This window comes from Oncorhynchus nerka, linkage group LG23, assembly GCF_034236695.1.
Source record: "Oncorhynchus nerka isolate Pitt River linkage group LG23, Oner_Uvic_2.0, whole genome shotgun sequence".
NCBI lineage: Eukaryota > Metazoa > Chordata > Actinopteri > Salmoniformes > Salmonidae > Oncorhynchus > Oncorhynchus nerka.
The window spans coordinates 44,535,969-44,608,057 of NC_088418.1; the positions used below are offsets into that span (position 1 = coordinate 44,535,969).

Below are 72,089 nucleotides of genomic sequence, written 5' to 3' on the forward strand. Positions count from 1 at the left end.
GGCAAAAATAGAGCTTTTTGGTCTAAACTCCACTCGCCGTGTTTGGAGCACGAAGAAGGATGAGCACAACCCCAAGAACACCATCCCAACCGTGAAGCATGGAGGTGGAAACCTCATTCTTTGGGGATGCTTTTCTGCAAAGGGGACAGGACGACTGCACCGTATTGAGGGGAGGATGGATGGGGCCATGTATCGCGGGATCTTGGCCAACAACCTCCGTCCCTCAGTAAAAGCATTGAAGATGGGTCGTGGCTGGGTCTTCCAGCATGACAGCGACCCGAAACACACAGCCAGGGCAACTAAGGAGTGGCTCCGTAAGAAGCATCTCAAGGTCCTGGAGTGGCCTAGCCAGTCTCCACACCTGAACCCAATAGAGGGAGCTGAATGTCAATATTGCCCAGCGACAGCCCCGAAACCTGAAGGATCTGGAGAAGTTCTGTATGGAGGAGTTGGCCAAAATCCTTGCTGCAGTGTGTGCAAACCTGGTCAAGAACTACAGGAAACGTATGCTCTCTGTAATTGCAAACAAAGGTTCCTTTACCAAATATTTAGTTCTGCTTTTCTGATGTATCAAATACTTATGTCATGCAATACAAGGCAAATTAATGACTTAAAAATCATACAATGTGATTTTTCTGGATTTTTGTTTAAGATTCCGTCTCTCACAGTTGAAGTGTACCTATGATCAAACTTACAGACCTCTACATGCTTTGTAAGTAGGAAAACCTGCAAAATCGGCAATGTATCAAATACTTGTTCTCCCCACTGTATATATACACAAATCATTTTAAAAGTGACCCGGGTTGCAAAAAAGTCCATTGTGGTCCTTATAAAGTACTAGTCAAAAGTTTGGACACCTACTCATTCAAGGGTTTTTCTTTATTTTGACAATTTTCTACCTTGTAGAATAATAGTGAAGACATCAAAACTATGAAATAACCAGACCCTGGTTTGATTCCAGGCTGTATCACAACCGGCCATTATTGGGAGTCCCATAGGGCGGCGCACAATTGGCCCAGCGTCGTCCAGGTTAGGGTTTGGCCGGGGTAGGCCGTCATTGTAAATAAACATTTGTTCTTAACTGACTTTCCTAGTTAAATAAAGGTTAATTAAATTCATTGTGGAAGCCAGGTCATCTGATGCAGCACTCCATCACTCTCCTTCTTCATCAAATAGCCCTTATTCAGCCTAGAGGTGTGTTGGGTCATTGTCCTGTTGAAAAACAAATGATAGTCCCACTAAGTGCAAACCAGATGGGATGGCGTATCGCTGCAGAATGCTGTGGTAGCTATGCTGGTTAAGTGTACCTTGAATTCTAAATAAATCACTGACAGTGTCACTAGCAAAGCACCCCCACACCTCTTCCTCCATGCTTCACAGTGGGAACCAAACATGCAGAGATCATCCGTTCACCTACTCTGCATCTCACAACACGGAGGTTGGAACCAAAAATCACTAATCACAAATCAGAACAAAGGACAGATTTCCACCGGTCTAATGTGCATTGCCCGTGTTTCTTGGCCCAAGCAAGTCTCTTCTTCTTATTGGTGTACTTTTAGTAGTGGTTACTTCGCAGCTATTCGACCATGAAGGTCTGATTCATGCAGACTCCTCTGAACAGTGGATGTTGAGATGTGCCTGTTACTTTAACTCTGTGAAGCATTTATTTGGGCTGCAATTTCTGAGGCTGGTAACTCTGATGAACTTATCCTCTGCAGCAGAGGTAACTCTGAGTCTTCCTTTCCTGTGGCGGTCCTCATGAGAGCCAGTTTTATCATAGCGCTTGATGGTTTTTGCGACTGCATTTGAAGAAATGTTCTAAGTTCTTGAAATGTTCCGGATTGACTGACCTTCATGTCTTAAGGATCCACCCTTTTTAAAATGTTCACCTAAAATGACACACCCAAATCTAACTGCCTGTGGCTCAGGCATTGAAGTAAGGCTATGCATGTTCTTAGTACCATTTCAAAATAAACACTTTGATATTTGTGGAAATGTGAAAGGAACGCAGGAGAAAAAAAAACATTAGATCTGGTAAAACATAATACAAAGAAAAAACCAACCGTTCTTTTGTATTTTTTTTGTACCATCATCTTTGTAATGCAAGGGAAAGGCCATAATATATTATTCCAGCCCAGGTGCAATTTTGATTCTTGCCTCAAGATGGCAGCAGTGTATGTGCAAAGTTTTAGACTGATCCAATAAACCATTGCATTTCTGTTCAAAATGTTGTATCAAGACTGCCCAAATGTGCCTAATTCTCTTCATGTTCAATATTGTGCACTCTCCTCAAACAATAGCATGGTATTATTTCACTGTAATAGCTACTGTAAATTGGACAGTGCAGTTAGATTAACAAGTATATAAGCTTTCTGCCAATATCAGATATGTCTATGTCCTGGGAAATTTTCTTGTTACTTACAACCTCATGCTAATCGCATTAGCCTATGTTAGCTCAACCGTCCCATGGATGGGACACCGATCCCAAAGAAGTAATGATGGACTGTCGTTTCTCGTTGCTTATTTGGGCTGTTCTTGCCATTATATGGACTATCTTCTGTATACCAACCCGACCTTGTTACAACACAACTGATTGGCTCAAGTGCATTAAGGAAAGAAATTGAAAAATTCAACTGTTAACAAGGCACACTTGTTAATTGAAATTCATCCCAGTTGACTACCTCATGAAGCTGGTTGAGAGAATGCCAAGTGTGCAAAGCTGTCATCAAGGCAAAGGGTGGCTACTTTGAAGAATCTCAAATATAAAATATATTTAGATTTGTTTAACAATTTTTTGCTTACTACATGAATCCATATGTGTTATTTCATAGTTCTGATGTTTTCACTATTTTTCTACAATGTAGAAAATAGTAAAAATAAAGAAAAACCCTTGAATAAGTAGGTGTGTCCAAACTTTTGACTGGTACAGACTGGTATTTTTACCCTGGATTTAGACAAATAAATGACCATTTAAATAGGTGAAAATACTAAGGGATATTGATAGTGTTAAACCTCTGTGTCACTGTATCAATGACTGTCTTAACACCAACAAAGTGTCTTAATAGGGCGTTGGGCCACCACAAGCCATAATTGCTTCAATGCACCTCGGCATCGCCTCTACAGGGGTCTGGAACTCTATTTCTCTACCAAGAGAAATTCCATATTTTGGTGTTTTGTTGATGGTGGTGAAAAACGCTGTCTCGGGAGCTGCTCCAGTGTTCAATTGGGTTTAGATTTTGTGACTAGACAGCCATGGTATATGGTTTATATCATTTTCATGCTCATCAAACCATTCAGTGACCACTTGTGGATGGGGAAATTATCATCCAATGGGTGCATAGCCATGGTAGCCAAAATAATGGCCTGCTTAGAATGACCCTAAGTATGATGAGATGTTAATTTCTTAATTAACTCAGGAACCACACCTGTGTAGAAGCACCTGCTTTCAATACACTTTCTAAGCCTTATTTACTCAAGTGTTTTCATTATTTTGGCAGTTACCTGTACATGCCAGCACTTCCAACTGGGAAAGAAATGTTTGAAATCAACATGTAATGTCATGACATTGAATCAACGTGGAAAACTGATTGGATTTGCAAAAAGTCACCCAATTTAAACCTTAATCCAATAACATGGTGACATTTGTTGTTGATTTCACTTTGAATTCACATTAGTTGACATCTCAACATAATGTAAATCAAAACTAGACATTGAAATTATGTCTAATCCCAGTGGGTTCCTTCCAACATAGAAACTATGGATTTCAGTGTTATTGTAACTACCTGACATATTTCCACCACAGTATTTCCTCTCAATTATTGAATTAGCAAGTCCTTGATCTCACAAAGTATTTGGAATTATACTTTTGTCAATTATTGATCAAATTCATATTGGTTTTATATGTTAGAATATAACATACGTAACACATGATGGATATGCAGGAGGAAATTGTATTTGATCATTTTTTGGTTCAACAGATGCAAAATCCAACATACATGACCAAAGGTATGTGGACACCTGCTTATTGAACATCTCATTCCAGAATCATGGGCATTAATATGGAGTTGGTCCCCCTTTGCTGGTATAGCAGCCTTCTGGGAATGCTTTCCACTACATGTTGGAACATTGCTGCGGGGACTTGCTTCCATTCAGCCACAAGATCACTAGTGAGGTTGGGCACTGATGTTGGGCGATTACGCCTGGCTCGCAGTCGGCGCTCCAATTCATCCCAAAGGTGTTCGATGGAGTGGAGTTGGGGCTCTGTGCAGGCCAGTCAAGTTCTTCCACACCGATCTCGACAAACCATTTCATGTCGGTATGGACTTCACTTTGTGCACGAGAGCATTGTCACTCTGAAACAGGAAAGGGCCGTCCCCAAAATGTTGGAAGTACAGAATCGTCTAGATTGTGTGCTGTAGCGTTAAGATTTCTCTTCACTGGAATTAAGGGGCCTAGCCTGAACCATGAAAAACAGACCCAGACCATTATCACATTACACCATTCCTCTACACTACTCTATAGGCTGGTTCCCTAGCCTCACACTAACCCTAGCAGATACATTTCCATTTCCTGCCTTTGTGCCCTTGAGCAAGGCACTTAACCCCCCCCCACAATTGCTTTCCATTCAGGGGTGCTGCACTGCAGATAACCCTTTGCCTCTCAACATGTGTTAGTGTATCTGGGGGTGTTGGGAAAAGCAGAAAACAAAATGACCATTCTATCCAATGGACAACAAAGTTGGATTGTAATCTATTCTGGTTTCCCAGACTCACATTAACAATACTCCTGGATTATTAAACCTAGTCCAGGATTTACGGAGCAGTTTAAACCTAGTCCAGAGGGCCGTATGTCTCAAGCGTCTCAGAATAGAAGGGCTGATTTAGGATCAGTTTTGCCTTTTACATCATAATGAGTAAAATTACATGGACCGAGGGAACCTGATCCCATATCAGCACTCCTACCCTGAGATGCTTGATACATACGGATCCTGGACTCAGAAACACACATCAGGCTCTGCTGCTTGACTTCTTTCCAAGATCAACTGGGTCATATTCATTAAGGAACAGGTAGCCCCTCCCTGTTTTATGATTATTAATCTTGACAAATTGAAAATGTTAATAAAGTATTTTTAAATGGTATGGGCTTGCTGATTCCCTCTGATTGAAGAGGTGTGGTAATGAAGAGCTTCTAGCAGTGGAACCTTGCAGATAGAAATGGCATGAATAGAGCAACATTTTGCCATACTGAACGCACCACGGAAGGAGAGAGAAACATTTGAAGTTAAAAGCATAATTACCTATTAGTAATTTAATAGGATCTCTGTGGTTAAAATCTTGACAATAGATCAGACATATAATGATTTATTCCAGTTTATCTTTGATTACATCAACAAGGTCAGACACACCGGCAGAGAAATAGTTTGATGAATTTAATCGGGGAACTGAACCTCTAGCGAACAGTAGAGGAGCAGCAGCACAGATTTTAAAGGCAGGACAGACACACAGCCATCCATGAGATGAACTCTCTAGGTGTAGTTTGAAGGAAGTTGCATTGACACAAGGTAGCAATCGCTCGTGAAACTACTTTGTACTTCCTTCAAACAGAGACATACAAATGGTATCCATGAGTTCATCGGACTCTGAGTAAGTAGAAAGAAGGATTGCAAAAATCACACACTATCCCTTTAAAATGTCAAGCTTAATTGCCAAAATCACTTTAAAAAGGTCATTTCTGATTGAGCCGCGAACGCGGAACATTTCCATTAAAGGCTGCATAGCCGACAAAGGGCGATGGGATTTAATCCTGGTCTCAGTCCGTGTCTGTGAGACCACATACAACACTCATAATAATAAAACTAAACACCAGCATAGACAGAGGGTACAAAGTCATTTGATAAATTCATTCACTATCCTAGAGGACTGGTCCTGAAGGATCTCATAGGAAGTTCACCTGGTATGGAGTAGGAAACTGTTGTTCCTTGTTTTGAAATTTTACAATAACATTGGCCTGGTACCAAATGTTACTTAGTGCAGTAGGACTAGGGCAGGCACTTTCAAAGTCTGAGACAGTGGGCCTCCATTCAGAGAACATCAAGACAACCGCGCCCCAAAAGCTGGGACACCTCTTTTTAAAAACGTATTTATTCATTATTAGAGAACTGAATACAGTTTGATTTGGATTTCCTTACATGAAACTCTGGGGGAAAGCGTGCCTCACACTTTGAAAACCTCTGTACTAGGGATGACAGAGGATGTTTGTAGGGAGAATTGATTCCTGATCAGTATGGTCGTTGGGTCTCCTGTACGATGTGCGTGTCTCTCACTGCTCGTTCCTCCACTCTGGTTCGATCTGCTGCTGAACCTCACTCTCCTCCGTCTCCACTGGATGTGTGTGAGAGAAACAGTTAACTTCCAAAATTAAACATTTATTTTATATTTTGAACAGTTTGAAGTGTAGGTGCGTTTGTGTGTGTTACCGTGGGGATCAGCCTGTAAGCAGAGGGCAGCTAGGCGTTCCACCACCTCCTCCTCTCCTTCAGCCTGGGAGGAGTCAAACCCTGTCTTCCCCCCCGCCTGGGAACAGAACTGGAGGAACCTGAAGGGGGAGTGAGAGAGGGGTTAGGGTTCCTTAGGTGATTCATTCGTACAGTTTAAGAATGCGAAATGTCAGAATAATAGTAGAGAATTTCCTGTCTTAGGTCAGTTAGGTTCACCACTTTATTTTAAGAATGTGAAATGTCAAAATAATAGTAGAGTGATTTATTTCAGCTTTTATTTCTTTCATCACATTCCCAGTGGGTCAGAAGTTTACATACACTCAATTAGTATTTGGGAGCATTGCCTTTAAATTGCTTAACTTGGGTCAAACGTTTCAGGTAGCCTTCCACAAGCTTCACAATAAGTTGGGTGAATTCTGGCCCATTCCTCCTGACAGAGCTGGTGTAACGGAGTCAGGTTTGTAGGCCTCCTTCCTCACACACACTTTTTCAGTTCTGCCCACAAATGTTCTATAGGATTGAGGTCAGGGCTTTATGACGGCCACTCCAATACTTTGACTTTGTTGTCCTTAAGCCATTTTGCCACAACTTTGGAAGTATGCTTGGAGGTCATTGTCCATTTGGAAGACCCATTTGCGACCAAGCTTTAACTTCCTGACTGATGTCTTGAGATGTTGCTTCAAAATATCCACATAATTTCCCCTCCTCATGATGCCATCTATTTTGTGAAGTGCACCAATCCCTCATGCAGCAAAGCACCCCCACAACATGATGCTGCCACCCCTGTGATTCATGGTTGGGATGGTGTTCTTCGGCTTGCAAGCCTCCCCCCTTTTCCTCCAAACATAACGATGGTCATTATGTCCAAACAATTCTAATTTTGTTTCATCAGACCAGAGGACACTTCTCCAAAAAGTACAATATTTGTCCCCATGTGCAGTTGCAAACAGTAGTCTGGCTTTTTTATGGCGGTTTTGGAGCAGTGGCTTCTTCCTTGCTGAGCGACCTTTCAGGTTGTGTCGATATAGGACTTGTTTTACTGTGGATATAGATACTTTTGTACTGGTTTCCTCCAGCGTCTTTACAAGGTCCTTTGCTGTTGTTCTGGAATTGATTTGCATTTTTCGCACCAAAGTACGTTTTTCTCTAGGAGACAGATTGTGTCTCCTTCCTGAGCGGTATGACTGCTGCGTGGTCCCATGGTCTGCAATTTTTTTTCTGAGGTCAAGGCTGATTTCTTTTGATTTCCCCATGATGTCAAGCAAAGAGACACTGAGTTTGAAGGTAGGCCTTGAAATACATCCACAGGTACACCTCCAATTGACTCAAATTATGTCAATTAGCCTATCAGAAGCATCTAAAGATGTGACATCATTTTCTGGAATTTTCCAAGCTGTTTAAAAAGGCATAGTCAACTTAGTGTATGTAAACTTCTGAACCACTGGCATTGTGATACAGTGAATTAAATCGGTCTATAAACAATTGTTGGGAAAATTACTTGTGTCATGCACAAAGTAGATGTCCTAACCGACTTGTTAACAAACTATAGTTTTGGCAAGACATTTGTGGAGTGGTTGAAACTATTTTATATTTGAGGTTCTTCAAAGTAGCCACCCTTTGCCTTGATAACTACTTTGCACACTCTTGGCAATTCTTATTTACAATGACGGCCTACTCCAGCCAAACCCGGACGACATTGGAACAATTGAGTGCCGCCCTATGGGACTCCCAATCACAACCGGATGTGATACAGTCCGAATTCGAACCAGGGACTGTAGTGACGCCTCTTGCACTGCGATGCAGTGCCTTAGAACACTGCGCCACATGAGCAACAGGACCTTCATTGCACATCAGTGTGTTTTATTAAATTATTTTTATTTAGAAGTTCACTTAAGAATATGGTCCTCCACTTCTTCCTCTGAAGAGCCTCCACTGGTATCTACCTTCCCCAGGTGGGGTTTCCTTTCAGCACTAAAGGTTAGGGTCGGTACCCACCTGCCCCAGGTGGGGTCTCCTCTCAGCATTAAGGGTTAGGACATACCTGCCCCAGGTTGGGTCTCCTCTCAACCCTAAGGGTTTATTTACAGTCAATCACGGATTACAAAAAGAAAACCAGCCCCGTCACGGACCAGGATGTCTTGCTCCCAGGCAGAATAAATAACTTTTTTGCCCGCTTTGAGGACAATACAGTGCCACTGACACGGCCTGCAACCAAAACATGCGGCCTCTCCTTCACTGCAGCCGAGGTGAGTAAAACATTTAAACGTGTAAACCCTCGCAAGGCTGCAGGCCCAGACAGCATCCTCAGAGCATGCGCAGACCAGCTGGCTGGTGTGTTTACGGACATATTCAATCAATCCCTATCCCAGTCTGCTGTTCCCACATGCTTCAAGAGGGCCACCATTGTTCCTGTTCCCAAGAAAGCTAAGGTAACTGAGCTAAACGACTACCGCCCCGTAGCACTCACTTCCGTCATCATGAAGTGCTTTGAGAGACTAGTCAAGGACCATATCACCTCCACCCTACCTGACACCCTAGACCTACTCCAATTTGCTTACCGCCCAAATAGGTCCACAGACGATGCAATCTCTACCACACTGCACACTGCCCTAACCCATCTGGACAAGAGGAATACCTATGTGAGAATGCTGTTCATCGACTACAGCTCGGCATTTAACACCATAGTACCCTCCAAGCTCGTCATCAAGTTCGGGACCCTGGGTCTCGACCCCGCCCTGTGCAACTGGGTACTGGACTTCCTGACGGGCCGCCCCCAGGTGGTGAGGGTAGGCAACAACATCTCCACCCCGCTGAGCCTCAACACTGGGGCCCCACAAGGGTGCGTTCTGAGCCCTCTCCTGTACTCCCTGTTCACCCACGACTGCGTGGCCACGCACGCCTCCAACTCAATCATCAGGTTTGCGGACGACACAACAGTGGTAGGCTTGATTACCAACAACGACGAGACGGCCTACAAGGAGGAGGTGAGGGCCCTCGGAGTGTGGTGTCAGGAAAATAACCTCACACTCAACGTCAACAAAACTAAGGAGATGATTGTGGACGTCAGGAAACAGCAGAGGGAACACCCCCCTATCCACATCGATGGAACAGTAGTGGAGAGGATAGTAAATTTTAAGTTTGTCGGCATACACATCACAGACAAACTGAATTGGTCCACCCACACAGACAGCATCGTGAAGAAGGCGTAGCAGCGCCTCTTCAACCTCAGGAGGCTGAAGAAATTCGGCTTGTCACCAAAAGCACTCACAAACTTCTACAGATGCACAATCGAGAGTATCCTGGCGGGCTGTATCACCGCCTGGTACGGCAACTGCTCCACCCACAACCGTAAGGCTCTCCAGAGGGTAGTGAGGTCTGCACAACGCATCACCGGGGGCAAACTACCTGCCCTCCAGGACACCTACACCACCCGATGTTACAGGAAGGCCATAAAGATCATCAAGGACAACCACCAACCGAGCCACTGCCTGTTCACCCCGCTATCATCCAGAAGGCGAGGTCAGTACAGGTGCATCAAAGCTGGGACCGAGAGACTGAAAAACAGCTTCTATCTCAAGGCCATCAGACTGTTAAACAGCCACCACTAACATTGAGTGGCTGCTGCCAACACACTGACTCAACTCCAGCCACTTTAATAATGGGAATTGATGGGAAATGATGTAAAATATATCACTAGCCACTTTAAACAATGCTACCTAATATAATGTTTACATACCCTACATTATTCATCTCATATGTATATGTATATACTGTACTCTATATCATCTACTGCATCTTTATGTAATACATGTATCACTAGCCACTTTAACTATGCCACTTTGTTTACATACTCATCTCATATGTATATACTGTACTCGATACCATCTACTGTATCTTGCCTATGCCGCTCTGTACCATCACTCATTCATATATCTTTATGTACATATTCTTTATCCCCCTACACTTGTGTGTATAAGACAGTAGTTTTGGAATTGTTAGTTAGATTACTTGTTGGTTATTACTGCATTGTCGGAACTAGAAGCACAAGCATTTCGCTACACTCGCATTAACATCTGCTAACCATGTGTATGTGACAAATAAAATTGGATTTGATTTATTTAACCTTCATTTTACTAGGCAAGTCAGTTAAGAACAACATTCTTATTTTACAATGACGGCCTACCCCAGCCAAACCCTCCCCTAACCCGGATGACGCTGGGCCAATTGAGCACCGCCCTATGGGACTCCCGATCACGGCCGGTTGTGATACAGCCCGGGATCATGCCAGGGTCTGTAGTGACGCCTCTAGCACTGAGATGCAGTGCCTTAGACCGCTGCTCCACTCGGCTTAGGGTCAGTACGTACCTGCCCCAGGTGGGGTCTCCTCGCAGCACTAAGGGGTTTCCCACCACAATCAGCAGGGCTTTGGCTCTGGTCACCGCCACATTGAACCTCTGGACACAGAGAGCAGGAGGTCAGCACTGTCACTGTGGTGTGTGTGTAGATCAAACTGTTTATGCACAAAATTAAAATCCTTAGTGAACGCTGTGTGTTCATATTCAGTCAATTTTAGGTCCTGCAGGCTGTCCCCAACACATAATGCCACAAAAGTGCATTCTAATAGTGTAAAAGGCCCTTAGTTGATACTAAAAGGTTGTGTTCAATACCAATTTGAAGCGAGAAAAGTTATTTGTTTGATAAGATTACAGATTTTCTCAGGGGGATCCCATATAGGGTCCAAACTCCAAATTTAGGAACCACTGGTTCACAACACATGTTGTGTGTGTGCGTGCTGTGTGTGCAGTACAGTATACTGTGACACTGCCACATAACAGTGCACAAATCAAGTGATATTATGAAAAATCACCATGGAGAAATTATATGAAATAATTCTCAGCCCTATGTTTAAATAATTCAATTTTGTATGAACGATAGATGTGGCCTAAAATGAGCACTACCGCTTTAAGAAGTGCGCCCGAAAATGTATTATATGCACAAAAGTATTGTGTGAAAGATATTTGTGGACTAGTTCAGCCACACCTGTTGCTGACAGGTGTGTAAAATTGAGGCCACAGCGATGCAATCTCCATAGACAAACATTGGCAGTAGAATGGCCTTACTGAAGAGCTCCGTGACTTTCAATGTGGCACCTTCATAGGATGCCACCTTTCCAACAAGTCAGTTCGTCAAACCTCTGTCCTGCTAGAGCTGATTCTTGAAGAATATCAGTTTCAAATGCCTCATGAGCTTAGTTCAATTGCGTACCCCATCAGAAACTAAAATATAAGCTTGTTTTACTCCAATGTTTGTAAACAATGCAAATACAAAACAAACACTGTATAGCCTCAAAACACGGTTCAAACTATCATTTTGATATAATGGCTGGTCAGTCCTTGCATCCATAGCTTTGTCTATGAATTTGAGCATGGTTAAATGTATCCAGGCCCATCCTGACTGCTTTATTGGTTCAATTGAGGATTCTTTATGGAATATTTGTGTTTGTGAAAACTATGCGTGGAATTGTATTACTTGTAGACTGATTATAGTCATTTTTGCTGAAGCGTTTGTTTGTGTTGGGTTTATTGAAATACACATTACTCAATTGAAAAATCACCTACCCGTTTTTTTTTTTAAATGCTAGAAGTCCTCTTGGAATGGTATATTAAGTGTGTGTGTATGTATGTACCTTCTCATTTTTGACGAAACCAAGGCTGAAGTATTGGTCTGTCTGGACGTACGCTGCGCTGCTGCGGACAGTCGAGACCAGGATCACCCTCCTCTCCTGACCCTGGAACTCCTCCACTGACCCCACCTAACAGACACGCGCACATAGTTTAGCTCCGCACACAGCCCCGCACACACATGCCTCACAAAACACATGGAAGGTGCATCACAATAGCTCATTGTAAACAACATGTTATTGACATGGCGGCACTACCGTAACTAGCAGAAGAGAGTGTAGGGGAGATTGTTACCAAACTGTAAACCACTTTAGCTAGCTGTTCGCTAAACATCCTGGCTAAACTGTGGGGTGAAACAATTGACTTATTTAGTTTTCATTAGCCACCGCAAATATCCGTAGCCCTTTACACTCACAACCCGTATATGGGTTGAAAACGTCAGACTTGGTCACTGAGAAGTGCCTAACTTGGAACACAGTGGCTGTACAGTAACATGCAACACATTATGTCAGACCTCAGGGTCTCCGCTTTAAAGCGCTCTATGGGGGATTCAACTGACAGACGCTCTAAATGTGAGCACCAAGCACAACAACAAAATGCCCCAAAATCCCTAACGCAACGTTTTTGTTGTCTGAGAAAGGGGAATGCTGTAATTCAAGAGTACTTGATGTGTTCTGAAAGGTGAGACATTGAGGATGATAATGAACACCACTTTGATGTCAAACAAGCAAAACACACAGTCCAAATGTGCAATTCACCTTTCCATACTTCTAAATCTCATGTCATCTACAGTATCAACATTTAGGATCGCTCTGTTATTTGTTCCGTTGTGAAGATAATTGGCAGCGGAACACGCGCCTGAATGCCTGAATGCTCTCGTGAATCCATTCTAAGCGCAGAATTTTTTTTTATATCCGTTTCTCTGAACTGCCTTGTGAAAAAGCCTAGCACTGTAAGTTGGTATTTTATAAATTAACTAGTCATGTTGGCAATAGAACAAGCTTTCAAATGATGACCGCCTGACCCAGATTGCGACTTATAAAACGGACCGTTTTTTGGATTGCGTAAACAACAGTATTTGTGTGATGAGGATTCAGGGTTGTGTCCCAAACAAACAAATACGTGTGCCGTCGTAAGTACCGCAATGGCACAGCTAGGAGAGCTCAAAAAAATACAAATAAACACCTAATAGTTGAAGTCTCTTTCCTTGAATCATAAAAGTGCATTGAAATGATTTAGTAACTGTCCACACTTGAGCGGTATAGCCACTTGAAGACACCAGGTAAATGTCTAATTCAAACCCTTGTCATTTAAAAAAAAAAATAATAATCTTATTATGTTACTGAATGTATCCAGATGATTATTTAAGCAGACGCTTTTATATCAGTCACACCACATATCAGTCATAGTAAGTCAATTTTTCCTAAAAGTAGCAGTCGGCAAAGTCAGAGCTTGTGAAGGGGGAAAAAATGTCAAGTGCGAGTGTTAGGGTAGGGGGAGGCGGGAGGAGTGCTGTGGGATTATTTAAGATACTCTTTGGAGAGGTAGGGTTTCAGATGTTTTCAGAAGATGGGCAGGGACTCTGTCCTAGCTTCAAGGAGAAACTGGTTCCACCATTGGGGTGACAGAACAGAGAAGAGCTTGGACTGGGCTGAGCGGGAGCGGCCCTCCTGTAGGGGTGGGAGGGCAAGAGACCAGAGGTGGCAGAACAGAGTACTCGGGTTGAGGTGTAGGGTTTGAGCATAGCCTGAAGGTAGGGAGGGGCAGTTCCTCTTGCTGCTCTGTAGGCAACAATCATGGTCTAGTAGTGGATGCGCGCTTTGACTGGAAGCCAGTGGAGTGTGCGGAGGAGCGGGGTAAACTTGGGAAGGTTTGATGGCACAAGCGGTGAGCTCAGCCAAGACTGAGTTGCAGTAGTTCTGGATTAGTGACTGTGACTGGTTAGTGACTGGATTAGGACCTGCGTCACATCCTGTGTGAGGTGGGGTCATACTCTACGGATGTTGTGAAGCATGAACCTGGAGGAGCGAGTCACTGCTGTGATGTTTGCAGAGAACGACAGGGAATAGTCCAGGGTCATGCCAAGTTTCTTTGCACACTAGGAGGGGGACACTGGAGTTGTCAACCGTGATTTAGAGGTCGTGGAGTGGGGAGGCCTTTCCTCGGGAGGAAGAGCAACTCAGTCTTGTCGAGGTGGAGCTTGAGGTGTTAGGCAGACATTCAAGCTGAGATACTGTATCTGGCAGGCATGCAGAGATACATGTTGCCACCTCGGTGTTAGAAGGGGGGGGGGGTATGAGTGTCATCTGCATAACAATGATAGGAGAGACCATGTGAGGATATGATGGAGCCAAGTGACTTGGTGTATAGAGAGAAGAGGGCCTAGAACTGAGCTCTGGGGGACACCAGTAGTGATAGTACGTGGTACAGACAGACACAGATTCTCTCCACGTCACCTGGTAGGAGCGGCCTACCAGGTAGGATGCAATCCAAGGGTGTGCAGAGACGCCCAGACCTGAGAGGGTGGAGAGGATAATCTGATGGTTCACGGTGTCTAAGGCAGCAGATCTAGAAGGATGAGAACCAAGGAGAGAGAGTCCGCTTTGGCAGTGCGGCGAGCCTCTGTGACAGAGGAGAGCAACCTCGGTCGAGTGACCCGTCTTGAAGCCTGACTGGTTAGGGTCAAGAACATCGTTCTTATAGAGATAGCGAAAGAGTCAGACGGGATGCAGCCAATTGTTACGGGATGAGTTGATGAGGGAAGTGAGAAGGTCTCCAGAGATGGGGTCGACTGGGCAGGTTGTCGGGCTGCTGTACCTCACTAGACTGGGCAGATGTCGTAAAGCTTATTTTCAAAGTGGTTGACAAAGTGGTCCACAGAGAGGGGGGGGGGGATTAAGGAGGGAGGAGAAGGTGGAACCGAGTTTCCTAGGGTTATAGGCAGAAGCTTGAAATTCAGTTTTAGAAAGTGGCTTTAGCCGCTGATACAGAGGAAGAGAAGGTATAGAGGGAGTGAAAGGATGATAGGTCCCCTGGAAGTTTAGTTTTCCTCCTGTTCTGTAAGCATGCAATCAGTCACTCAGCCATGGAGCAGGAGGAGAGGGTCGAGCCGGACAGGAGGAAAGGGGACTGTCATAGGAAGCGGAAAGAGGAGGGTAGGGTCGAAGAGGCAGAATCAGGAAACAGGAGGGAGATTTAACAAAAAGGAGAAGAGGAGAGAGCAGTGTGGGAGAGAGAGAGAGCGACAGCGCATGAGCATCTGGGCAGGGGCTGAGTGGGTAGGGTTGGCGGAGAGGGGGACAGAAAAGGAAACAAAGTAGTGATCAGAAACCTGGTGGGGGGGTGTGCATATACTTCTCATATTTATTCTGTTTTGAACCATTTGAATTTTGCCCTATCAATATAGGCCTATTACCACAAATGTAAAGAGTTAAAGATAACAGAGTGACAGAGATTCAGTAGTGAGGAGAGAGAGAGACAGAGAGAGAAAGAGATTGGGACAATTCCACAGAGTTTTGTGTATATCAAAATGTATATTAAACCAAAAGAAACTAAGGTAAACAAACCATACATCTTTTTGCACAAGGACCACATTTAACAATTCCCACAGAACATATTACAGATACACATTGACTTGAAAAACAGAATGACGGTTTGACTGTTGGTGCCGTCATTCTTTTACCAAACATCTGCACTGTTTTTCAAGTCAATGTGGATTGTTTAACTTTGCAATCATTGGTTTTTGTTTGGCATACATGTTAAAGTGAAAAAAATTCTCAGCATCACTCTTACCGTGGAATTGCCCAGAGAGAGAGACAGAGGAAGAAAGAGAGATTGATTTAGTAATGTCTCCGTACCTTCAGGTCTTTGATGCTGGTCGATTTGAAGTCTTTCTCCAGCGTCTTCAAGGCTTTACGGATCTTCTCCACCTTCACACAGAAACAAACATTCTATATGAGCTTACGGCAGGGCTTTACAACTGCTGCCTCTGTAGCCGTCAAATCCTTGTTACCTCTATCCTTATTTCCTCAATTCCACTCAAAACGCATTGGAGGAGAGGATCCGAGGTCCCTTCCTTGCACCGCCTCCTCCAATGCGTTTTGAAAGATGCAGCCCAGTGGCCCTGTATGGTAAAAGGTGCACTATGAAGAAATTACTCCGCCATTTCCTGGTTGCTAAAATTCTAATAGTGTGCGTCATTTCAATTTATGTCACAAAACAAGCAGTCATTGAATAGAGCATCATTGTACCATCTAAACCACTGTGAAATATATTTTCCATATCCAAAAATAGCTTTTGAAGCTGGTGTACAAAACTGGAAGTACGAGACACAAAAACAAAAACGTAAGAACAGGAAGCATAAAATAGCACACAAAGTACTGATCTACCGCTTCTTAGACTGGGTTTCAATGAGAATGACAGATCTACAACTCACATTTCTACAACTCCTATTATAGCTTTATGAGTTATACTCTATATATTTTATCTTATAGTGTGTGCCAGGCCCTCTATAGGGTTAGGGTTGTATATATTATATATGGTAAGAGTTATATATACACTGAACAAAAATATAAACGCAACATGTAAAGTCATGGTCCCATGTTTCATGAGCTGAAATAAAAGATTGCGAAAATCTTCCATACGCACAAAAATAGTATTTCCGCAAATTTTGTGTACAACTTTGAGTCGTGTGGGGGAGCGGTTTGCTGATGTCAACATTGTGAACTGAGTACCCCATTGTAGGGTCATGGTACGGGCATTCATAAGCTACGTACAACGAACACAATTGGCAATTTGAATGCACAGAAATACCGTGACGAGATCCTGAGGCCCATTGTCGTGCCATTCATCCACCGCCATCACCTCGTGTTTCAGCATGATAATGCACGGCCCCATGTTGCAAGGATCTGTACACAATTCCCGGAAGGTGAAAATGTCCCAGTACTTCCATGGCATGGCCTTCATACTCACCAGACAAGTCACCCATTGAGCATGTTTGGGATGCTCTGAATCGACGTGTATGACCGAGTATTCCAATTCCCGCCAATATCCAGCAACTTCGCACAGCCATTGAGGAGTGGGACAACATTCCACAATCAACAGCCTGATCACCTCTATCATCTCTATGCGAAGGAGATGTGTCACGCTGTATGAGGCAAATGGTGGTCACACCAGATACTGACTATTTTTATGACCCACACCCCCTAACTTATTTCTAAGACATCTGTGACCAACAGATGCACATATGTATTCAGTCATGTGAAATCCATAGATTAGGGCCTAAAGAATTCATTTAAATTGACTGATTTCCTTTTATGAACCGTAACTCAGTAAAATCTTTGAAATTGTTGCATGTTGTGTTTATATTTCTGTTCAGTATATTATATCCTATAGGGTGTAGTCCCACCTGTTTTCTATAGGGGGCGATGATACCGATGTCTTTGGGTGAGATTGTGGCGAGGCCCCTCTTGCCCTGCCCCTGCAGCAGCTTCTTGAGGTAATCCATCAGCACCTCGATCTCCGCCACGTTAAAGAAAGACGGACTGGTAGCCTCCCGCTCATCACGACCAGCTACACCATGGAACACCACCGGGAAATTCTGGAGGTAAACCAATGCTTAGCAGGCTATTAAGATTAAATTCATTGAATCAAGTCTTTTTTTGGCCCACAAGATGTGCATTTAGTCCCAGAGGATGACACATGTAAGCATGAATTAAAACACACATTTCCAAAGTGGTCCATGATGGTGCTCCTTGTTGGTTTAAAATGGTGTTGGGATTTACGCTGAGACCTCAGAGAACGTGTGTTTGTCTGTGTACCTTCTGAGGCAGGTATTCCCAGTTGCAGTAGGAGTTCCGGATCATCTCGTTAGCAAACACCTGTAGCTCCTCCTCATAGAACAACTCGTTAGGCACCTTCAGGATAGAGGGATGAGACCTGGAGAGGGAGGGAGATAATGAAAGGAAACACAGTTTCAATTAGGGATGCTAACGGTTAACAAAAAATATATTTTACTGGTCATGCTTATCGGTCTATAGGTTAATTAGCATACTTGTGTGTTACTAAATCGTGTGTGTATTTTTGTTAAGTCGTCATGCATGTTATTTCTCACGCACACAGCATACAAAACCTAAATAAGCGAATATATTGAGAAGTTTATCAAAACGTCACCCCAGGGTAAGCCTACACGAAACACAGCCCTGATTTGAAGTGTTTCTAAAATCCCCTATGGGAAAAATGAATGTTGGAAAAACTATTGGAACCATTTCCTTGTTTGACTGCTAGGTTTTATGGGTATTATGACTCATACTGTGGTACTCTATTGGTTTTCATATGAACTTTCTTTCATTGTCCAGAAGCCAAAAGGCACAATCCTACACATATCAGCAACACATCCTACTTGTTGCTATTAGATATGTTTCGAAAGGAGATTTTCATCTCTGTCACATATGGCACCGCTCGCATTAGGTGTGCTGTTTAGAATGGTCTTTTCACCCCTGAAATTAAATTTTGGCAAAATGTTTGAAAATGACGTTTTATTGCATGTTTCCATTAAGCTCTTTATGAAAAATGTCAGTTTCTTGTATGCATACATAGCATTTTCTGTTGGTCACGTCATTTTACTGTTTGGGAAAAAATGTAACCGTTTGTTGACCGGTTAATCAGGGTCGGTTAGCCGGCAGCAAAATGGACCAAAATTTGCATCCCTACTTCCAACGCTTGTCCTTTTCTCCCAAAGTGCTTGTGCTGGCCTCATTAAACCAGCCTGATCAGGAGAGCTTACATACCTGTAGTTTCTCAGTAGTTTGGTGACGTAGCAGTTGTTGAACACTCCATTCTCCTCCTCCTTCTGATACAGAGACACATCCTTCATCAGCCTCTCCAACAGAGACACACCTAAGAGATAGATAGGGAGAGAGCGAGTCCTCGGAATCATAAGCGGCTTCTACAATCTTCTCTTCTATGTCAAAGGATTTTCAAGGAGTAGGGAGAGGAATAAGAGGACAAAGAATTTGGAGGAAGTAGAGGAAGAAGGAGTGAAAAGAAGAGGAACTGACCCATGCCGTATTTCAGAGCCAGAGGAGACCGGAGGATGGGTCCCAGCTGTTTAGGGTCTCCAGCTAGAACCACCTGACCCGTCTCTGGTTGGAGCAGCCCTACACACACACACACACACACACACACACACACACACACACACACACACACACACACACACACTAAATTATTGGGCTTGTTTGACATTGCAGCCGACAGTGCAGGTGACTGCCTGATCTTCAAATCACCTTCCTTCGTAAATAGATAATGATTATTTGTAGATCAGTCAGTCACAATTTACCCATGATGCAATAAGGCAATAGGGGGTGGGGTATTTGGCCAATATGCCACGGCTAAGGGCTTATCTTAAGCACAACACAACGCCAAGTGCCAGGACACAGCCATTAGCCGTGGTATATTGGCCATATATCACATACCCCTGAGGTGCCTTATTGCTATTATAAACTGGTTACCAACTTAATTACAGCAGTAAAAATAAATGGTTTTGTAATACCTGTGTTATACGGTCTGATATACCACGGCTTTCAGCCAATCAGCATTAAGCCCCCTCCCCCCCTCATCCATCCCTCTCTCACCAGCCAGTGATATGATGGTCTCCGTTTCAACGGCGTGTCCCGCCTCGTCAACAAACACGTGACTGAAATGACCTGGAGGAACACCACCTGTCACCAACCTGGAGAACACATACACGAGACAGACAGAGAGGACAAAAGTTAGCTTAGCATTAGTGTCTCGCTATGGGGATTCATAGTATTAGCATCTCTCTATGGCAGTGGCCTCCTACCGGTCGTTGACAATTGACTGGCATCTTCAAGGCACTCCTAGTCAATCAACACACCTTTCTGTAGAAAAGTCAACTATAAAGGCTTGCTGTCCTATTTTTCCTTTTTTAATTCATCTTGCGCTTTTGGCAGTAGGTGCACTTGATTCAGAAGCCATGCGTGCCGGGTAGGTAAAGTGTTCTCATGTAAACCATTTAATTTGCCTGAAGGGACAAATTCCACCTACCGGGTGGACCTGGAGCTATGGCTAAATCAAGTGCGTCTACTGTGCTGGCCAGTCGGATAGCTCAAATCACTGTGCCTAGTACAACTTCCACGACCCCACAGCAAAATCTGGTACGAGCCTACGTGAGATTTGATAATACAGCACAGAGCTTCAGTGAGTTACTGTTTAAGTTTTTAATTCAGCAACTGTTTTTATTCAACAGTTACAAAACAGTAAATGCGCTTGTCCCTACTTCCCCTCGTGCTGCAGCTGCAATTCATTATTAGCTAAGATGTAGCGATATTCCTGCATTTGTATAATTAGCAGCTCGTTGTGTCTATTTTAATATCAAGGAATATTTCACTTTTCCTGGTCATAGGAACATGAATTTGTACGAGGCAGAAACATTTGCGGTGCCATCAGGTGGAAGACTGTGTGTCCCCCCTCTCTCTGGTCAGTCTCACCGGAGGAAAGGAGAGAGCAGGGACAGTGAGAGGCAGACAGTCTGCTGCTCTCTCCTTTCCTCTGCTGAAACTGACCATCAGATGCAGGTACCATCAGTCCAGTAAAATAAAAAAGCAAATTATTTCAATTTATACTCAGCTGTGCCTCGCAAGTGATACAACAACTGATCTATTTTGTCATCAAAGCTCGAGTTTTAAAATATAATATGGTCTGAGAAGAACAATATTGGCAGGCCAAGCATATAGCCAATATGCTGTGATAATGTATTAGGCTCATTCCTACAGAACTGTTTTTATTAGGTTAAATGTTGCATATGCTTACATTTAAGTCATGTTTAAAAATCTAATCTGAACAGCAGATCTGGGCTTGCTTTCTGACTGCGAAAGTGATCTGGACTCAGAAAAGGTTGGTTACCACTGGTCTATGGGGAACTCAGGTGTTAGCGGCTAGTGAATATCCTTACTGTCCTGCATGGAGCAGAGTGGTGATTGTGATCTTGCGTTACCCTAGTGTAGCATTTTCCTATGGGGATCTCCAGTGTTAGCGACTAGCGGCTATCCTTACCGTCCGGCAGTGATTAGGGTGGTGACCACGATGCTGTACTTCATCAGTTCCTCTCTACAGGGAAACACAAAGCAATCCTGACCCAGGTTACAGCAGTCCTGAAGAGAAACAAACACACGAGAGAGGGGTTACATACACACAAAATACAAACCTCACACTGATGTACACACTCACTCACACACACCCGTATATCATTGGGCACATCTTCAGGGTTACGGGATGCGGCGTACATCCGGAACAGTTTCCTGTGTTCCAGGTGTTCTAGAAGCTTCAGAGCCAGCAGGTCTGCCGCGCTATTGGACGGAGCGCACGCCAGGATGTGGGCGTGACTCTGTGTCTTCAGCACCTGTTTGATGGCTTCAACCACTGTCACAGTCTTACCTGGGGGGAACAAACACACACAGCGTTAGTAAGTAAGTCAGAACTGCTCATAAGGCATGACACCATCTCCTGTTTCTGTAGCGCGAGGCAGCTTGATGTACAATTACACCCCCGGGACAGGAAGCAAGCCACTGCAATAGTCTAGCTATCTCCTTAATGCTGAGTGCCAAGCAGAGACGCATCGGGTCCCATTTTTACAGTCTTTGGTCGGCCGGGGATCAAACACCCAACCTTTCAAACTTAGGGCAGACACTAACCACAAGGCAAAAATAAAATATACTGAACAAAAATATAAAATGCAACATGAAACCATTTCAAAGATTTTACTGAGTTACAGTTCATTGAAGGAAATCCGTCAATTGAAATAAATTCCTTAGGTCCTAATCTATGGATTTCACATGACTGGGCAGGGGCATGCGTGGGCCTGGGAGCCATGGGTGGGCATAGGCCCACCAACTGGGGAACCAGGCCCAGCCAATCAGAATGAGTTTTTCCCCACAAAAGGGCTTTATTACAGAGAAATACTCCTCAACACCTCCTCAGATGATCCTGCAGGTTAAGAAGCTGGATGTGGAGGCCCTGGGTTGGCATGGTTACACGTGATCTGCGGTTGTGAGGCCAGTTGGACGCAGTGCCAAATTTTCTAAAATGACTTGTGGCTTATGGTAAAGAAATGAACATTCAATTATCTGGCAACAGCTCTGGTGTACATTCCTGCAGTCAGCATGCCAATTGTATACTCCCTCAAAACTTGAGACATCTGTGGCTTTGTGACAAAACTGCATATTTTAAAGTGGCCTTTTATTGTCCTCAGCACAGGGTGCACCTGTATAATGATCACGTTGTTCAATCAGCTTCTTGATATGCCACACCTGTCAGGTGGACTGATTATCTTGGCAAAGGAGAAATGCTCACTAACAGGGATGTAAACAAATTTATGCACAAAATTTGAGAGAAATACGCTTTTTGTGCATATGGAACATTTTTAGGATCTTTTATTTCAGCTCATGAAACATGGGACAAACTATGTGTTACGTTTATATTTTTGTTCAGTATAAAAGATGGTGATGCTGAGGAGGGCGCACGTTTTGCCGGTTCCTGCTCGACTTAGCTTTTTGTTTTATGGCTATTTTTGCATGAATTATTACTTTACCCCAACCAAAAGGCCTGGATGAATGGCGATATCTGTACAATGCTGAGAGCCTGTACTGCAGCATTGAATGTCAGTAGAATGAACCCTGATGAGATGGCATGCGACGCGCACAAGGCAAGCAGGTACGAGCTCTGCAAATCTATTGATGCAAAAAGACAATACAGACTTAAACTTGAATTGATTTCCGACAACGCAGACTCGCGTCGCATGTGGCAAGGACTACAGACTACAAAGAAAAATCCAGCTAGGCGGTATGCATTGAAGCCTCCCTCCCACACGAGCTTAACACATTCTATGCTTGCTTTGAGGCAGACAACACAAAGCCATCCATGAAGACTCTCGCTGCTCTGGACGACCAGGTGCTTTCGGTCTCTGAGGCTAACGCGAGGAAAACTATTAGACAGTGAATCCTCACAAAGCAGCCGGCCCAGATGGCATCTCTGGTCGTATCCCCAGAGTGTGTGCTGACCAGCTGGAGGGCGTCCACAGAACATGCCATTTCCATCGCTATTCACATGGCCGTAACACATCTATCTGGACCAGAGGAACATCTTTGTGAGAATGCTGTTCACTGAATACAGTTTAGCATTCAATACTATTGTTCCCCCCCAAGCTTGACACCAAGCTCAGAGCCCTGGGTCTGGACACCAATTTCTGCAACTGGATCCTGGACTTCCTGACGGACAGAACACAGGCTGTGAGGATTGGCAACAACACCTCCTCCACACTGACTCTGTACCAAGGGGCCCTGCCCATGGGTGTGCCCTCAGTCCTCTACTGTACTCCTTTTTCACCCACGACTGAGTGGCTTTGCACGACACCAACTCTATCATCAAGTTTGCTGACGACACCACGGTTGTAGGCCTGATATCCAAAAACAAAGACGAGTCAGCCTATAGGAGGTGGTAAGTGAACTGCCATGGCGATGTCATGACAAGAACCTCTCCCTCTATGTCAGCAAAACAAAGGAATTGATTGTTGACTTCAGGAAGCAGAGGGAACATCCCCCGATCCACATCAATTGGACTGCAGTAGAGAGAGTCACATGTTTTAAGTTCAGAGGTCTTGTCATGGTCAACACCACCACTCTTGTCAAGAGGGCGCCAACAGCGTCTCTAATTCCTAAGGAGGCAGACCGGTTGCATCATGGCCTGGTACAAGAATTGCTCCATCCCACAAGGCCCTCCAGCGGGTGGTGAAGACGGCCCAGTACATCACTGGGACCGTGCTCCCACCCATCCAGGACATCCATGCAACACGGTGCTTGAGGAAGGCACGCAGCATCATCGACCCCACACACACACCCAGCCACCAGCTGCTCTCTTCCTTACCGTCAGCAGCCATCAGACTGCTGAACACTTGAACTGGACTGACCACCTGTTTGGATTCTCCACACCTTAGCACACACATATATACATTCATTCTACACACACACACCACAACCAGACTCTTATTATACTGCTCTATGTATATACTTGCCCACCATCCTCCCCTTCCCCAATATACATGTAAATATTGGACAATAAATGGTGCCTTCCTGTGTTATCCTAAGGCTAAAATGTATTATTCTATTCTACAGACTTTATGTTCATAGTATTATATTTTATTATTTCTAATTCTTTTGCATTTTCTAGAAGGAACCCGCAAGTAATAATTTTGTTGTACGATGTATATACAGTACCATGTGTATCCTGAACATACGACTAATACAACTTCAACGGTGTTGGTTAACACACACACACACACACACACACACACACAGTGCCTTCGGAAAGTATTCAGACCCCTTGACTTTCACATTTTGTTACGTTACAGCCTTACTCTAAAATTGATTGAATAGTTTTTTCCTCATCAATCTACACACAGTTTACAATTAGCTCATTCACTCCTCTCCCCTGTAACTATTCCCCAGGTCGTTGCTGTAAATGAGAACATGTTCTCAGTCAACTTACCTGGTAAAATAACAGATAAATAAAAATAAATAAAAAACACAATACCCCATAATGGCAAGGCAAAAACAGGTTTTTCTAAATTGCTAATTTATTAAAAAGAAAAAAACTGAAATATCACATTTACAGAAGTATTCAGAACCTTTACTAAGTACTTTGTTGACTCATCTTTGGCAGTGATTACAGCCTTGAGTCTGCTTGGCTATGACGCTACAAGTTTTACACACCTGTATTTGGAGTTTCTCCCATTCTTCTCTGCAGAGCCTCTCAATCTCAGTCAGGTTGGATGGGGAGCATTGCGGTACAGGTATTGTCAGCTCTCTCCAGAGATGTTCGATCATGCTCAAGTCCGGGCTCTGGCCGAGCCACTCAAGGATATTCAGAGACAAGTCCCGAAGCCACTCATGCATTGTATTGGCTGTGTGCTTAGAGTTGTTGGTCCTTTTTGGAAGGTGAACCTTCACCCCAGTCTAATATCCTGAGCGCTCTGGAGCAGGTTTTCGTCAAGGATCTCTTTGTACTTTGCCTCGATCCTGACTAGTCTCAAAGTCCCTGCCTCTGAAAAAAATCCCCACAGCATGATGCTGCCACCACCATGCTTCACCGTAGGGATGGTGCAGGGTTTCATCCAGATGTGACATTTGGCATTCAGGCCAAAGAGTTCAATCTTGGTTTCATCAGACAAGATAATCTTGTTTCTCATGGTCAGAGTATTTAGGTGCCTTTTGGCAAACTCCAAGTGGGCTGTCATGTGCCTTTTACTGAGGAGTGGCTTCCGTCTGGTCACTCTACCATAAAGGCCTGAATGGTGGAGTGCTATGGAGATGGTTGTCTTTCTGTAAGGTTCTCCCATCTCCACACAGGAACTCTAGAGCTCTGTTAGCATCACCTCCCTGGCCAAAGCCCTTCTCCTCGGTTGCTCAGTTTGGCCAGGGGGCCAGGTCTAGGAGACTTGGTGGTTCCAAACTTCTTCCATTTAAGAATGATGGAGGCCACTGTGTTCTTGGGGAATTTTTTTGGTACCCTTCCCCAGTTCTGTGCCTCAACATAATCCTGTCTCGGAGCTCTACGGACAATTCCTTCAACCTCATGGCTTGGTTTTTGCTCTGACATGCACTGTCAACTGTGGGACCTTATATAGACAGGTGTGTGCCTTTCCAAATCATGTCCAATCAATTCAATTTACCACAGATGGACTCCAACCAAGTTGTAGAAACATTTCAAGGATGATCAATGGAAACAGGATACACCTGAGCTAAATCATAGCAAAGGGTCTGAATACTCATGTAAATAAAGTATTTTTGTTTTTTATAAATCTGCAAAAAATTCTAAAAACCTGTTTTCTCTTTGTCATTATGGGTGGGGTATTGTGTGTAGATTGCTGAGGACGTATTTAATCCATTTTAGTATAAGGCTGTAACATCAAATGTAGTCAGGGGATCTGAATACTTTCTGAAGGCACTGTATATTAACTTAGCACACATACACACGTGTTTTACCTGTCCCAGGTGGCCCAAACACCAGGTAAGGAGCCGGTCGGGAGGATCCAGCTACAATGTTCTGGACTGCTGTGTACTGTTCTGGGTTCTGCTCTAGAGCCCTGTCATACAACCTAGGGAGAGGGGGAAGGGGGTGGCATAGAGAGGGGGGGGTTATGCATTGGTCAAAGATCAAAAAGGAAGTGTGGGTCGGGCAGATGGGTGGTGTGAGCTCACAAGAGAGGTTGTTTTTTGGGTGGTTGGATAGTTGGGTCTCCAGAAGGGAACAGTACGTTCCCCAGGTTGTGTCTGTCAGCCAGCTCTGTTGCTCTCTGCTGAAGCCTAGTGGTGAGACGGGTCACCGTGAACTCCACATCAAACTTCAGACCATCTACGAAGGAGGACAAAAACCTGGAGGGAGGTGGGGGGGATAGAGAGACAGAGGCTACATTACGATTCTCGACCCTTCTCCCCCGAAGTGTACTTGCCAGGCTATTCAGACTCCTTAATCCGTTCAAACACAACGCCACACCCACGGACGTTTGTTTTAGACCCCTCCCTGAACATAAACACATTTGGGCTGTCTGATTGGTTCCAGAAACCGATGGGTTGGGCCAGTGCCAGAACACATGTGGGTGAAGCTGCGTTTTCCTAGTATGTAATTGGCTTTGATACTGTGATTGGTTAGAGACAATCCAATCGCTGATGACTTTGTTTTCACCACAATCGACATCACAAAACAACTTCCAATGGATGGCAGATTCAGACTCAATTCTGTAACAAACGTTTGAGCAATTCCTTTTAGTGTGAGAGGTCAGAGTAGCAGTGTACACTTGTCCTCTCCACCTCATGGGTTTAAAATAAGTTAACTGGTATAAGGAATAAGGTTGAAACTCCCTCCAGCCATGCTTTCACTAATCCAATGCTTGAGGGGGAGTGTACGAGTGCACACTTTTGAAGACAGAGTCGAGAATCGGAATGTAACCAGAGAACCATGGTAACCATGAAGAGAGCGAGCTATTGACTTGTAAGATCCCTTCAGGAAGCAGCCTCCTCCAATCATGTCCTTACCTGCTGCCGAATCCCAGTTTGACGGAGTCCAGCTCCACGCGGTGGACGTAACCACGGTATTTGACCACGCCTCCCTTATTAGAGTCACCTGTCCTCGTCACCAGAATGGCGTCTCCCCGCAGGACAGACGGACGGCTCTCGGACACACCTGGTAACTGCAAGAGCACACAACATACTGGGCTGGAGATAAACCCTGCACCATCTAGTAGAGGATGAACTACGTTCCTAGTGTTTGTGTGTGTGTGTCCGGACCTGCAGCACCGTTAGTGTCTTGTTGGTCTCGTCTCTGACCGTGTGTGTGTGTACATCTGTGTTTGTGTGTACCTCTAGCACCAGTAGTTTCTTGTTGGTCTTGTCTCGGAACATGGGAGTATTGGGCTTGTTGTATCTCTTAATGTCCACCTCCATCTGTAGCTCCTCTAGATACAGTAGCAGCTGGAACCGTTTAGAGTAATTCTCTCTACTCAGACCTGACTCTAGGATAGACCTGGGGGAAGAAGGGGAGGGAGAGAGAAAGAAAGAGACCTTCACAGCACCCATATTGTACACTGGCAGGGTGGTCTAGGATTACAGAGGAGGCACTCACTGGGCATCCAGTGAAAGAGTAGAGGAGGAGGCGTGTCCTTTGAGGAACTTGATCAGATCTCGGACATATCCTGGAACCTTGTAGTCTTGGAGACGCTCCACGGCTGCCAGGTTGTTGGCTGAGAGACTGACGGAGAGAGAGAAGGAGGAGCGGAGAGGAGGAGAGTGGTAGTGGTAGAACAGGGTGAACCATGGAGAGAGACAGGGTTAGTTTTTTTGTAGCAGAGAGAACAGTCAATTACTCATGACTGGTGTTGATTGCTGAGCTGTAGTCAATGAATAGCATTCTCATAGGTGTTCCTTTTGTCCAGGTGTGAAAGGGCAGTGTGGAGTGCAATTGCAATTGCGTCATCTGTGGATTTTTTGGGGTGGTATGCGAATTTGAGTGGGTCCAGGGTATCCGGGATGATGGTGTTGATGTGAACCATGACCAGCCTTTCATAGCACTTCATGGCTACCAACTTGAGTGCTACGGGGCGGCAGTCATTTAGGCAGGTTACCTTTGCATTCTTGGGCACAGGGACTATGGTGGTCTACTTGAAACATGTAGGTATTACAGACTCAGTCAGGGAGAGGTTGAAAATGTCAGTGAAGACACTTGCCAGTTGGTCCACTCATGCTCTGAGTACACATCCTGGTAATCCATCTAGCCCTGTGGCCTCGTCAATGTTGACCTGTTTAATGTGTGTGTTACCAGGTGTGTGTGTGTGTGACCTACCTCTCAGGTGGTTCCCCGTCCTCTACAGTGTAAGGCAGATAATCCGTAGCGCTGATGATAGCTCTAGGTCTGTAGGGCGCAGTTGGGGCCAGCTCCCTGGCCAGCCCTGTCACATACTGGGCCTCGATGAACCGCAGCAGGTGGAAGGCAGGAGTGGAGGTGGAGGAGATGGAGGGTTTAAACTCAAAGACCAGAGTGGCTGGATAGAAACCCAGGAGGCTGGACTTGAACTGGAGCTGCACTTCATACCGGTCACCTGGGGAGGAGAGAGAGGGAGGGGGGAGACGAGAGGGAGGGGGTTTAGTAACATATTATAGAAAGAGAGCGTGTGTGTGTGTGCACCAGCATGCGTCAGGTTCCCTGGGCCTTTCTTTTGGCCCAGACCTTTTGATGTCTGTAGATCGGTAAGGTGTTAGCAATATGGTGGAAACTTCACCACTTACATCTGTCCAGACCCTACAGAACTGTAAACATTGAAGGATTGGGGCCAAAATGAAGGCTGAGGGAGCGATTTGGGCTGTACAACTCTTGCCTGGTTGGAGCTGTAGTAGGTCGTTGCGGGTGACTGCGGGTCTTGTTTGGTGCTAGCTGTAGAGGGTTGTTGCGGGAGACTTTGCGTGTGTGCGTGCCTATATACAGTGTATATTATATACTGTAGTTAGTATACATTTAATATATACCACAGGAAGACTTAGGAGCCCACTCTCAATGAGTGTAGATAGCCTGCTGCTGCCACTCTGCTAAACATCAGATGGAGGAAGGATGCCCACATGGGTAGTTGGTTAAGTAACTGATTCATTAACATATTTAAATTAACTGCATAATAAATAAATGTGACTTGCCTTGTGTGACAAGGGCTGGCCCAAGCCCGTAAGGGGCCCAAGAGGCAAAACAAATAAAAATGTCACAGGAGCCCACTCGCAATGTTCAAAATACACCAGAGAACATCATTTAGCCACAGAGGATCAATAATACAAAAAAAAGTCTTGTGGAATAGGTTTTATCACAAGCACATTCAGGTATCTGACAAAATTAAGGAAACAAGGTGTTGTGCCACCACGAGCTACCAGAAGCTATCAGAGCAGGTTCAATGCACCATGGCATAGTTTAGGTCCACCTGTATAATCTATGCCAGGAAAATGCAACCCACACCATGACATACTCTTTATATTCCTTGTTTACTCAAGTATTTCCTTAACTTGGGCAGTTAACAGCATGCCTACAGTCTGGAAGAAAGCATGTGTGCCAAATCAAGTCAAATCAAATCGTATTAGTCACATGCGCCCGAATACAACACCTACAGTGAAATGCTCACTATGCAAATAGTCTGGGTAGCAATTTGACTAGATGTTCAGGAGTCTTATGGCTTGGGGGTAGAAGCTGTTTAGAAGCCTCTTGGACCTAGACTTGGCGTTCTGGTACCGCTTGCCGTGCGGTAGCAGAGAGAACAGTCTATGACTAGGGTGGCTGGAGTCTGACAATTTTTAGGGCCTTCCTCTGACACCGCCTGGTATAGAAGTCCTGGATGGCAGGAAGCTTGGGCCCAGTGATGTACTGGGCCGTTCGCACTACCCTCTGTAGTGCCTTGCAGTCGGAGGCTGAGCAGTTGCCACACCAGGCAGTGATGCAACCAGGATGCTCTCGATGGTACAGCTGTAGAACCTTTTGAGGATCTGAGGACCCATGCCAAATCTTTTCAGTCTCCTGAGGGGGAATAGGTTTTGTCGTGCTCTCTTCATAACTGTCTTAGTGTGCATGGACCATGTTAGTTTGTTGGTGAAGTGGACGCCAAGGAACTTGAAGCTCTCAACCTGCGTGCTCGGTCCTCTTTTTCCTGTAGTCCACAATCATCTCCTTTGTCTTGATCACATTGAGGGAGAGGTTTTTGTCCTGGCCTCCTCCATATAGGCTGTCTCGTCGTTAGTCAAATCAAATCAAATGTATTCATACAGCCCTTCGTACATCAGCTGATATCTCTAAGTGCTGTACAGAAACCCAGTCTAAAACCCCAAACAGCAAGCAATGCCGTGCAGTCATGAGTGAAAAGGGAGTACAGGAGGGGACTGAGCACGCACCCCTGAAGGACCATGTGTTGAGGATCAGCGTGGCAGATGTGTTGTTACCTGCCCTTACCACCTAGGGGCGGCCCGTCAGGAAGTCCAGGATCCAGTTGCAGAGGGAGGTGTTTAGTCCCAGGGTCCTTAGCTTATTGATGAGCTTTGGGGGCACTATGGTGTTGACTGCTGAGCTGTAGTCAATGAATAGCATTCTCACATAGGTGTTCCTTTTGTCCAGATGGGAAAGGGCAGTGTGGAGTGCACTAGAGACCACATCATCTGTGGATCTGATGGGGCGGTATGCAAATCGGAGTAGGTTTAGGGTTTCTGGGATGATGGTGTTGATGTGAACCATGACCAGCCTTTCAAAGCACTTCATGGCTACAGACTTGAGTACTACATGTCGGTAGTCATTTAGCCAGGTTACCTTAGTGTTCTTGGGCACAGGCACTGTGGTGGTCTGCTTAAAACATGTTGGTACCACAGCCTCGGACAGGGAGAGGTTGAAAATGTCAGTCAAGACACTTGCTAGTTAGTCAGAGCATTCTCGCAGTACACGTCCTGGTAATCCGTCTGGCCCTGTGGCCTTGTGAATGCTGACCAAATATAGGCTACAGCTTGTTGCGTTGTGGCCATAGATATATAATCCATAGAAGGGTTTTGTAACCTCTTACCCTGGCAATTTGACTGTTAAACTCATGGGTGCATTAGCAATGGATGCCAGTCCTGATTTTAATCTGAACTGCCATCTATGGATTATATTTCTATGGTTGGTTGCAGCTGTCAGTTTGCCTTTTGCAGATTTCAAAATACAATTTTGGGGAAAACAGTTTGGAAAGCAAATGGCTACTGCTGAAAAGAGAAGACAAATCTGTCTGTAGGACCAATTAGCATCTAACGGCAGCACACGTTTCAAGGTAGCTCATCTTGAGCTAGGCTATTGCCAAGAGAAGCACGTCGGCCATAACCAAATGACGAAGGTGAAGCTTTTGGTGAGTAAGTGTGACACTGGAAATTGTATTTGCTAACCTACTGTAGCTTATGATCTAGACACTATATATATTGCCTCCTAATATTGTACAATCTGTGTTTCGCTTCATTGGCCTAGGCTATTGTTTGTTTGACTTCAAGACTGAAATGTCTTAATCCAGCCCTGCCTGTGTGTGTGTGTGTGTGTCTTGCCTGGTCCCAGCTGCAGAGGGTTTTTGCGGGTGACTTTCTGCTTGTCCTGTAGGTTGAAGCAGGTCATCCGGTGCAGAGCAGAGTAGTAGGTGAAGAAGAGAGGACTGGAGGAGGAGTTCTCCAGGAACAGACGAACTACGTACACCTGGGGGGAGAGAAGGAGAGTTTGTTAGTTTCTCCTGTAAAGTCATTGAAAGAAAACGGCTACTATTTTGTCTCGGATCTGGTCTTGGAGTGAAAATAGATTTACAGATGTGCGACGACTAACTACCGTCTCTTATATGTGAATTAGAGTTCAGAGCAGTCGGACCTCGTGTCGGAAGCCTTTTGTACCCAGTCTCCCAGATGTTGTCGTCCGACCTATCACTTTAGACTTGCATGTGCCGCGTCTGACCTTTAATCGCACCTGTATAAATTGCACGTCGGCTTTGTGGGGAAAGACTCTGGTGTTGGGTGCTGGGCGTTCCCCTGTGTCGCCAATTTAAATGATGCTAGGGAAATGCTGATTTCATAACAAGTGGGAAACTCGTAAAATACTACTTGTAAACTGGGAGAAACGAGTTCTGTGCGCTCACATGCTTTGAACTCGCCGAGAGTGGCGATTGGCTGATATGGCAAACAAGCTGCATCAACCATAAACTAAAAGTACAGCTATTATGTTGGCAAACTAATTAGTGTTCTAAAACAATATGAATAAATTATAAATAATGTTTTGTTGTTGCATTTAACTGCCCAAAATGCTGTTATCAAGGTCATTTCCTTAGTATGTGACTTCAGAGTTCAGAGTTCAGCATGTGGGAAGAGTCGGAGTTCAGAGATGATAGACGAGTTTCCCATTAGTAATTACCAGTTGGAGGGGCATTTAAGTGGAGTTTTCCCAGTCGTATGCTGGTATTAACGAATTTACAAGATGTTATGAAAGTAGCATTAGGGTCAGAGTTAGAGTCAGGGTTAAAGGTCAAGGTCTCACTTACCTCGGTCTCACTCTCCAGACTGAACTTGATCAGACCGTCTACAACAGGGTGGTCAGAAGTGATGCGTACACCGCCACGGTCAGAGATCAACTCCGCTCTGAGGGGGTAGGGGTCAGGAGTTAGGTTAGTCACATTACAGAGGCCCAATCCCAAATGGACCCCTAGACCCTATGCACATGCCGAGATCGGAGAGGATTTGAAAGGTGTGAGCAATATGACAATAGCTTCACTTGCTTACTGAAAGGCTAGGTGGATGAGCGTCTGCTAAATGACTTAAATGTAAATGTAAATGTAATGTTTAACCATATTGCATATACTCATCACATCCTGTCAGTCAATAGGGCATTTGGGATTGGGCCACCAAGGATCGATAAGGACCTGATGACTAAATGTTCAGGAGTCTTATGGCTTGGGGGTAGAAGCCATAAGAATAAAGAAGAATAAAGGTAAAGACAAACAGCTCCATGTCTGGACCAATCACCTGTCAGACTTGAACTTCCTGAGGATGTAATTGGCCAGTCTCCAGTCTCTCCTGGGGGTGTGTGATGTCTGGACTGGGTCAGATGAGGGCGACACACACACCCCGCTCACACATGCCCCATTCTTCTGCCCCACCCCATTCACCTTGCCTCCATTCTGAACAGGAAAAGAGCTAGATGCCCCCTGCTGCTTCTGGCCACGCCCCTTTCCCCGGGTTCCTTGCCACTGGTCCTGAAAGAAATCCCTCACCTGCAGACCAACACACACACACACACACACCGGGGTCAAATTCAACCCTCCGTCTCTTTAGTCTAGTGCCATGTCTGTATCTGCTATCAGAGCAGAGTCATTTGTAAAACAAATTTCGGTCTTCTTTTTTTTTGGGGGGGGGGGGGGCTTTAACAATGTTGACTTTGTAACATACGGAAACACACACGCCAGAATGCGGTTGATATCGATTGCTAGATTGCAACTGGTTGTAAAGCTGAGCTGGAGAGGGTGTGGGCCGATCATGAACCAGGACTTTGGACACATGCACGCACAACTGGGGAGCTGTTTTAGGAGTACAACAGTAACCCACTACCTACACCCTGCCCAAAGCTACCAGGCTAGGGCCATATGATACTATAAGTCTGTACCAGGCTAGTGTTGTAGGCCTACCTTTGGTTTGAAGTGCACCATTCCCGAGTAGACTTTGGCATTATTGGACAGCTTGAGAGCATACAGGATCGAACTGAAGTTAGGGTCTCTCACTCCATCCCTAAAAGAGAGAGAGGTTCAAATGCAGAAGTCTTCATCAACACCTCCCATCCATTCAGACAAGTCACCAATTCTGTGCCTTTTGAGAAGTGTTGAGTTCAAATCGTTTCAACATTCTTTCGTGAAGAGCACATTTAACTTCATGGAAAAAAAACGTGTTTTCAAATGTTTTCTCCTAATGTGGGCTTCTGATTCCTCTCCTACGTTTAAAATGTGGATTGACCAGATTGTTGACTTTCTTCCTCTTGAAAAGCTCAATTGTGACCTCCGCAAGAGACAATCCAAGTTAGTTAGACTCGGTCTCCACTACTCAACTATATTTCAAACTGGACAGAGCGCATCTGGTGATTAAGGAAATATGTCTATATACACACACACACACACACGTGGAAAGTGCTGTAAAACGAATTATGTTCTCGTTACCTCAGCTAAAGCTGGAAATATCTAACATGATCACTGATAGTGCTACTGCAAATTTGTTGTTTGTTACATTTTATTCTATTATTTATGTCTGCCACATCTGTGAATGTAAATTGTGTTTTCTTTGTTGACTGAAAAACAAGAAAACTTTGAATTAAAAAAAACAAACATGTTTTCACATCTCAAGAGGTAAAAAAATAAATAATAATACTATAGTAAGTGCCTATAATTAAGTGATAATGCCCTAGAAGCCGGTGTTTGGAGGATATATTGGCATGGGTGTTAGGCCCGAGACGAAGCCTCCCGACACCTTCATTAGGCTACAATGGGACAGCTGGAGGTCAAATCTGAATATTGAAACAAATGTCGGAGAGACAGACAGCAAGGTTTATACAAATCTCCGCTGTTGAAAATGAAATGTTAGGTCTAAAAGAAATACGAGATAATGTCTAGATGCTTTTTAAGGTGGAGATCAGGTTGATAAATTGCCTGGCTGGGCTGATGAGACAGCGGATTGCGCAGTCAGATGGAACAGAGTAAATAGGCATTTTAACATCATAGATTTATCCCGTGGTAACTTATGGAATAGACACCGGCTTGAAGCTATTGGTGTACAACCGGGAGTGGCAATTGAATACAAGCTTCACCCATAGGTAACAGGGTTGACGTGTTATACCCGACCCGCTCAGTTTTCCACCACAAAACACCAGCATATGGACAAATTATGTAAAAGCAGATGAGCTGGTTCTAGTCTAGGATTTGGTTATTTTTAAAGGAATTTTCACCATATTAATAGAAGAGTTCAGTTCATGTAACAGGTTTGAACTTAAAAATGAGGGACAGATGTAAACTTAGCAAAAACATAAAAACGCAACATGCAACAATTTCAACGATTTTACTATGTTACAGTTCATAAGGAAATCAGTCAATTTAAATGAATTAATTAGGCCCTAATCTATGGATTTCACATGACTGAGCTTTGGTGCAGAAGAATGGTAGGAATAGTAAGCAGAGTGAGTTGAAGACAGGAGGAGAAATGGAAGTGAATGAGGGAGAAGTATCAGAGGTGGTCGGTGTGGTGAAGTTCTCGGAGCCCGAGGCTTGCAACAAGGTCAGGATAAAGATGAGTCTGTAACAGTAGGAGTGATGTTTTTGGAAAAAGTGGACTCAGGGTGTGTGAAAACAGAGTTGAGTGCTGTGGAGTCGGTGAGGGTAACCAGAAGTGGTCTTGTGATAATCGTTTGTGTTTCTGCTGGTCAGAGGGAGTAGGCGCTCCACGTTAAACGAATGGGGGCAAGAGACGTGAATTGTTTTGCTCTCAAGAAAATGGGCGCCATTGAAAGGAGTGATTACTGGGGTAGTGGTAAATGTGAAAGCTGACCAACTGAAGGGGAAGATTCCCGGTGTTTGTGATGCTCGTCGCTTGGTGCGACGCAGACATTGTCTGTTCTTTTGAGTTTTGATGTTGAATATTTGCCCGACAAAGTGATGTTAGGGATATATAAATGATCCTGTATGAGCTTTTTGTGCCGAATACATTATGTTGTTATAGGTGTCAAGCTTATGGGCATGTGGCAGCAGTGTGTAGGAGAGAGGTTCCTAGGTGTGAGAAGTGTGCAGAAGGGCATGAGATAAAGGAATGTGTAGCATTGGTGAAAGTAGTGGTAGTGGCTTGCGAAAGTATTCACCCCCTTGGCATTTTTCCTATTTTGTTGCCATTACAACCTGGAATTGAAATAGATTTTTGGGGGGATTTGTATATTTTGATTACATAACATGCCTACAACTTTGAAGATACAAAATATTTTTTATTGTGAAACAAACAAGAAACAAGACAAAAAAGCTGAAATCTTGAGCGTGCATCTATTCACCCTCCCAAAGTCAATACTTTGTAGAGCCACCTTTTGCAGCAATTACAGCAGCAAGTCTCTTGGGGTGTCCTTATCAGCTTGGCACATCTAGCCACTGAGATTTCAAGGCAAAACTGCTCCAGTTCCTTCAAGTTGGATGGGTTACGCTGGTGGACAGCAATCTTTAAGTCATACCACAGATTCTTAATTGGATTGAGGTCTGGGCTTTGACTTGGACATTTAAATGTTTCCCCTTAAACCACTCGAGTGTTGCTTTAGCAGTATGCTTAGGGTCATTGTCCTGCTGGAAGGTGAACCTCCGTCCCAGTCTCAAATCTCTGGAAGACTGAAACAGGTATCCCTCAAGAATTTCCCTGTATTTAGCGCCATCCATCATTCCTTCAATTCTGACCAGTTTCCCAGTCCCTGCCGATGAAAAACATCCCCACAGCATGATGCTGCCACCACCATGCTTCACTGTGGATGGTGTTCTCAGGGTGATGAGAGGTGTTGGGTTTGCACCAGACATAGCATTTTCCTTGATGGCCAAAAAAAATATTTTTAGTACCTTCTTCCATATGTTTGGGGAGTCTCCCACATCCCTTTAAGCGAACACCAAATGTGTTAGCTTGTTTTTTTCTTTAAGCAATGGCTTTTTTTCTGGCCACTCTTCTGTAAAGCCCAGCTGTGTGGAGTGTACGGCTTAGAGTGGTTCTATGGACAGATACTCCAATCTCCGCTGTGAAGCTTTGCAGCTCCTTCGGGGTTATCTTTGGTCTCTTTGTTGCCTCTCTGATTAATGTCCTCCTTGCCTGGTCTGTGAGTTTTGGTGGGTGGCCCTCTCTTGACAGGTTTGTTGTGGTGCCATATTTTTTCCATTTTTTAATAATGGATTTAATGGTGCTCCGTGGGATGTTCAAAGTTTCTGATATTTTTTTTAGAACCCAACCTGATCTGTACTTCTCCAGAACTTTGTCCCTGACCTGTTTGGAGAGCTCCTTGGTCTTCATGGTGCCGCTTGCTTAGTGGTGTTGCAGACTCTGGGGCCTTTCAGAACAGGTGTATATATACTGAGATCATGTGGCACTTAAATAAAGTCCACCTGTGTGCAATCTAACTAATTATGTGACTTCTGAAGGTAATTTGTTATCAGATCTTATTTAGGGGCTTCATAGCAAAGGGGATGAATACATATGCATGTACCACTTTTCAATTTCTTCCCCCAAACAAGTCATCGTTTTGATTTCACATCACCAATTTGGACTATTTTGTGTATGTCCACTTCATGAAATCCAAATAAAAATAAATGTATATTACAGGTTGTAATGCAACAAAATAGGAAAAACGACAATAAGGATTAGCAACAACTGTGGAATTTGCGGTTAGCCTTCAGAATAAAAGTATATTATTGACAGAGATACAAATAGTGGAATTATTTACATTTACATTTAAGTCATTTAGCAGACGCTCTTATCCAGAGCGACTTACAAATTATGCCATAATTGAATAGATCATGCTACAACGAGGTTAGCATGTTATATAAAATCAACAAACGTCTATGTTATTTTGACAAAAATCTGTTGAAATCACACCCAATCGCAGAAAATACTTAGAATTGCATCGGGGGTCAAACTTATTTCACTGTACAGCCTTACCTATGAATTGTGGATCAATGACATGGGGTATCAGTCTACTCAGTGATACCCAGAGAACCTTAGCATCATAGCTCTGCGGGATTATGAAACCACTGTGAATTGAGCCACATGTATTGTACCAATCAACCAACAAGGTGTATTGAACACTACTCCTGAGGGAATGCAACGTGGATGTTTGGGAGTCTGAGAACTTTGGGAAAAAAGTACTTGGGTACTGAGTAGACTGATACCCCATTTCAGTGATCCCCAATCGAACCCCGTTCAACATTAACTAGTCTAAATATGGCATGATTCCACCAATTGTAACCTTCTGCGTCTCTTTCAACAAGGGACTTTTAATTTGAAGGCGAATCGCAAATTCCACTATTGTGGCTAACTTCACAACACACACACCGGTCGGATCAGGCCCCACTAGCCAAACGAAGCTAGGTGGCTGCTTATAACGTTAGCTTTGGGAAACAGGGTTAAGTAGCTGGATAGCTCGTTTTTTTTTCTTCGTGAACTGAAGTTCAATTCCAATAGGCGAACAACAAGTGGCTACCTAGTGAATACTTACTCACAAGGATTCCTAAATAATTGCTAAGAATATTGAAAATGACTGCAGTTTCTACTGGTAATTGTTTTCAGGCTGGTTGCAATTTGGTGCTAGCAACCCCAGAAGTTGCTAATAACGTCAAAGATATTTGCCTTTTTTTTTTTAAATCCGGTTTGTTTGGTGGCGGTTGGCTTGCACTTGCAAATGCAGCACACACAACAATCTATAATATAATTGTGTTATTTGACGTGTCGAATATTGTTGTATCTTTTTGACAAGCAAAGAACAAAACGGCGTTCCATAGTATGTTGTTGTTGTTGGGGTTTGTCGAAATATAACGTCGTGCTTGGATCAGCTGCATTTTACTTCAGGTAACATGATTGTGTTATTTGTCTAGCTAATCTACTAGCTAGCTATATATTTGTTCCACTCAGTGTCTGGAGGCCAAGCAATGGCTGTCTATGCCAAAAAGCTAACTTTGTGCAACAGGAAAAAAATCTGATTGTGACCCGTTGCATTAACATCTCTAGCTAGCCAGTAATATAAGGTAATTATCTAGCTACCGTTAGGTCGCAACTTTTGACTAGCAAATTATACTAGCTCGCTAACTTGAATAACTAATTCTGAGAGACACAATAGCTACAGCCATGCATTGTTGGTAAGTTACTGCTTGCCCAGTTAGCCCTGTAATGGACCCTAGGTAGCTAGCGAACGTTAGCTAAATAACTAAGGTGAGGACTAGCTACATTTTATAAGGCTTAACGTTAGATACTGTATCTAGCTAGCTAGCCTACCGAAATGCCAACCAATCATAAGCCTAATGTATGAAAGTGGCATGCATCTGTCTAGTATTATATTGATGAGGACGAATAACTTGGACGATTTGGCTTAGATAATTTATTAGGTACTGCCTAGGCTAGCAATTCATCTCGGGTGTTTGTGGGTTATAATCAAATTGAAATGTCCCATCAACATTGTGCTGATAAACAAATGACTGGAGAGTTGAATGTGTCCCCCCCAGACAATGATGCTTGATGGCAGACATTTTTCCTAGGGTGGACTACAGAGTCAGCTTGTGTTGTCAGGCCTGTCTATCCCTCTCTAGATGGACAATATGCTGGATAAAGATGTGGATGACTCCATAGAATGTAATACAACTTTTTATAATCCATTGGTGAGAATGGAAAATGTCTTCTCCCTTTCCCAACACAAACAAATACACACAAGTTGAGTCAACAGCAGGATGGAGGGGTGCTGCACTGCAGGGTGTTGGGAAAACCAGAAGGCACATTTCTGTTCTAATGTACAATAAAGTAATTGATCCCTCCATGTCATTGTCACAAGGTCTCCTTGCAATTATCTACACCCACAACACTGCTTCTAATGCACCAGTATTCCTTGAATTGTACTACACTGCCATTACTGAATGTATGGCTACTATTTAATTGTGCTAAAGTATCCTGTATGTTCAGAACAAACGTTAGGTTTTTACTATGCCCACTTAAATATGAGAAAGACTAATGTCGTTATTACATTGCCTACTTTGAGTATTGTGAATTACTTGTTTATTGTGAAAGATGAAGAATTCACATATGTTTACTTTGCCAACCAACGAGAGAGCGGAAACGAGATTACTAAAATGATCACTTTGAACTTGAGATGGGTTAAATTAAGTACTAACTGAAATCTGGAAACAGACAGGCCTGTAACATCTCACTTGTAGCCTAATATGAAATTAACTGCAGAATTAAGTATTTCTTGCAGTACAATGATGCACCAAATGTTATTTATTTTCTCTGTGGAAAAGGAGTGGAGAAATACAGTAAGTTTATTTATTTCCTCAAACAAATGCAAATATGGGTGTTATTGTGGTCGAACATTTACATAACAGCTCACTGTTTTAACCACGTAGAATATGCATCAATGACGAAGTTCATTCTCATCAGAAACATATTTTCGTTTTAACTGCTTTTAATCTCAACATGTTTGCAAGGGAAGAATATTTAGGATACACTGTTAAGCGCTATTGCGTTCTCCCCGGTGCCGTCGAGAGGATCAACTATGAAAGAGAAATTTACAGATGTCAGCTAGCTGGTTGCATTATTTCTGATGTATGCATTGTCATTATTTCTCTTCTAGTGCAAGTTGACAGAAGAGAGGCGTATGCTAGGCCTGCAGCTTATCTGACTAGACAAGTTGATTTAAATAGCCTAATACATTTCGGAAATTAATGTGGTTTAAGTGTCCCCCCCCCCCAACACCCCTGTGAAAAAAAAGTTGTCCCACCGTCTCTTCCTGTCATACAATGAGGCTAGTGTCCGATGCACAAGGCCCGTTGCTTCTCGCCACTATCCAGGCTAAGTAGCCACGTCCTCTGAAGTATCTGGTCTGCTAGTTCTGCATCTGACATCGCCATACACTAACTATAGGTTACATGTAACCCTGTTTTTACGTCTTTATAAGTAGACTTTGTTTACTTTTCTTCCTGTAACATGCACTTGACATGTTGAGTTATAGGGGGCTGCTAGCAGGATGTAGTGGGGCCGCGAGTTCAAAATTCGTGTATGGTTTACGTTCCAAAAAAGGTATTCTAGAAACAATAGCCAAACTAGGGCTTTACACTGATGGTGAACATTTCGAGAAATGTTGGGGGTTAAAATCTTACTATAAGTCACAGAAGGTACACAAAGGGAGTTGTCAACAAGTCTCCAAGTTTGAACAAATCATCGATGAAGATACGTTTACCTGTTTCGAAACTCTGAGTTGTAGATGTCTCGGAGGTCACTTTTAAGTTTGGTTGATGCTCGATTTGTTTCATTCAAGAATTCATAAAAATCCAGTCCAATTTGGCAACGCGTTCTTACATTCATGGTGATATCCGATTGTGAGCAGCTGGTGAAATAGGCTACTTTGAGAAAATATAGCTATTTGAGTTTCATTGTGTAGAAAACATAAGTGACCATGGAGCCACTGAGGAGGATCTGCGGAAATCCTGTCAGGCTGAAGAAACGAAACCGGACACGTCACTACTCGGAGGGGCGGGGAGTTTCCTATCAAACATATTTACAACTTTACAAGGTTACACCTAATTAGGGGAATAATAATATCATACTCTGCAAAAGTTCAAAATGAAGTGAAAAGACAAATAAATCACTATTTTAGGAAAAGCCCATAAACATATTTACAAGTTAAAGAACCAAAAATATCTGAACTTCAGCTGAAATATGATATTTTACTTTTGAAGAGAGCCAACAACTACAGGTTAAACTCTAATAATGCAAATAAACCTGGTAACCTCATTGTTCTAGCTGTGCTTCTGCCTTCTTGAACTCCAACAGCTCACTGCGCAATAGTGAGCAATAGTTTCTCCACCGTCTAGCTCGCTTTCGTTGTGGCTAGTTTGCGGCCCTGCAGCAGGTGTTATCAAAGAGGATGTTGTTGCTCATTTGTTAGCTTCTCCCTTTTCTATAATTTATCTTTCAAAAAGAAGTTAACTTTCAAATGATCATCACCTGGTGAGTGGAAGTTTTTTTTTTTTTATGGCAGTGTGCTTGCTGTTAGCAATCTCTTTGAAAATAACATACGTGTGAAACATTGTTGCATTTATAGTGGAACTGAATAACATTTTTAGCAACACGAAATCTTTGTCAAATCTGATCATATAACGTTACACCTCAGGAAGAATGATACGTTTTAGAGATTTTTCTAACAAGCGACCACATAGATACGGTCATTTTCACGTTTTCATAAATTGGAATGTTTGGGAATTACGTAGGCTTATATATTGTGTGAGTTCTAAACTGTTTTTGTTCACAAAATTTGCTAACATAATTAATGGTATACAAGGATGTACCCGTATTCCCTTGGGACGTTCATCGGGACCTCTTCATCTGCCCAAAGAGTATTTAACATCATACAACAGAATCTGTATGATTTTAAAGCTGGTTCTAAATTCAGGTAAAACTAAATGCATGTTATTTTAAAATGCCAGACGTGTTACTAATCATATCATTGCTACATTGGCTGGCCATACTATAGAGCATGTTTAAAGTGTACAAATATTTGGGTGTGTGGGTTGATGACAAGCTGAGCTTCACTGTGCATGTAGAGAACTTGATAAGGAAGCTCAAGCTGAGAATATGTTTTTATTACTGGCATAAGGCTTGTTTTTCTTTTGAGGCCCGGAAGGAGCTGGTACGATGTACATTTACTGGCGGTTTTAGATTTGAGTGATATATGCAGGCCTCAATCACTACCCTGAGAGCACTTGATTCAGTGTATCACGCAGCCCTCAGGTTCATTACAAATCAAAAACGTCTAACGAATCATTGTGATCTCTACAGCGCTGTTGGCTGGTCCTCATTGACCTTGCGTAGTCTTAAACACTGGTATACACTGATTTATAAGGCCATATTGGGTCAAATGCTATTTTATCTCTGTTCTTTTTTTAGTCAGGTCAGTAAACAAATATCAAATACGGTCCCATTCTCATTTGCTTCTAACAGTACCAAAAATTAGAACAGGTCATGGTAGAAATAGTTTTAGTTACTTAGCTCCGTGGTCCTGGAATTCTCTTCTGAACATTTTAAAATTTGATGATCTAGTTTGATTATCTTTTGGAAATTGTAGAAGAAAAAAAATCCCTCTTCAGAATTTCAGCTAGGCAGGCTAACGTTAGTTATCTAATTCATTTGCTAGCTATCATACAGTAGGCGTATGTTGATAATGATATATTTAATATAAGTATACATGCACTCATAATTGACTGTAGCCATATAAAGCACCCAACAAGGTACCGGTGGGTAAAAACACAGTGTTGACAACTCCTCTGTAATGTAATGTGGTGCGTGCTGGTGGCAGGGAAGTCAGGCGCAGGAGAATGAACTTGGTAAAAACGGAGCTGTTTAATAAACATCAAAACCTCCGAAAACTAAAGTATACAAAATAACAAATAGAGGGTGCAAAACCCGTCGCACACCAGAATTAACAATGAACACCTACATACAACAAACAATCTTCGACAAGGACATGAGGGGAAACAGGGTTAAATACACAACATGTAATTAATGGGATTGGAACCAGGTGTGATGGAACACAAGACAAAACCAATGGAAAATGAAAAATGGATCAATGATGGCTAGAAGGTCGGTGACGTCGACCGCCGAACAAGGAGAGGGACCGACTTCGGCGGAAGTCATGACATCATCAGTAAGGAAAGTAGCTATTGGCTGTCCTAGAAGTCGCTAAATGGCCATGTGCATGTAATTGTGATGGACGCTGTAGTAGAGAGGAATAACATCGTGGGAGAGACAAAAAGTGAGTAAAAAACACCCAAAATTAGTTTAGAACTACAAATGAACTTCTGTTGATTCTTGTTTTTTTTAATGTCACAATTCCAACCCTCCTCCTTTATCCGGGATTGGGACCGGCAAAAGTGACCCAAAAGAGACGCCCTGGCAGAGTTACTTCGTTTTTTATTTTATTTTAGCCTCCAGTATTTATGCTGCAGTAGTTTATGTGTCGGGGGGCTAGGGTCAGTTTGTTATATCTGGAGTACTTCTCCTGTCTTATCCGGTGTCCTGTGTGTATTTAAGTATTCTCTCTCTAATTCTCTCTTTCTTTCTCTCTCTCGGAGGACCTGAGCCCTAGGACCATGCCTCAGGACTACCTGGCATGAGGACTCCTTGCTGTCCCCAGTCCACCTGGCCGTGCTGCTGCTCCAGTATCAAATGTTATGCTTGCGGCTATGGAATCCTGACCTGTTCACCGGACGTGCTACCTGTCCTAGACATGCTGTTTTCAACACTCTAGAGACAGCAGGAGCGGTAGAGATACTCTTAATGATCGGCTATGAAAAGCCAACTGACATTTACTCCTGAGGTGCTGACTTGCTGCACCCTCGACAACTACTGTGATTATTATCATTTGACCATGCTGGTCGTTTATGAACATTTGAACATATTGGCCATGTTCTGTTATAATCTCCACCCGGCACAGCCAGAAGAGGACTGGCCACCCCTCATAGCCTGGTTCCTCTCTAGGTTTCTTCCTGGGTTTTGGCCTTTCTAGGGAGTTTTTCCCAGCCCCCATGCTTCTACACCTGCATTGCTTGCTGTTTGGGGTTTTAGGCTGGGTTTCTGTACAGCACTTTGAGATATCAGCAGATGTACAAAGGGCTATATAAATAGATTTGATTTATAGCTTTTGTTTTTTGTTTTCTTAATTTGGTTTGGTTTTTAGGAAGCATGCATGCTGACTGCAGGAATGTCTACCAGCGTTGTTAACCAGATAATTCTCTTGGTTATAATAACTCTCTTTCGTGTCATCTGAGATTCCCAAAGATTGGAAAGCAGCTGCGGTCATCCCCCTCTTCAAAGGGGGGGACACTCTTGACCCAAACTGTTACAGACCTATATCTATCCTACCATGCCTTTCTAAGGTCTTTGAAAGCCAAGTCAACAAACAGATTACCGACCATTTCGAATCTCACCATACCTTCTCTGCTATGCAATCTGGTTTCAGAGCTGGTCATGGGTGCACCTCAGCCACGCTCAAGGTCCTAAACGATATCTTAACCGCCATCGATAAGAAACATTACTGTGCCGCCGTATTCATTGATCTGGCCAAGGCTTTCGACTCTGTCAACCACCGCATCCTCATCGGCAGACTCGACAGCCTTGGTTTCTCAAATGATTGCCTCGCCTGGTTCACCAACTACTTCTCTGATAGAGTTCAGTGTGTCAAATCGGAGGGTCTGCTGTCCGGACCTCTGGCAGTCTCTATGGGGGTGCCACAGGGTTCAATTCTTGGACCGACTCTCTTCTCTGTATACATCAATGAGGTCGCTCTTGCTGCTGGTGAGTCTCTGATCCACCTCTACGCAGACGACACCATTCTGTATACTTCCGGCCCTTCTTTGGACACTGTGTTAACAACCCTCCAGGCAAGCTTCAATGCCATACAACTCTCCTTCCGTGGCCTCCAATTGCTCTTAAATACAAGTAAAACTAAATGCATGCTCTTCAACCGATCGCTACCTGCACCTACCCGCCTGTCCAACATCACTACTCTGGACGGCTCTGACTTAGAATACGTGGACAACTACAAATACTTAGGTGTCTGGTTAGACTGTAAACTCTCCTTCCAGACCCATATCAAACATCTCCAATCCAAAGTTAAATCTAGAATTGGCTTCCTATTTCGCAACAAAGCATCCTTCACTCATGCTGCCAAACATACCCTTGTAAAATTGACCATCCTACCAATCCTCGACTTTGGCGATGTCATTTACAAAATAGCCTCCAATACCCTACTCAACAAATTGGATGCAGTCTATCACAGTGCAATCCGTTTTGTCACCAAAGCCCCATATACTACCCACCATTGCGACCTGTACGCTCTCGTTGGCTGGCCCTCGCTTCATACTCGTCGCCAAACCCACTGGCTCCATGTCATCTACAAGACCCTGCTAGGTAAAGTCCCCCTTATCTCAGCTCGCTGGTCACCATAGCATCTCCACCTGTAGCACACGCTCCAGCAGGTATATCTCTCTAGTCACCCCCAAAACCAATTCTTTCTTTGGCCGCTCTCCTTCCAGTTCTCTGCTGCCAATGACTGGAACGAACTACAAAAATCTCTTAAATTGGAAACACTTATCTCCCTCACTAGCTTTAAGCACCAACTGTCAGAGCATCTTACAGATTACTGCACCTGTACATAGCCCACCTATAATTTAGCCCAAACAACTACCTCTTTCCCAACTGTATTTAATTTATTTATTTATTTTGCTCCTTTGCACCCCATTATTTTTATTTCTACTTTGCACATTCTTCCATTGCAAAACTACCATTCCAGTGTTTTACATGCTATATTGTATTTACTTTGCCACCATGGCCTTTTTTGCCTTTACCTCCCTTCTCACCTAATTTGCTCACATTGTATATAGACTTGTTTTTTTTTTACTGTATTATTGACTGTATGTTTGTTTTACTCCATGTGTAACTCTGTGTCGTTGTATGTGTCGAACTGCTTTGCTTTATCTTGGCCAGGTCGCAATTGTAAATGAGAACTTGTTCTCAACTTGCTTACCTGGTTAAATAAAGGTGAAATAAATAAATAAATAAAAATAATTTAATGATAATTTCTCTACTATAAGCCTCCTCCAACAGCATTTTAGAGAATTTGGCAGTACGTCCAACCTGCCTCACAACTGCAGACCACATGTATTGCGTCGTGTGGGCGAGCGGTGCACAAAGTGCCCCATGGTTGCGGTGGGGTTATGGTATGGGCAGGTATAAGTTTAGGGACAACGACCACAATTGCATTTTATCGATGGTAATTTGAATCCACAGAGATAGCGGCATGGAATCCTGAGGACCATTGTCGTGCAATTAATTTGCCGCCATTACCTAATGTTTCGGCATGATAATGCAGGGCTCCATGTCGCAAGGATCTGTACACAATTCCTGGAAACTGAAAATGTCCAAGTTCTTCCGTGGCCTTCATACTCAAACATGTCACCCATTAAGAATTTTTGGAATGCTCTGGATTTACATGTACGACAGCATATTCCAGTTCCCACCAATATCCAGCAACTTCGCACAGCCATTGAAGAGGAGTGGAACAACATTCTACAGGCCACAATCAACAGCCTGATCATCTCTATGCGAAGGAATCTTTCACACCAGATACTGACTGGTTTTCTGACCCACGCCCCTACCTTATTTTTCAGGTATCTGTGACCAAAATATGCACATATGTATTCCCAGTTATGTGAAACCCATAGATTTAAGGCCAATTCAGATTCAATTGACCGATTTTCTTTATTTGAACTGTAACTCAGTAAAATCTTAAATTGTTGCATGTTGCATTTATATTTTTGTTCAGTGTATTTCACGTACTTTGTGATTGTGTAGGCTAATCTGCATGTTTTCTCTATTGTACTACCAGTGAAGGCTCATCAGAGGAAGAGGACCATCATCCTCAGTGAATTTCATAAATACATTTTAAACATTTTTAGTGATCCTTTTTAGATATTAAATATAACCACGTCCCAAAATAATTGATTTAAAACACACTATTTTTCAAAGGTCTACAATAGCCTCCACAGCACTCTGTAGGGTAGCACCATGGTGTAGCCGGAAGACAGCTAACTTCCGTCCTCCTCTGGGTACAATGACTTCAATACAAAACCTAGGAGGCTCATGGTTCTCACCCCCTTCCGTAGACTTGCACAGTAATTATGACATCTTCCGGAGGACGTCCTCCAACGTATCAGAGCTCTTGCTGCATGAACTGACATGCTCTCCATCTAATCAAAGGATAAGAGAATGAGTTTAGTACTGAAAGCATAAGCTACAGCTAGCAAGCACTGCAGTGCATAAAATGTGGTGAGTAGTTGACTCAGAAAGACAATAGTTTTGAACAAATGTAATTTCTTACAAAATGAAGGAGAAGCAAGAGAAATAGATTTTTTTCCCCAGTTTCAGTTTCACTTAGCTAGCATATGCAGCTAGCTAGTTCAGCTACTGAAACTCCCTGCTCAAACAGAGGGATGCTATGTTAGCTAGCTGGCTATGACTATCGAACACAACACTGGAGCTCTTCCAAGTCAAGGTAAGCTTCTGGTTCTACTAATTTATTGCCACCGGGGCCCGCCGGTGTAACTGTTTACAGACTGTACAAAACATGCATAAACATACTTGAATAGAAACTCTCGTTTGCAACTGTTGGACTAAAGATTACACCCTGTATCAGGTGCCTGTCACCTCTAAATTTGTCTCTCGAGCGGTGTGCACCTACATTGTAAACTTTCATTCATAGGCTAGGTTGTAGCAACCTCATGATGGGTATAGTGAAAATGTTTATCATGTAGTAAGCCTAAACCTATCGATGTTACATTGAACTATGTGAATGGAATATGAATGAGAGTCATCCAATATGCTGTAATAGAAATAAGGCCATGCTCATGAAAACAAAATTGTTTTCCCTCATCTTAAATGGCACTGACCACCACTGTGTACTACATAATGAGTTGCATACCTCCACTACACTACTTTGATATGCATCAGTAGAGATTAAGTAGTGAGTATACACAATGCCCACTGGGTATAGGGTTTATACCTGCGTATACCCTCCTCTACACCACTGGTGCTTCTGTGTTTTACAGAAAGTGCACTCTCCTAAATGAGTGCGCTCGTATTTCAGTTGCTTTCCTTTCATATTCACAAACCTGTCACACACTGAAGGCCTGCAGGTTCACCACTGCACAAACATATCTATTATCGACAAGGCTGTTAAGATATTAATGTTTCAAGAAAGGAGTGCATAGTGCATTCTGAAAGTATTCAGACCCCTTGACCCTTTCCATATTTTGTTACGGCCTTGTTCTAAAATTGATTAAATAGTCCCCCCCCCCCCCCCTCAATCTACACACTACCGCCATAATGACAATGCAAAAACAGGTTTAGAAATTTTAGGACATTTATTAAAAAACAAACTGAAATATCACATTTACATAAGAATTCAGACCCTTTACTCAGTACTTTGTTGAAGCACCTTTGGCAGCGATTACAGTCTTGAGTTTTCTTGGGTATAATGCTACAAGCTTGGCACACCTGTATTTGGGGAGTTTCTCTCATTCTTCTCTGCAGATCTTCTTAAGCTCTGTCAGGTTGGATGGAGAGCGTCGCTGCACAGCTATTTTCAGGTCTCTCCAGAGATGTTTGATCGGGTTCAAGTCCGGGCTCTGGCTGGGCCACTCAAGGACATTCATAGAATTGTCCCGAAGGCACTCCTGCGTTGTCTTGGCTGTGAGCTTAGGGTCGTTGTCCTGTTGGAAGGTGGACCTTTGCCTCAGTCTGAGGTCCTCCTCTGGAGGAGGTTTTTGTCAAGGATCTCTCTGTACTCTGCACCGGTCATCTTTGACTCGATCCTCACTAGTCTCCCAGTCCTTGCCACTGAATAACATCCCCACAGCATGATGCCTGCCACCACCATGCTTCATTGTAGGGTGGTGACAGGTTTCCTGGCATTCAGGCTGAAGAGTTCAATCTTCTTTCATCCCCAGCCTGTTTGCACTGGCAATTTACCTGCTTGCTGACAAAAATGATACAGAACCATAACTTAACGGGTATTGGTAAACATGAATACAAATTAAACCTATTTGCCAACGATCTCCTGATATACCTGGCTAATATTGAAAACTCAATGCCCCCGTTGTTAAAAATATTTTCGGAATACTCTAAAACCTCAGAATATAAAATTAAGGTGGAAAATAATAATAACTCATGATGTACAGCAATACTTTAAATTACGACTAAAGACTTAAAATAGTCCAAACGCACGCACAGTGAAGGCGCAACAGAGCCTCTTCCTTCTCAGGAGGTTGAACAAATTTGACATGGGCCCTCAAATCCTCAAGGTTCTACAGCTGTACCATTGAGAGCATCTTGAGTGGCTGCATCACTGATTGGTACGGCAATAGCACTGCACTTGATCACATGTCGCTACAGAGGGTTGTGCGGACAGCCCAGTACATCATTGGGCCCGAGCTCACTTCCGTCAAGGACCTCTTTATCAGGCGGTGTGAAAGGAAGGCCCAGAAAATCGTTAGACTCCAACCACCCAAGCCATAGACTATTCTCTCTGCTGCCGCACACTAAGAGGTACTTGTGCATCAAGTCTTACACCAACAGGCTCTTGAATAGCTTCTATCCTCAAGCAAAACGACAGATGAATAGCTACACAGACTATCGGAGTTATCCTTGTGTATTTATTGACCTTTTTTATATATATTTTTTGCACTGTCTATGCTCACTCACAGGGCCATACACACATACTCACTCCAACACATACACACATACACAAATTCACTCATAGGCGATCGAATAAACCCCCACTTCCCTCCATTCTTCTAGCAAACATGCAATCTTTGGAGAATAAAATCGACGAGCTACACGGAAGATTGAACTACCAATGGGACATTCAAAACTATGACATCTTATGCTTCACGGAGTCGTAGCTGAACGACGACACTATCAACATACAGCTGGCTGGTTACACGCTGTACCGGCAGGATAGAACAGCGGCGTCTGGTAAGACAAGGGGCAGCGGACTATGAATTTTTGTAAATAACAGCTGGCGCATGATATTTAAGGAAGTCTCGAGCAATATCTCACCTGAGGTAGAGTATCTCATGATAAGCTGTAGACCACACTACCTACCTAGAGTTTCCATCTGTATTTTTCGAAGCTGTTTACATAGTGCCAGCCTCTGACTGTGGTGGTAAGACAGCATTGAATGAGCCATAAGCAAACAAGAAAATGCTCACCCAGAGGCTGCGCTCCTAGTAGCCGGGGACTTTAATGCAGGGGAACTTAAATCTGTTTTAACATTTCTATCAGCATGTTAAATGTGCAACCAGAGGGGGAAAAACTCTGGACCACCTATACTCCACACAGAGACTGACCATAATTATATCCTCCTGATTCCTGCTTACAAGTAAAAATGAAAGGAGGAAGCATCAGTGACTAGATCAATAAAAAAGTGGGTAGATGAAGCAGATGATAAGCTACAGGACTGTTTTGCTAGCACAGATGGAATATGTTCCGAGATTCCTCCGATGGCATTGAGGAGTACACCACATCAGTCATTGTCTTCATCGATGATGTCGTCCCCACAGTGACTGTACGTACAGTACATACCCCAACCAGAAGCCATGGAATACAGACAGCATCCGCACTGAGCTAAAGGCTAGAGCTGCCGCTTTCAAGGAGCGGGACTCTAATCCGGAAGCTTATAAGAAATAGCGCTATGCCCTCAGACCAAACATCAAACAGGCAAAGCGTCAATACAGAACTAAGATCGAATCGTACTACACCGGCTCTGATGCTCGTCGGCTGTGGCAGGGCTTGCAAACCATTACATTTACAGGGAAGCACAGCCGAGAGCTGCCCAGTGACACGAGCCTACCAGACGAGCTGAACTACTTCTATACTCGTTTCGAGGCAAGTAACACTGAAACATGCATGAGAGCACCAGCTGTTCCGGAAGACCGTGTGATCACGCTCTCCAAAGCCAATGTGAGTAAGACCTTTAAACAGGTCAACATTCACAAGGCTACAGGACCAGATGGATTACCAGGATGTGTACTGAGAGCATGCGCTGACCAACTGGCAAGTGTCTTCACTGACATTTTCAACCTCTGCGAGTCTATAATACCAACATGTTTTACGCAGACCACCATTGTGCCTGTGCCCAAGAACACTAAGGTAACCTGCCTAAATGACTACCGACCCGTAGCACTCATATCTGTAACCCTAGACACTCCAATTTGCATACCGCACCAACAGATCCACAGATGATGCAATCTCTAGTGCACTCCACACTGCCATTTCCCACCTGGACAAAAGGAACACCTATTTGAGAATGCTATTAATTGACCACAGCTCAGCTTTCAACTCCATAGTGCCCTCAAAGCTCATCACTAAGCTAAGGACCATGGGACTAAACACCTCCCTCTGCAACTGGATCCTTGACTTCTTGACGGGCCACCTTCAGGTAGTGAGGGTAGGTAACAACACATCCGCCACGCTGATCCTCAAGACGGGGGGCCTCTCGAGGTGCGTGCTCAGTCCCCTCCTGTACTCCCCATTCTTTCATGACTGCACAGCCAGATACAACTCCAACACTCTCATTCAATTCGCCGATGACAAAACAGTGGTAGGCCTGATCACCGACAACAATGAGACAGCCTATAGGGAGGAGGTCAGACACCTGGCCATGTGGTGCCAGGACAACAACCTCTCCCTCAACATGATCAAGATAAAGGAGATTTTGGACAACAGGAAAAAGAGGACAGAACACGCCCCCATTCTCATCGAAGGGGCTACAGTGGAGCAGGTTGAGAACTTCAAATTCCTTGGTGTCCACATCACCAACAAACTAACATGGTCCAAGCACACCAAGACAGCCGTGAAGAGGGCACAAGAAAACCTATTCCCCCTCAGGAGACTGAAAATATTTGGCATGGGTCCTCAGATCCTCAAAAGGTTCTACAGCTGCACCGTCGAGGGCATCCTGACGGGTTGCATCACTGTCTGGTGTCGTGTCTTTGGCATCATTAAGGTGAAGACTGTTATTTTATCCAATTCTCTAATTATTATTACGTGATTAAACTAATCATGTAAATGTAATTAACTAGGAAGTCGAGGCACCAAGGAATCTTCAGATTGAAGTTATAATTTTCCTACTATAACTAACTTATTATTTACCTCGCGTTAGTCTCATTCCAACCATCCTAAATGGTTGGTTATCTGCATGAACCCAGCCTTCACTATGAATCATCCATACATCAATTGTCTTAATCATTTATTTACTAACTAAATAATCACAGAAATGCATAAACTAACAACAATGTAGATATGGTTACAAGAAAATTATAGGGGATGTACCCTAGTGGGCTAAACCGATATGGCGGCTTGGTAGACAAAGGGACTGAGAAGGGCGCGAAAGACAAAAGACTACACAGTTGACAATTATTATAATTTAAATGCTAATCCCTTTGCACATTAACGCTCACTCATTCGGGAATAACTGCAATCAATACATATATTTTCGCTCAGTGTTTCATCGTGATCTGTTGGAATTTGTCCTTTTCTGTTGGAAAGTTCATCCGAGATTCTTTGGTTCGAATGGATACTTCAGAGTAACACTCATAAATGTTCTTATAGAATAGATGTTTCAGCGTGGTTTGGTTAGGAATTCAACAACCGAGGAATGCATGGTCTCTACTCAAACTTAGCCCTCTCGGAAATCGAGGTACGCTTGGTCTGGAGGGGGCTTCTCCAGGTGGGGGTTATATTCGGAACAGCAGAAAAGGCTGTCCCATGACACCAGATCAATGTCTGTGCTCATGGGGCGGGCCAATGACTTAGTTAACTTGGAGAATTGGATTCTCTTTCAATAAACAGTTTAAAAGCACATTACATAATTTCACAAATAGTTTAATCTTTACTAATTTATTTTATACAATAATTAGATGCAAATCTCATAACAGAGACTCTTGTACAAACAGCGTTATGGTAATGTCTCTGTTGTCTCTCATGAGGTCACAAATATTAAACAAAATGGACCGGTCGTAGCTGGCTTCTCCACCGACCGTTTACACATTCTCCAAAACATGGATATTGTTCAGTTCTCAAGTTCTGTGAGGTAGAAGAAGTTCCTTTGTTCTGTGAACCCTCTCTATACCGCATGGCCGAGAGAGACTCCTCCAGGAATTTACGACCTGAGAACAGAACCTGGGTTTAAGAGTGAGAAAGAGGGGGAAGGCATTCGCTATACCCAAAGAGGGCCACATCAAGATACTGGTATGGCAACTGCTCGGCCTCCGACTGCAAGGCACTACAGAGGGTAGTGCGAACGGCCCAGTACATCACTGGGGCCAAGCTTCCTGCCAACCAAAACCTCTATACCAGGCGGTGTCAGAGGAAGCCTCTAAAATTGTCAAAGACTCCAGCCACCCTAGTCATAGACTTCTCTCTGCTACCGCACGGCAAGCGGTACCAGAGCGCCAAGTCTACTAGGTCCAAGAGGCTTCTAAACAGCTTCTATCCCCAAGCCATAAGATTCCTGAACATCAAATCAAAAGACTACCCATGCTATTTGCATTGCCCCCCTCTTTACACTGCTTCTACTCTGTTGTCATCTATGTATAGTCACTTCAATTACTCTACTTACATGTACATACTAATTTACCTCAACTACCCCCACGCATTGACTCTGTACCGGTACCCCCCTGTATATAATCTGTCTTTTGTTGTTTTACTGCTGCTTTTTAATTGCATGTTACTTTTAGCTCTTATTCATGTCCGTATTTTTTAAACTGCATTGTTGGTTGGGGCCTTGTAAGTAAGCATTTCATTACCTGTTGTATTCGGCGCATGAGACGAATAGAATTTGATTTTCCTCACTCACACAATTTTCACATTTGTACGGACTTTTTTTTAAAATGGCCTGTATATAGGATGCTTGCTTGCTCTATTGTGTTCATATTTTTTCTTCTTACGTTATCGATTTTTAAATGGTTGGGTTTTGAGTTTGCAAGAAATACTTTTTGCATGTGACATTAAAACAATATGTAATATTTAAGTGACAAAACATTACTCAACAACCTGAAATCAGATCTTATGATCTTAATATCTCGCCGTAAATCTTCCAGATAGATTAAACCTCTTAGAATGACTCCCAAAGCATTTATATTTATTTTCACTAATACCAATTACCCCACCGAAGACTTTCTTTTAAAAAAGTATACTCTGCCATAACAAACTTCATATGGGCAAATGGAACTCATAGATTTAGGGACATGTAAAACTTTCCTATTTATTCTAAGAGTGGTTTTAACCTTCCAGGTGTAGAAATGTATCAACTCGCCACCTAAGGCTTTTACTTGCAACATATTGTTAAATTCAGTAAAGAGGAACAATAGGTACATATTGAAGATGCTTCGTTTTTTTTTTTTTTCCAAAAGAGAATTAAGAACGTTAACGACTTCATAGTTAAGAACACTATAACATGGAAGAAAATGAAAGAGATTTTTACAAGACTCTTCCCTGAGCTGGCCGCTCGGCCAAACTGAGCAATCGGGGGAGAAGGGCCTTGGTCAGGAAGGTGACCAAGAACCCGATGAGCACTCTGACAGAGCTCCAGAGTTCCTCTGTGGCGATGGGAGAACCTTCCAGCAGGACAACAGTTTCTGCAGCACCACCAATCAGGCCTTTATGGTAGTGGCAAGACTGAAGCCACTTCTCAGTTAAAGGTACATAATATTATATAGCGTTCCACTCCCTAACGTAAAAGGCACGCTTGACACTATTTTCAAGTAGATGATTACAAAGGGAGATGCACCACACACATGCAGTGTATGTGCAGCAGGACTCAGTAGACAAACGATTTGGACCAGCAGTCCAGATATTCCTGTACATTTGTAAGGTCAAAACTGTAATGCGAAACCCTGTATCCTCATCTCGCTTTATTGATCTTCCAGCTGTTGGCAATGAGAGGTTGACCTACAGATTGAGCTCCGTAATCTGTCATTCAGGGATATACGCCCATAAAACGACACTACTAGTCACAGTTTATATTTGACTCTCTTAAGATCAAGGCTAATGACCATCAAATCTCTATAGAATCTAAAATGTTAAGGACATAGCAGGAGTTATATATTTTTATGAATTATTTAACGAGGGCCCTCACAAACTCTCATATCAGTGACCAAGTACAGTCTTGTGAGTCAGATTTCAGATATTGATGTTATTACAACATATAACTATTTCCCCAATCGTCTTTAGGGTAAAGCCTTAACTGTTTTGACATTTCTGAAGAAAATGTCTGCTTTCAAAGATTGATTAAAGCAAACCGTATGAGTCCAAATCAGTAATTCAGCAGTCATTTCACAGTTGGATGCAGGGAAAGCAAAACAGACTACACAACCATTGCTTCAACGAAGGATTCAAACAGCGATCTGTGTTACATTTGATAATATAAGGAAATGCTACCTGCAAATTTCTTAGCCAATGATCTCCTCCACATTTACACTTTATGCTCTGAAAATTGCAGTCCGTGCAAGAAAGCCATGTATAGCCGTTGTAAAAAATAAAGTTGAACCAAGTCATATTTCATCAAATAATTCCTTTCACTGCAAGCATCCCAAGAAACCAAGATTTACACTACTGTTCAAAAGTTTGGAGTCACTTAGAAATGTCCTTGTTTTTGAAAGAAAAGCTATTTAAAAAAAGTACATTAAAATAACATCATTGATCAGAAATACAGTGTAGACATTGTTAATGTTGTAAATTTAATGAGTTTTTATTTTTTATTTCACCTTTTATTTAACCAGGTAGGCTAGTTGAGAAAAGGTTCTCATTTACAACTGCAACCTGGCCAAGATAAAGCAAAGCAGTGCGACACAAACAACGACACAGAGTTACACATGGAATAAAAAAACACAGTCAATAATACAATAGCCTAAATACAGTGTGTGCAAATGAGGTAGGATAAGGGAGGTAAGGCAATAAATAGGCCATAGTGGCAAAATAATTACAATATAGCAATTACACACTGGAGTGATAGATGTGCAGAAGATGAATGTAAAGTAGATATGCTGGAGTGCGAAGGAGCTAAATAAATAACAGTATGGGGATGAAGTAGTTGGATGGGCTATTTACAGATGGGCTATGTACAGGTGCACTGATCTGTGAGCTGCTCTGACAGCTGGTGCTTAATGTTAGTGAAGGAGATATGAGTCTCCAGCTTCAGTGATTTTTTTTTGTTGTCGTTGCAGTTTGTTCCAGTCATTCGCCGCAGAGAACTGGAAGGAGAGGCGGCCAAATGAAGAATTGGCTTTGGGGGTGACCAGTGAAATATACCTGCTGGAGTGCGTGCTGCTATGGTAACCAGTAAGCTGAGATAAGGCGGGGCTTTACCTAGCAAAGACTTATAGATGACCTGGTGCCAGTGGGTTTGGCAACGAATATGAAGCGAGGGCCAGCCAACGAGAGCATACAGGTCGCAGTGGTGGGTAGTATATGGGGCTTTGGTGACAACGGATGGTACTGTGATAGACTGCATCCAATTTGCTGAGTAGAGTGTTTGAGGCTATTTTGTAAATGACATTGCCGAAGTCAAGGACCGGTAGGATAGTCAGTTTTACGAGGGTATGTTTGGCAACATGAGTGAAGGATGCTATGTTGCGAAATAGGAAGCCGATTCAATTTTGGATTGGAGATGCTTAATGTGAGTCTGGAAGGAGAGTTAAGAGTCTAAGCAGACACCTAGAACATGTGGACAACTACAAATACATAATTCAGAACCGTCCAGAGTAGTGATGCTGGACGGGCGGGCAGCTACGGGCAGCGATCGGTTGAAGAGCATGCATTTAGTTTTACTTGCATTTAAGAGCAGTTGAAGGCCACGGAAGGAGAGTTGTATGGCATTAAAGCTCTTCTGGAGGTCAGTTAACACCGTGTCCAAAGAAGGGCCAGAAGTATACAGAATGGTGTCGTCTGCGTAGAGGAGGATCACCAGCAGCAAGAGCGACATCATTGATGTATACAGAGAAAAGAGTCGGCCCGAGAATTTAACCATGTGGCACCCCCATAGACTGCCAGAGGTACGAACATCAGGCCCTCTGATTTGAGACACTGAACTCTGTCTGAGAAGTAGTTGGTGAACCAGGCGAGGCAGTCATTTGAGAAACCAAGGCTATTGAGTCTGCCGATAAGAATGTGGTGATTGACAGAGTCGAAAGCCTTGGCCAGGTCGATGAATACAGCTGCACAGTATTGTCTCTTATCGATGGCGGTTATTATGATATTGTTTAGGACATTGAGCGTGGCTGAGGTGCACCCATATGACCCGTCCGGAAACCAGATTGCATAGCGGAGAATGTACGGTGGGATTCGAAATGGTCGGTGATCTGTTTAACTTGGCTTTCGAAGACCTTAGAAAGACAGGGTAGGATAGATATAGGTCTGTAGCAGTTTGGGTCTAGAGTGTCACCCCCTTTGAAGAGGGGGATGACCGCGGCAGCTTTCCAATCTTTGGGGATCTCAGACGATACGAAAGAGAGGTTGAACAGGCTAGTAATAGGGGTTGCAACAATTTCAGCTGATAATTTTAGATTGAGGGTCCAGATTGTCTATCCCTGCTGATTTGTAGGGGTCCAAATTTTGCCGCTCTTTCAGAACATCAGCTATCTGGATTTGGGTGAAGGAGAAATGGGGGAGGCTTGGGCAAGTTGCTGTAGGGGGTAAAGGGCTGTTGACCAGGGTAGGGGTGGCCAGGTAGAAAGCATGGCCAGCCGTAGAAAAATGCTTATTGAATGAAATTCTCAATTATTGTGGATTTATCTGTGGTGACTGTGTTTCCTAGCCTCAGTGCAGTGGGCAGCTGGGAGGAGGTGCTCTTGTTCTCCATGGACTTTAGTGTCCCAGAACTGTTTGGAGTTTGCAAATTTCTGTTAGGAAAGCGAAGGCTAGATATTTCAAACTGCCTGTGTATATTGGTTCCTAACTCAAACTCAAAAGTTGCATATCGCGGGGGCTATTCGATGCTAATGCTGTACGCCACAGGATGTTTTTGTGCTGGTCAAGGGCAGTCAGGTCTGGAGTGAACCAAGGACTATATCTGTTCCTGGTTCTACATTTTTTGAATGGGGCATGCTTATTTAAGATGGTGAGGAAAGCACTTTTAAAGAATAACCAGGCATCTTCTACTGACAGAATGAGGTCAATATCCTTGTAAATGACTATTGTAGCTGGAAATGGCAGATTTTTTAATGGAATATCTTTGTAGGCGTACAGAGGCTCATTATCAGCAACCATCACTTCTGTGTTCCAATGGCAAGTTGTGTTAGCTAATCCAAGTTTATAATTTTAAAAGGCTAAACTGTGGTGCTGATTGAAGGGGTACGGGACTATAAAAAGTTTGGGAACAACTGCTCTAATGCAATCTTATTAGAGGGCAATGAGAATACGCCTTGTCACAATCCCATGCCAGAGTATGTTTTGTATCAGTTATCCGAGATACATTTTCAACTCTACAGAAAATGCCTTTGCTGACCTTGATAGATAATATATTATTATTATATTATATATTTTCCAATCTGGTCTCTGTTATTGGTTTTGGAAACGTGTTTAATAGGACTGCTAACAGCGATAGGAAAGCAACACACAGAGGCCTGTAACTTGTGAATAATGTTCTCCATTGTTCTTCTGAAAGCTGGTATGTGTACTGTTAGCCTTGTAGCCTTGTTGTCTCATGTGATACATTTTACAAAAAGAAAAAAAAGTGCCTTTGCTGACCTTGATAATCATGACAATATACGTTGTAAATAATCTTGTCTTTGTTGTTTCTTATTTTTAATTAGGCAGTAGGCCTTTACTGTGTACTGCAACCCTTGATAGATAAGAAACACATATCGGCCTAGAACTTGTAAATCATTTTCTCAATTTCTGTTCAGAAAGTATGATTATACTGTGTCCTAATAGCCTGGTTAATATTCGTTACATTTCAATTTTGCTTCGATTTTTTTTCTTTAAATAGCTTTTGTGTTTCGTTGTTGTTGCTTGTGTATTGATTTCAGGACCATGGATAGTAGGCTACCAGGTCATTTAGGGCTGTGATTCTGGATATGTGTGAAACTACACACATTTGTTTGGCAGAGACCCTTCCAACCCCACTTTAGCTTAGAAAAGTTATTTCTACAAAACCATATGTATCCCATGTAAAGTTGATTACAGTGTATTGCAATGGGGACTAATGGAAGGGGTGGAGAATGAGGTGTTGTGTGTGTGTATATACGACGCAGTCCCCCTCCAAAACTAACTATATTTGGTTAGTATCGACCCTACTGAGTATTTCCCATCCATCTTTAGCTGAGACAGGTAGAAAAGTTCTCTACAAGCCATTAAGTATGCCATGTATTGCATTGCAGTGTATGGAGTGGGTGTAGTAAGGAGTCACCCGTACTCTGTATTAAACCCATTGCCCAGCACAAGAGACCCATTTAAGTTTTGCAGACTATTGAGTAATTCCAATAATATATATTTGTATTTTATTAAAATGGTGGGATTGGTAGAGACGAGGCAACAAAGAGTCGTCTCCAAGTCCTGATTGGCTCAGTCCGACTGGCTGTTAAAATTGGCTCAATCCGACTGGGGATAAAAACAGGGATGAATAACAGGGCCCATCTTGCCTGCCTGGAGTTGAGGAGCTTGGCGGTACGGCGATATTCCAGGTTCCTATGGTCTGTCCACACCAATAATGGATGTTCCGCCATTCTAACCAGTGCCTCCACTCCAACATTGCCATCTTAATAACTGCGAGTAATTCTCGATTTCCCACATCATAGTTCCTCTCAGTGGGGTTAAGACGATGGGAAAGGAAGGCACAGGGATGCAGCTTCTGGTCCTGGGCATAACTCTAGGACAGGACAACCCCCACTCTGATGTTCGAGACGTCGATCTCCACCACGAACTGACGGGACTGGGGGGGGGGGTTGGCGTAAGATGGGAGCTGTAGTGAATCGCTGCTTGAGGTCGAACACCCGGTCACCTGCTGGATACTATATGAATGGAACCTTGGGAGAGGTGCGTGCAGAGAGGGGGGAAGCAAGGGTGCTGTAACCCCGGATGAAATGAGCAAACTCCAGGATACGTTGCAGCTGCACTCTGGATGTGAGTTGAAGCCAATCCACCACCGCTCTCACCTTGTCAGGGTCCTTCTGAATATTCCCTGCAATGATGACATATCCTAGGAAGGAGATGGTGGAGCGATGGAACTCACATTTCTGCCAAATCTGGTTCTCCAGGAGACGCTGGAGGACACTGTAATAAATGAGGACATTGTCGAGATAGACAAACACTAATCGGTTCAACATGTCATGGAGCACATCATTGACCAGGGCCTGGAACACTGCGGAATGTTGGTCAGTCCGAACGGCATCACCAGGTACTTGTATCCAAAACAGATGGTAGGCTTTCCGAAGGACCGCCCCCTGGAGAGGCTTGAAAGCCAAGGAGATGAGTGGTTGTGGGTAACGTTTTTTTTAACTATAATGTCATTAAGGCCCCGTTAGTCGACCTTCTCCACAAAGAGGAACCCTGCGCCAGCGAGGGAGGCAGATGGATGCATAATCCCTGCGGAAAGAGTCCTCAATGTGCACCTCCATCGCTTTGGTCTCTGGACCCGACAGGGAATAACTCGCCCTCGAGGCAGTGCGGTGCCCGAATGAAGGTTGATTGCGCAATCGTAGGGCCGACACGGACGAAGAGCTGTAGCGTGGACAGAGTTGAAAATATCCCGTAAGTCCCGGTACTCCGCGGGAATTGTGGAGAGATCCGAGGCTTTACCCAAGTCCGCCGGGAGATCTCCCGGGGCACGCTGCGCCGACTTCAGACAATGTGCATGGCAAAACGGACTCCAACCCATGATGGAACACACAGCCCAGTCAATTAGGAGACTGTGCCTCTGGAGCCATGAAAACCCCAAAAGCATGGTTACATTAGCCTCGCTGTGGATGCCTGAGACTCGCAGGTTGGTAGGAATCATATTGTGGGTGACGCTGTCAATAGAGCGCCCATCCAGCGCTCTGATGTCCATCGGGATGGAAAGGGGTTGAACGGAGATACCTAGCTCCGACACCAGGGTAGTGTCCATAAAGCTCTCGTCGGCCCCAGAGTTAATGAGCACCCGGATTGATTTGGACTGGTCTCCCCACAACAGGGTAGCATAGAGAGGGTTACAATTAGTGAGAGATTGGAACCTCCCCATACAGCTCACCAGTGTTCTCGTACCTACTGATGAGCTTGGTCTTTTAATGGGCAAGTAGATAAGAAATGTCCCATAGCTCCACAGTACAGACAGCTCTTGGTGTTCAGTCCGCGTAAGTGCTCAGCAGGAGACAATCTAGCCACGCACAGTTGCATGGGCTCCAGAGGAGGCGAGTCGACAGCCCTCTGTAATTTCTGAGGGCACTCGGGTAACACCGGATTCTCTCGGAAATGTAGACTTCGGGGATTTCCGGGATTCCTTGGAGGTGAGGTGGAATTAGAGTGCGACAGGGAAACAGACCCCTTCTCCCTCCTGTGTTTCCGTAGCCGTCCGTCAATCCGGATGGTCAAGACTATGAAGGAGTCGAGGTCCATGGGCAGCTCCCAGGCTGCGAGCTCTTCTTTAATCACCTCCGATAATCCATGAAGGAAAGTGTCGGGAACAGGGCTTCCGGGTTGACATAGTCGGAGCAGTTTACGCGCACCCTGTCTCCCTGACTTCGGAGAATCAAACACTTTTTGTACCACCTCCAGACTGAGGCAAACGGTGGACTGTTGCTCCCACACAACCGCCAGTTCGTAATATCACGGCTCAGGCTAAGACGCAGATGCAGACACAGGAGGCAGACAGTACGAGTTTATTACAGTACATGGGGCAAGCCATCGGTAGGTCAAGGCAGGCAAAGAGTTGTAATCCGAGTCAGGCAGGTACAGGACGGCAGGCAGGGTCAGGACAGGCAGAAACTGGGAAGACTATAAAAGGCAAAAACTAGAGCACAGGAACACGCTGGTAGGACTTGACAGGACAAGACGAACTGGCAACAGACGAACAGAAAGCACGGGTATAAATACACATGAGGTAATGGGGGACACCTGGTGGGTGTTGGAGACAATTACAAGATGGGTGAAACAGATGTGTGTGACAAGCCTACACAATCACTTTCAATATACCAGTATTTGTGTAAACTTTCAAAAGAATTGCTGATATAAAAAATATAATACATCAAATTATCCATGTATTTTTTTCAAAGGTGGTTGCAATGCAGTGAAACTTTTGTACTGCACTAACTAGTGTGTTATTCCCAAAGTTTAGCATGTCTTTCCATGGTAACTGCCCATTGTGAAATAACAATTGTGCAATGTGCATAGATACAGAAGTCTACTTTAAAATGATTTTCTACATTGAATGTCTTCTGTTCTTGTTTGTCATGTGGGTTATCTTCATTTATGTCTCACTAATGTCCATATGGCTCATCTCAGCCATGACTTTTGGAAGGGATATGTGAAATAACCTGCACGGGCTCTTTCTGTCCTCTAAACATCAGTACACGAAGTGAATGCAAGTCTGTGATACTGTAGTGTACTGGAGTAAAAGAATGAAAATGTGATCCATTGACTTCACCAGCATGCTGTTTTATGTTTTTCCTTCTCTAACACTTTCCCTATATCTAGGCGAATGATGGTGGATCAGCATCATTTCATGGGGACTGGATCAAAACGGGGAGAGGACCTTGTGTCTGCCTCTGAGCAGACCTCTTTGAATTCTTCAAGGTAGTAGACCCCCCCGCTGAATGTTTGAAAGAAATTGTGGAGACAGTGTAGAGGCAAAATGAGTGTTCCTTCAGAGGTCATGTATTTGCTGAGTTGCACCTGTTACCATGTAACTGCATTGCAGTTACTGGCGCAATACACATGCCGGCTATTGTAGAATACTAAATCACTGCCAACTGTTTATGTTTTTGTAGTTTGTAGCCTTCTATGACAGCCAACACCCAACATCACAGCCACGGCTTAACTTGCTTTGTATTTTACCCACCATAAGCTGGAGATTGTTATCGGTTGTTTTTCTTCTGCCCAATTGGATAACTGGCTAATGAGCGCAACACTATGGTTTTATGTGTTTTTGCAGATGATACACCTGCGAAGGTGATCAGCAGTGTTCGTCAGTACGTGGAGGCAGGGGCTGGTGTCATGGCATTGCATCCCACCGTCACAGCCTTGCGAGAACACTCTCAACCTTGGTAAAAAAGAGAGCACTGAATTTGTATAACACGTGATAGGTACAAAAAAAATACTGCAGGCGAGTGATGATTGAATGGATTACATCATGTTAATTTAGGCCTAACAACTGTCAAAAGCAGGTGATTACCTCTGGGTATTGCCTCTGTCTCGGGGCAGGTTTTTACATCTCTCAGGTCCAAGCACACCTGTAAATGTCACCTCCACCAATCACAACAAAAGCCACAGGGCAGAGAATTATGAAGTCATCGACGATAACGTCCGGTCCATTGATCATGGTGAGACACTCCTTATATTCCAAACACTAGATTGTATCTCTTGGCTGAGCGTTCTGTTCAATCAGAAACCACTAACGAGGACTTTCCTGGGGCAAAACAAAACATCACTTGAGTAAAAATCGTTGTGTATATTTTCATAGAGGGCTGCAGCACCAAATGGATTGATAATGATGTAGGACCCTCCAGTTGCAACAATCCCACCAGCAGCCATGAGTATTCAGCTTAAACAGCAGGCCGGTTCCCACCTCAGGGCCCCGAAGGAACGCCATGTCAGAGGTCTTTGACAGGGCAAAGGGGAAATACACTGGGTGGATTTGTTGATACTAATGTACCCGAAGCATGTTTTTCACAGCATGTGGTAGTAATCAGAGCATGACCCTAAGAAATAGGCCTTTTAACTGTCTAGGATGCAAAATGACTCAGAATCCATCTTCAAAATGTAGGCCTAGTTAATGTTTGGTTTGCATTTAGCTAAAGTTAATGTATTTTATTTTTATCTGATAGATCTCTCTCTCTCTCTGAAAAAGGACAAACTCCAGCATCTTCTCCTGAAACTGGACACCACGAAGGGCCCCCCGGGGCAAGACCCTAGATGGCAATACAGCCGTGGGTACTTACAATAGTAATGTCTAATGTCTTGCAGTACTAATGTCTCTTCCACCCCTAAAGCTCTAAAAAAGGGACACTGGGGATCAAATTAATGAAGTTGCACAGTATTATCTCCCTTCCATTTTATTATATTGCACCAAACACTCCTCCTCTACTCCCGATTCATGGTATTTGCAGCACCAGTACAGTTTATTTTGGCATTAAATATAGGCAGCTTCCTTAAATAATACATCTCTAAAGGCAACAGTGCTTCCAAAGAGAGAGTTCTACAGTATATACACGTCATACAGACATAATCACTGAAAATGAATCCCAATCAAAAGCAGTCCAGAGTGATGTGAGAGATGTGTGTTCTCCCTCTCTAAGGAGTCTAGACAGGATGACTTGGCTCATGCAATTCCTGGGGACAGACAGAGAGGCAGCAGGTGAGAGGACAGCCAACAACCACATGGAGGACGGGTAAGCAAGCACACAGCAGCTCGCAACCCCTTGCAAACCGTGTAGACTCAGGCATTGTTTGGTTGTGCACATTGAGTATTACATTTATTGATTGATTATTAATAAGGTATTAGAGATTTTTTTGTTTCACAGACCTGTGCATATGTTACCCCATCACAGAGAGAGCATGACCCCAGAGGATGGCGACACCTGTGACCATTCCCTGCACAGGTAGTGGCACACCTTTCTTGCCACACTTTGTTCATTATCCATGTTTAAATTGAGCTTCTTGTTGAAGTGTATTTTGTCTCTGCATGGGGAATAAACTGTTGGCGCAGAATCTTTCAGCCTGGCTACTTCCTTCATCATAGAGCTGCTCAGCTTCATCACACAGTATGTCATCAAGGTAAAGTTGCTCTCCAAGGGATAATGATGTACATGGGTATATTCAGATTAATAACTAGAATTCAGTTATTTAAAAATATATTATATTAAGTCTACATTTACCCATATTCTGGTTACATTTAATTCACCTGTCTTTACCTGTGTGCACACAGGTGTTGATAGTGGGACTAGTCGTAGTGCTAGGGGAACAGGTGATAACACCTCTGTTCGGGGCACGGCTTAGCCACGCACTCCAGCCCATGGCCAGGTGTCTCGTCAACGTCTCATGGGCTGTCAGGGACATTCTCTACCCCCTATTGGCTATTGTTAGGGAAGTCTTTCTGCATGTCGAGCTACTCGTCCAATCGTTCAGTTGATGTCAACATGGCTGCTGCTGAGCCTCTTGGCAGACAGGACATGTGATTCAGGAAGCCCAAGGGCAATTACAAGCCAGAAAGCTAATATAACCTCATTTTTCCCAGTGATTGAAAGTATGCTTTTATGTTTAGCACGAGTGTTGTAGTTTTTAGCAAGTGATTATTAGCTACAATTATACATGAATACAAATGTCATAATTATATAGACAGCCAATATCATTATATCATAGCGGCACATAGAACACACCCATTCCTTCTGGTTATTCACGAGAACACAATTTTGAAACAGTTACTGAAATCACAAAATGTGTTGACACATCATTCAAGTGGGGTTGAACCATTGTTTTTTTAGAAACAACACTAATGTCTTGTGTGGCCCTCTACAGAATGAAACTTCAGTTTACACTCTATAGCAAACACTAGTGACGCCACATAATCACTGTACACCATAGTTACACAGTGTTGGGGAATAGTGAACTACATGTAGTTTAACGAGTAATTTAATGACATGTTCCAGTACCTTGGTGGTAGTTGAACAACATTTTAATCTTGGTAGTGTTTTCAGTAATAAATGACCTTTTTCTGCCGTGTAGCTAACTACTAGAACTACGCACTACTTTGTTGCAGTAAGAAAAGAAAATGTAGGTGGAGGTCGAGAATTCTTTCTTTTTTTGGCATCAGACCTGTCTAATTCTCACTCGAAACACATTTTGTGTGCCTAATTCTCACTACACATTGTTTAACATCTGACTCCAGAGTGATCTGTTCTTGCAATATGTAGTCTGTGACCTTTCAGATTTAGATATAATTTTTAAGTAGTTTGGATGTAGTGAACTACTTTTTCAAATTCACTTTAGCTAAGTAACTATATTTTGTAGCTTAACTTATTGTAGCTTAACTTCATCCAGTGTGAAGTAATTGATGGCTTGGGTGAACTATATTTTCAGAGTTGCTTCCCCAACACTGTAGTTACATTGCGTGTGCTTAAATGTTGACTTTAATTACTGAAGTACTAGTCCTTCAACACTGCAAATTAAAGCAATACAGAATGGCTTCATTCGCGTTAAGGCTGGTCCCACACTGTTTTTCAGAAAACATGTTTTTGTTCTCAGATTTACATACGTCCATTTACTCAATCAAGACCTGAAAAGTGCTTGAGCTCATTTAGGCCCAACTGTCACGATCGTCGTAGTGAGGAGACCCAAAGCGCAGCGTGGTGTGAATACATTCTTTTAATGTAGATGAAAGAACACGACGAATACTAAACAAACGAACAAAATAATAAGATGAACGTGACCGCTATTAATACTGTCTGCAAACATGCATCAGAGACAACGACAAACACCTGCCACTGATTGAGAACCATATCAGGCCAAAACACATAGAAACAGACTAACTAGACATGCAACATAGAATGCCCACTCATATCACACCCTGACGAAACAAACAACTCAAATAATGGTCAGAGTGTGACACCAACATAATTATATGGAATTGGAGAGAGAAAAAAACATTTATATACATTTTTGTCTGTGTAAAGAGTTTGTTTGGCTCCATAATGTCCGTTTTTTAAATTTTTTTAAATAAATAGTTAAGAGTTATTTTGTATCTTCAATGTGAGTCTGAAGCCCAGAGTGTGAGTCTGAATGGTGCAAATGTGGGTTACTCGGTCATCTGTTTGCTTGATCACTGGTTTGTTGCGCTGCATTTCCCCCCTCGACGTCCTGATACTGGAGTAACGGGACCTGGTCGTCCTCCGAGGCTGTGTCATAATTGTCTGAAAGACACATCAGAGTGCATAGCCTAATATTGATTTTTCTGCCTCAGACTACTCTTCAGAAGTGCTTTTGTGCCCGTCTTTAGGTTCTCTGATTTGGTGTGTTTTCATCCTGTGGCTCTGAGGCTTTTCTGTGTTTGTTTGGTCCTCGGAGGCCTCGCTTACGTCTGCCGTCTCACTAGAAGCACCCAAAACATCTCTCGGCTTATCCGTCCTTTCCCCCTCGGACTTTCTCTTCTCTTTTGTGCCAACAGCGCGTTCCCACTGCTTCTCCCATTCCCTCTCCTCCTCTTTCTCCATATCCCTCTGCTTGTTCCTCTCCTTCTCTTTCTCCATATCCCTCTGCTTATCTCTCTCCTCCTCTTTCTCCATATCCCTCTGCTTATTCCTCTCCTCCTCTTTCTCCATATCCCTCTGCTTATTCCTCTCCTCCTCTTTCTCCATATCCCTCTGCTTATTCCTCTCCTTCTCTTTCTCCATATCCCTCTGCTTATTCCTCTCCTTCTCTTTCTCCATATCCCTCTGCTTATCCCTCTCCTCCTCTTTCTCCATATCCCTCTGCTTATTCCTCTCCTCCTCTTTCTCCATATCCCTCTGCTTATCCCTCTCCTCCTCTTTCTCCATATCCCTCTGCTTATCCCTCTCCTCCTCTTTCTCCATATCCCTCTGCTTATCCCTCTCCTCCTCTTTCTCCATATCCCTCTGCTTATCCCTCTCCTCCTCTTTCTCCATATCCGTCTGCTTATTCCTCTCCTTCTCGTCTTTTGTCACAGCCCCTGTGCTGATGGTGTTGTCACCTTTCCTGCTGTTGGAGATGAGGGCGGGAGTGAGGTCTTTAACCAGGGGCTCTGGCGTCACCAGTATAGGCAGCATGTCGCCTGTTACGGTACCGGAGCCGCAGTCTGGATGGCTGCTGTGGCAGCGTGGCGGCGGCGGGATCAGCGACTGTTTCCTGGTGTAGACCCCATGTCTCCCAAAGAGGCTTCCGGAACCTCCCGAGGCCTCGTAGTCTATGCTGAACCCTTCGTTCTGGTAGGAGACCTCCTCGACCAAGGGGATCATGGGCCGGCCCGAGTTCACCTGTCAATCACGGAAAGAAGGGGCAATTAGAGGGTTGCTTTGAGTTGAAATGGTTGTTTTGTGACTTGTTACGTTCCAACTGATGCAGTGTTGTCCTTGTCCGTTCAAAATTCTCATTGGTGTTGTTCAGAATTTCAGAAGTACATTGGACAATTATGGACAAGCAGTGTTTCAAATTCAGCACATTTTGACAGTGTTTGACAATGCCTGAAAAGCAGAGGCTGCGCGACCAGATCAAACCGCCCCTCCACACCCATACACCATCCCCCAGGATGCCTCTTCCCCACAGTTAAACAACATTCTATCCATGTGTTACTTTACGCACACATTTCTGAACAGCTGAAATAAAAATCCAGCAGCTTATATATTTTGTAGGCTAATTTAAGACGACATGATTGACGTGTATCTATAGATAACGCAGTAGCACAAACATGAGCAGTGCGCAAACAATATTTTTTTGCAATATCCTTTAACTAAATGTGGTGTGAAACCAAATGCATTTAGTCTACATGTCAAAATAATGTAGCCTATCCCTGTCTACACATTGCATTGGGGCAAAACTGAATTTTAACCTTAAATAACATACAACCGTTATTTCGTCTTTCAATCATCATGCAACACCAAACGATATGATAGACCACACATCATTGACATTCGCCAAAATAGCCCGTTTCACCTCTGGCCAGCGGAACTAGCACATACGCAGAAGGTACGGTTGGTCAGAGAATCTGGTCACGCAGCCACTCCGTTTTCGAAATATTCAAAGCACAACACATTAGCATACTAAATCCATAGAGATAGATACTAGATCTATTCTATGACTGAATCTATGATATTCCCCTTACACACGGGGTTGGGTACTGACCATAAATCGTCTTCAGTCTACGATGCAAAACATAAGCAGGTCAGTATTTCACCTCATCACCAAACTCAAAATAATTACATATGCAATACTTTTACATACAGTGGGCTCCAAAAGTATTTGGACAGTGATAGTTTCTATTGTTTTGGCTCTGTGCTACCATGATTACGGATAATCCTGACTGAATCATGAGTAATGATGAGTGAGCAAGGTACAGAGGCATAAATATCACACCCACCCAAAAAATGCTAACCTCCCCTGTTATTGTATTAGCATGTCTTGGGAGTATGATATTTGTGCGTCTTAACTTTCTCACCCATCATTATTCACGATTCATTCAGGATGATCCATAATAATCATGGTAGCATCCACATTTAATGTTTAGAAACATTAATTTATCATTTACAATAAAAGTGACTATTGGGCACAAAAAAAAATCTTAAAACACAACCAAAACAGAGTCACTCTGAGGAACTGTACCGTCTATGCTAGTTCTGTAATCATTGTGTCCTATGGATATGGGACCACTTCACTTTAATACTCATAAGTGAATTTGTCCCAATAGTTTGGTCCCCTAAAATGGTGCAAAATGAAAGCTGACAGTCTACAATTTAACCTCCTAATGTCATTTGAAATCCAAAGTGCTGGAGTACAGAGCCAAAACAACAAAAATGTCACTGTCCCAATACTTTTGGAGCTGTACATGTAACTATTATGTTACATGTGTTACTTTTACATATCACCAATGTGTAACATTTACATACAAAAAAAAACAAAGCAGAACCGCAACATCACAGTACAACCACAGGTGCCATACTTTCATTTGCATAATTATGCAATGGAAGTGCATCACATGTACGCATCTAACATTACACCATCTCACTGTCACAACCACATCACTCTAGTGCGTACGTCAAAGCAATGCATGCATAAAAACTCACCATCTGGAACCACCTTAAACTCTACATAAACAACATTAGTGAAAAGAGACGGAGTGTAGAGGGAGAGAGTGCGGAAGAGGGGAGGGAAGGAAGGAAGGAAATACGGTCTGATATGTTGTTTTAACTTGTAGTGCGGACCACTGGTTTAGGAGTCAGAGCTCAAAGGTTGTGGTTGATATGGCGTTACAGACATGTTTAATATGTTATATATATATATATATATATATATATATATATATATATATATATATATATATATATATATATATTAGTCTCAATGGATTTCTGCCTTGGATTACTCTGTAATTGTGTCACTAAAACGGTTGCGTTAAATAGCAAATGTGCCTACTACGGTATTTGCACGTGCACTCTAGCAAACAGCTCGCAGATACAGTGCAGGTAGGCTGGTCTACATGATGAGATTATTATGGATGTTTTTATTTGTCAAATGGCAGTCAAGCATCGATCATCATGTCACCAGAATCAGGCCCTTGATATTTATTGGAAAGGAGCATCAAGATCACCATGCACTTTCACCACCCTGTGAAGTTCATCATCATTTATTTCATCAGTAGCCTAATAACTCCCGAGTCATGGTGGGAGGATCGCGTGACTCCAAGTTTACTTGAATATGATGGTTATTATATCAATATTTGCGCTTAAAGGCGTTTCCACCTCCATTTCTCGCATAATTAATTTTACTGACACAACAAAATCCCACTTTATCTAGCGTGTTTTGTCGAAAATTGGAAAGTTTGGAAACACATTTTCTGTTTACTTCAGGCCTGTCGTGACATTTCTTATCTGACATGTACTTTACTTGCATAAAAAGGTTGGATGGAAACATGCTTAATGACACATTTAGTTTAGATTAGGCCTGTATAAGCATACTATCCTTAGTTGCTTGATTGTGTTCGATTGTAATAGTGGGTTTACATGTTTTTGCATGCTTATACTGTATGTATCCTTGCCATTCCTTATCATTCATGAATTCAGTCGCCACTGGCCAGAAAATGATCATTCAATATATATTTTTCACTTGTGTTCAGTGCTTTAGTTGCCCCTGTGTGTGTGTGTGTGTATACAGTAGTGTGTGTTATGTGTGCATGGAGCAGCCCTTACCACTTTGAGGTGTTTCCCCAGGGCGACAGCCCCTCGTCCGGCCGGGTTTTGTCTCTGTCTCCTCCTCCTCCTCTTGGCCCATCGGATCAGCAGGAACAGGGTTGTCACTAACAGCAGCAGCATCCCACCCATAATACCGCCAGCTATCCTCACATCCATGTCTCTGAAAGGTGTCCAAGGGACTATGGAGGGATAGGAGATGCGGGTTAGCGTATGAAGTCCAGCAGGTCACACAACGGGTCCATTTTCACTTTGCAACGGCTCATGCTCATAGCCCTGCAGAGTCTTACTCATTCATCCAGATGTTGTGCCTGAAGCCCAGTTGAAGAGAACGTTTGTCTGTTTTGTAAGCAGTCTCTGTCTACAG

At 43.4% G+C, this 72,089-nt stretch overlaps 2 protein-coding genes across 2 annotated transcripts in view; both read right to left on the minus strand.

Moving 5' to 3' along the window:
• Positions 1–5,344: 5,344 nt before the first annotated feature.
• On the minus strand, positions 5,345–41,501 carry LOC115106896 (putative helicase mov-10-B.1). Its single transcript, XM_029630091.2, has 23 exons — positions 41,245–41,501; positions 33,941–34,040; positions 33,282–33,529; positions 32,801–32,897; positions 31,827–31,971; positions 28,588–28,843; positions 27,871–27,996; positions 27,609–27,771; positions 27,285–27,439; positions 26,451–26,624; positions 26,235–26,347; positions 21,437–21,633; positions 21,253–21,350; positions 19,812–19,909; positions 19,236–19,334; positions 18,966–19,074; positions 17,997–18,114; positions 17,585–17,776; positions 16,035–16,106; positions 12,183–12,308; positions 10,862–10,950; positions 6,476–6,594; positions 5,345–6,380 (listed from the first exon to the last, which is right to left on the minus strand). Exons 1-23 carry the CDS (start codon positions 41,367–41,369, stop codon positions 6,319–6,321), a joined length of 3,081 nt encoding a protein of 1,026 aa, XP_029485951.2. The 5' UTR covers positions 41,370–41,501; the 3' UTR covers positions 5,345–6,318.
• Positions 41,502–67,154: 25,653 nt separating this feature from the next.
• LOC115106095 (protocadherin-15-like) overlaps positions 67,155–72,089 on the minus strand; it is a 22,411-nt gene continuing 17,476 nt past the window's right edge. The window contains exons 14-15 of the mRNA XM_029628662.2: positions 71,723–71,904; positions 67,155–68,797 (exon numbers count right to left, since the gene is read on the minus strand). Of these exons, the coding sequence (XP_029484522.2) occupies positions 67,769–68,797; positions 71,723–71,904 (1,211 nt within the window). The 3' untranslated portion in view covers positions 67,155–67,768. The remainder of the gene's footprint in view (positions 68,798–71,722; positions 71,905–72,089) is intronic.

Excerpts from the sequence above, each read along its gene's own strand:
- LOC115106896 (XM_029630091.2), bottom strand. The coding sequence starts at position 41,369 with ATGAATGTAAGAACGCGTTGCCAAATTGGACTGGATTTTTATGAATTC. Across the intron at positions 21,351-21,436 it reads ATGTGCCCAATGATATACGG|GACTGCTGTAACCTGGGTCA; the intron begins GTGTGTGTGAGT and ends GTTTCTCTTCAG. Across the intron at positions 18,115-18,965 it reads AAACTACTGAGAAACTACAG|GTCTCATCCCTCTATCCTGA; the intron begins GTATGTAAGCTC and ends CTCCCTCTCCAG.